The sequence below is a fragment of the Lepisma saccharinum genome (genome assembly GCF_977018435.1).
Source record: "Lepisma saccharinum chromosome 12 unlocalized genomic scaffold, izLepSacc3.1 SUPER_12_unloc_1, whole genome shotgun sequence".
In the NCBI taxonomy this organism is placed as follows: Eukaryota; Metazoa; Arthropoda; class Insecta; order Zygentoma; family Lepismatidae; genus Lepisma; species Lepisma saccharinum.
The window spans coordinates 8,917,158-8,989,246 of NW_028142891.1; the positions used below are offsets into that span (position 1 = coordinate 8,917,158).

Below are 72,089 nucleotides of genomic sequence, written 5' to 3' on the forward strand. Positions count from 1 at the left end.
GGTTCTGGTGTGAGGGCCGGCCAATCCTGAAAAAGTTAAAAGCATTTTAGAATTGCAAGAACCTAGAAATAAAAAGGAGATGCAGAAGCTACTGAGAAGCTTTACATGGTTCAAGAGATTTGTACCTAATTTTTCCAATAATATAGCTCCTATAGCTGATTTGTCTCACAAAAACAGGACGAAGCCGCGGATGAAGAATTTATCAAGGTGACAGGGCCTAAAAATAGAGTACGCCTTAAAAGGTAACAATCTTACCTACAGATATGGCTTATTGTCTCCAATGGAACCTTAACGGTTTCCGAACGCATCTCGAGGAACTGCAAATTCTTATATCTGAATTTGACCCTGCCATCATATGTCTCCAAGAGACACATTTTCGTCCAACTGAACCCGTGATTTTGAAGGGATACACGCTTTACCTCACCGAGAAGCTTTCTGAGGATCGTCGTGCACACGGTGGTGTTGCAATCGGTGTTCGAGATAACATCCACTCAACGCCAATCTTTCTCACCACCCCCCTCCAAGCTGTCGCCGTGCGGGTCCATCTACCACAGCCAATATCCGTTTGCAGTGTCTACATCACAAGGGAGGAGCGATTTTCTCTTGAGCACCTCCTTTCTATATTCGAGCAACTTCCGTCTCCTGTAGTTCTTTTGGGCGATTTTAATTCCTACCATCGTTTGTGGGGCTCTGTTCGTACATTGTAGATCAATTCCGTGAGGCATTAGGATTAATGTTGAAGAATGATGGACTCCCACATATTTCAGTCCTTCCTCAGGCACACACTCTGCGTTGGACTTGTCCTTCTGCAGTCCCACAGGGGAGTGATCACTTCCCACTGCTTCTAACTTTCGAACATCTTCAGCACTTACGTGAACAACACCCTCACTGGCATCTCAGTCGGGCCGACTGGGTTGCATTCGAGCATGCAGTGGACCTTGAAGTCAATCTTGCGTCGACTTTACCACCAATCGAAGCCTTAGATATATTTGTGTCAAGAGTGCATGATGCTGCGACGCCCAGTCCCATCGTGGACTGCGGATATCAGTGCAGCCATTAAGGACCGCAATCATGCCCTGGATCGATTTAATAGGAACCACACTGCCGCAAACCTCGAGCAGTTCCGCATTAAACGTGCCCGTGCCCGTCGGCTCATTCGAGCCAGTAAGAAGACGTGCTGGGTCCAATACGTGTCTTCTCTGACGAAGCAGGCTTCGTCGAAAGCCGTTTGGACCAAAGTACGTCGCATCCAGGGGGGTGCATCTACTCCTCTGAGCGCTCTGGAGCACGACGGGACGTTGTACACCGATTCCGGAGACATAGCTAATATCTTGGCCACGCAGTTTTCTGATGCGTCTAGCTCGGAAAATTATGCACGTTTCCTTCATGAGAAGGAACGTCAGGAACGACGCCCTCTAGTTTTTCGAAGTCATAACACCGAGTCATACAACTCTCCATTCACTGAACGGGAGTTCGATCAGGCGCTTCGAGATTCTAAGAATACAGCTCCTGGAGTGGACAACATCCACTATGAGATGCTCCGTCATCTGCCCATTGGAGCAAGAAATTTCCTTCTGGCGGTATTCAACAGGCTTTGGTTGGAGGACTCTTTCTCCACTTCCTGGAAATAAGCTATTATTGTTCCCATCCTGAAACCAGGTAAACAACGCACCGCAGCCTCGAGTTATAGCCCAATTATCTTAACTAGCTGTGTGTGCAAGTTGATGGAACACATGATCAACAAGCGTCTCAGCTGGTTTTTGGAGGAAAACTCACAGATAAGTAATTTTCATTGTGGTTTTCGCTCCAACCGTTCCACACTGGACCATCTGGTTCCGCTGGAAACACATATTCAGGATGCATTCCTCAACAAGGAACATTTAGTTGCAGTTTTCTTTGACCTCCAAAAGGCATATGACACAACGTGGCGCTTTGGCATCCTAAAGCAGCTCCATTCTTGGGGCGTGCGTGGCCATATGGCGTACTTTACTGAAATTTTTTTATCAGATCGCTTTTTCCGCGTACGTGTTGGGAACTCCTTTTCGGATCTTCACGAACAAGAGAACGGTGTCCCGCAGGGCAGCGTACTTAGCGTGACTCTGTTTGCCATAGCAGTAAACAGTGTTATGGCAAACATTCTTTCCCCAGTACATGGCCTCCTCTTTGTAGATGACCTCACGATCTTTTGTCGCTCACGGAATCTCGCGTCAGCTTCTCGTCGACTCCAACTGACGATAAACCGTTTGGTTGAGTGGTCGTCCCAAACAGGTTTCACCTTCTCATCCGAAAAATCCGTGTGTGTTCACTTTTGTCGTCAGCGTACATGTCATTTAGATCCTGACCTGTATATGGGGAAATCTCCCCTGTGCTTCGTGAATGAGGTCCGCTTCCTGGGCCTCATTTTCGATAAGAAATTAACATGGCTACCTCACCTTCGCCAGTTAAAGTTCTCTTGTCTTCGAGTTCTCAACCTTTTACGTGTTTTATCCCAGACTTCCTGGGGTGCTGATAGGACGGTACTACTTCGCTTGTATCGTGCACTCATCAGGTCGAAGCTTGATTATGTATGTGTTGTGTATTCTTCTGCCCGCCCATCTAGACTTCGCATCCTAGACACCGTCCACCATGCTGGTATACGTGTGTGCTCTGGTGCTTTTCGGACCAGCCCTATCGCCAGTTTGTACGTAGATGCATCCGAGCCGTCGCGGTCTCTGCGAAGACAGCGGCTGGTAGTGAACTACTTCCTCCATCTTCGCTTGATGCCTTCACATCCCTCATTTCACACCATCTCAGACGAGAATAGGCTGGCAAGCTATCGGCTTCACTCTAGTGCCACTAGACCATTTGGTGTTCGTGGAGATGAGATCCTGTCAGCACTTGGTGTTGACAGTGACCTTCCTGGCGTCTCTCCACTCATTCCGCTTCTCCCTACCTGGGAGTTTCCTGCACCTTCTATCGATTTTTCTCTGACTGCCCTTCCAAAGTCAGAGACACCAATGGTTGTATACCAGCAAAGGTTTTTAGAACTTCGTGTCCAATTTTTTTGATTTGATTTTGAATTTAAAATTTTGGGAGCGTCAGCACTTAGGCTATTTTGCTCCCGTCACATTATACGGGGGCCAGCCCCTTACCATTACAAAGAACAACTCGAACGTTGCATAATTAAAAATCTTAAAATGTTCCGACTTCTGTTAAAAGCTGAGGCTGTATACGGGCACTCAGCACACATAAGGACAAAAACAGGACAACACACACAAAATTATACTGGCCATAGTGGCAGTCGCCAGAGCCTCGTTAGTCTTGGGTCCAGGGTGCACTAACGTGGAAGTGAGGTTGACATTTGGGTGTACTACGTGGAAGGTCACCCCTTACACCCCGCACCCCAATTTTAATGTGTTTTACACGGATGGGTCCAAGACAGTCGAATCAGTTGGTTGCGCCTTCTTCCTAGACTCTCAAAGCTCCATTTACTCACTACATCCTGCCTGTTCCATCTATAAGGCAGAGTTGTACGCCATTCTAAAGGCACTGAACTTTGCAGACGTGAATGGGCTGAAGAAAGTCCTTGTGTGCTGCGATTCGACCAGCATGTTGCAGTCTCTGGATTCGCCGTATTCCCGGCATCCAGTAGCGCAACGCATATTCAGACGGCTTGTGTCCTTGTGCCAGGACGGATGTACACTTCTGTTCGATCCCTAGCCACGTGGGCATCCAGGGGAACGAAGCAGCTGATGCTGCCGCCAAGTCTGCTGATGCAGATGGCGACGTTCTCGTCTACCTTTTGCCAGCTAGCGACCTGCAGAATGTGTTCCGTTCTCGCCTTCTTGACACTTGGCAGACCGAGTGGGATGTTGAAACGGGGAACAAGCTTCACGCTGTTAAGCCTACCATAGGTGCTTGGCGTTCCTCGTCTAGTCCCTCTCGGCGAGAAGACGTTATTCTTACCCGCATGCGTATAGGACACAGCCGTCTCACGCATGGTCACCTACTGCAAGGGCTGGACCCTCCGTTGTGTCGTACTTGTAATGTTATTTTAAGCATTCGACACATTCTCGTTGAATGTGTCGATCTTGCTTACCTCCGGCAGACTTTTAACTTTTCCGGCTGTTTGTCATCCCTCTTGGGTGATGACAGCAGTATTTTATCACACGTTTTTAGTTTTTTGCGAAGAACTGGACTCTTCCACCGTCTGTAAGGAGGTTTTTAGTTTATTCTGACTTTTTAATGTGTCGTGTTTGTCTCGTTCAGGTCTTTTTACAACCTTGCACTTTTAGTTTTTCCCAAGGGGCTCTTTACACCCCTTTTTTAAGTTCTCAGTCAGAATTTTAGATAAGGGATATTTTCCCGTATACATATAAGGGTGCGAAATCGCCTTAAGTGCCGACGCACCCAGAAATTTTAACTCAACAACAACAACAAATCGAGGGTGAATGTAAGAAGGTAATACACTATGTAAGTAGAAAATTGACTAAAGCTGAACAAAATTACAGCGTTACTGAATTTGAATGTCTAGCAGTGTTATTTTGCATAAAGAAATTCGAAATGTACACCTGTATATATGAGGTCTGGAGTTTGAGGTTTTAACAGATCACAAAGCACTACAATGCCTGAATTCCGCTAAACACTGGAATCTGCGATTGTGTAGATGGTCGTTAGAATTAGGAAAACACAAATTTAAGGTAACTTATGTTGGAGTGGAAAATAATTTATCTGATTTATTGTCAAGAAACCACCCCGAATTTGAAATAGAAAAGTGTTTGTTAACACAATCGGTAACTTGAAAATTTACCTTTTTCTAAGGAACAATAAAAACAGGCGCAATGGGAAGATGAGAGATTGAAGGAAATCACTAGTATTTTTGAAAATGTACAGGAAAATGTTATGAGATCAAGAATAATAAATGTAAATAAATTTTATAAACTAGAAGAGGGTGTTCTGTTGACTAGGAATTACCATTTTCTGGAAAATTGGAGATTGTGTTTGCCAAAAATTTTTGTAGCTGATGTGATTAAGGTTTTCATGATCAATGTGGACAGTTTGGTGTTGATAAAGTAGTAAATAGGCTGATAAAATCATTTGTTTGGAGAGGGATGAGAAAAGATGTGAGAAATTGGATAAATGACTGTGTTATCTGTGCGAAAACTAAACCAGATAAACACCCTATGAAAGCCAAATTAGGTATGCATGTCATTAATAACATAAGGGAGCCAAGTGTTTGTAGATTTGCAAGGCCAGTTGCCTACTGGGCCTCGTAGAGAGAAATTTTTATTAACAGTGTTGGATGGGTTTTCTAGGTATTTAGTTGCTTACTTTGTACAAAACGCTAATACAGAAAAAGTTCTGGATAAGATGATTGTTACTTTGTTTATTTGGGTATATCAAAAAGATTGATTTGCGACACAGTTTTGAATTTGAATTTAAAATTGTGGGTGCGTCAGCACTAAGGCTATTTTGCACCCCTCACATTATACGGGGTCCAGCCCCTTATCGTTACAAATAACTCTATTGTTGCAGAACTAAAATCATAAAATCTTCTGACTTTTGTTAAAAGCTGAGGCTGTAAAGGGGCACTCAGCACACATAAGGACAAAAGAACAGGACAATACAAACAAAATTATACTGACCATGGGGCCAGTCGACAGAGCCTCGTTAGTCTTCAGTCCAGGGTGTACTAATGTGGAAGTGAGGTTGACATTTGGGTGTACTACGTGGAAGGTCACCCCTTACACCCCGATTTGCGATAGAGGGTCTTGTTTTATTAGTAAACAGTTCAAACAGAAAATGAAAGAGTTTGGTGTTGAAATATATTACTGTAGCAGTTATCATCCGAAAACCAATTTAGTAGAACGTGCTCACCAGGAGATTAACCGACTCATGAGAATATATTGTGAAGACATGCATAAAAATTGGCCGCTGTATGTTAGTACAATTGTTAACTTATTGAATTATTCCATAAATGAAACTTTAGGAGAGGCTCCTGTGTCAGTATATTTAAATGAACAGATTGATGGAAATTTGAAAGCTATATTTGGAATTTTGAAAGCTATATTTGGAATCGAAAATGAAATTAATGTCAACTGGAGTAATAAACTAAAAATGATGAAAGTCAAAACTTGTGAAGAAAGACAGAAATTTGTAGATAAACACGCTGAAAAAGAAGTAGGTAGAACTGAAATTGTAGGTAGTGGTTTAGTATTTTTGAAGACTCATAAGCATAGTTGATAAGCTCATAAGCTCATTGATAAGAAGATTGCTAAATATTTTGACTTATTTACAGGGCCTTATTATTGTATGAAACAAACTAGAAATGGAGTTTTTGATCTATTAGATTGTGAAACTGAGGAGTTGGTAAGTGACAAACATGTAGAAAACCTTGAGTTATGGAGATGTTCAAGGGAAAAAAAATTGAGGCTGGCAACACTGCCGTGGAGCCAGTACGGTCTAATCTGCAACTGTCGCGCGGAGTTTTGAACGGTGTGATTTACTGTTTTGGTTGTGGCTATTGGAGTAGCAATATTTGGCATATTTATGTGCACAATGGAAGCTGAGAATAGGAAGCGTTGTGTTGAGGTCTAGCAGAAAATGATTGTGGAGGGCGAAGCTGAGTGCCATGTTGCCAGAACTCAAGAAAGGACTGCCGCAGCGTGCGGGTTAGGTTTGCGTTCAGTTTGACGTAATTTGAATTTAAAATTTTGGGAGCGTCAGCACTTAGGCTATTTTGCTCCCGTCACATTATACGGGGGCCAGCCCCTTATCATTACAAATAACAACTCTAGCGTTGCATAAATAAAAATGTTAAAATGTTCTGACTTCTGTTAAAAGCTGAGGCCGTAAACGGGCACTCAGCACACACAAGGACAACAAACAGGACAACACACACAAAATTATACTGGCCATAGTGCCAGTCGCCAGAGCCTCGTTAGTCTTTAGTCCAGGGTGCACTACGTGGAAGTGAGGTTGACTCTTGGGCGCCTACGTGGAAGGTCACCCCTTACACCCCGGTTTGCGTTCAGTGCAGAGAATTTTGAGCGAGGGGAAAAAATCTGTTCCTGCAAGTGGGAGTACTGTATTTCGATCACCAGGCAAAAATCCTCGCCACGAAAAGCCTGTTACCGATAATGTTGATTTCGATAAGAGCATATTACGCAGGGAAGTTTTGAACATGTACAGAAATGGTGAATTTCCAACATCATTGAAACTCGCAAACAAAATGAAGGTGCAATGTAAATTTGTTGGAAGCCGATGGTCAATGCTGCGTATTCTAAAGAGCATGGGGTTTAAATATAGAAAATGCAATGATGGACGGAAGATGTTAATGGAAAGGACGGACATCGTAGCTGCATTCTTACATCAAACAGAAGGAAAATGACCTGGTTTCTACTTCGATGAAACGTGGGTTAACCAGAAACACACACGAAAAACATGTTGGCAAATGAACGATGGTATGGGTGGCCTAAAAGTTCCTGTAGGAAGGGGGGGGGGATCTGATTGTTTGCCACGTTAGCTCTGCAAACACCGGCTTTCTTCCCGATTGCAAATTGATTTTCAGGGCAAAATCGAAAAGCACATATACCGATTACACAATGAAATGACTGGTGCTGTCTTTAAGCAGTGGTTTGAAGAAAAAATAATTCTGAACCTTCCTAACATACACTCTGTAGAGTTAAATAAGGCCCCAACAACAAATACCATTCATTCTGTATGGTAGCATGGGTACACCGTTTTTAGAATTATCTGTTAGCCTATATGGCACTTTTAACGTTATGTAATTTTAAATTCCATATCCCAATACCCTTTTTTTATCTAATCCTGGATTTATTTTTACATATATGACGAAGTATTTTATATACTGAAAAGAAATACCTGAAGAAGCGAAGTGTATGCTTCGCGAAACGTCGTCTGCAAGGAGTTTTACGACTATTATACTCACTCACATAAGTTATTTATACTTTTTATACTGTGAATATATTTAGTGAGTAAACACACAAATTTTTAAAATGTACAACAAATACCATGAAAGCAGAAATAATATCGTGGCTGGAAAAACACAATATTCCCCACACATCTTCGCAAACCAGAGCAGAACTTTTAGTTTTGGACAGGGATCACAAGCCGACGTCGAAATCATACGAAGTGGATACACTTGCAAGAGGATTCGGCCACCAAGTTGTGCATCTGCCCCCGTACCATTGCCAATACAACCCCATCGAATTAATCTGGGCGCAAGTGAAAACTTACATTACAGAAAAGAATGTCGAAAAGTTAACGCACAATGCTGTAGTGAACGTGTCAGTTTCTGCCTGGGATAAATGTGTGCAACCTGCAGAACGTCTGCAAGAGGAGGATTATCATCGTGAAATCTCCCGAGACAGCATCATGGAGCCCTGCGTTATTAACCTCCAGGACTCCTGACTCCGAAGACACTGAGGGTGAAAATGAATCTGAGTAAAATCGCAGTTATGTATGTTCAGTTGCTGCATTCTTATTATATTCATTTCTGTTTTGCGATTTCATTTGTACGTTTATAATTGTAGTATGTAGGGAAACAATAATGCTTCGATTTGTTTGCTTCATGTCAAACGAAATTTCTTTCTTTTTATTTTGGCACAAGGATCTTGTTCATCGTTTCAATGCGGTGCGTGCAAAATACATTGCATATCCACGTGCCGCGGATGTGGCAACGCTCTGCACGAAGGTAGCAGTCGACTGACCACCTTCCCAGTTGCTCTCTGGTGTAGATAATTAGTGAACTGTAAGTAAGATTAAACAAAAGGAAATAAGCTACTAATAATATCTAATTTTTACCTTGTATTTGAAAATAAACCTTCAAATCCAATATTCACTACATTTTACACTATAAACAGTGGTATTTCCAATAATCAATATCAACTTTGTTCTTCTTATGCCAGAGAATGTGTGATATGGGATTATAATAGTAATAATTTGTTTCAATAACAACTCTTCACAAGCTTAACTTTACTAACGATTAAAACTACAGTCTAATGAGTTTCAAAGTATTTCCTTGATGCCCGGATAAAGTTTGGTCAATCGCGGGGAACTCGCAACCCGACGTCTGAAGGCACTACTGCCAACCGCTGAAATCTTGGCTCACCAAGAAAGTTGATGTTAAGCCTTTTCTGTTCCCAACTGCACTGTTCTCGTCCTTTTTGCATCACTCACCCCATTGCAACTCTAAGACTGTGATTGGTCTTAGCATAATCACACCATGCAATGTTAACCAATAGTATTTGATCTGATTTGATTTGAAGTTAAAATTTTGGGAGCATCAGCACTTAGGCTATTTTGCTCCCGTCACATTATACGGGGGCCAGAACAACTCGAAAGTTGCATAACTAAAAATCTTAAAATGTTCTGACTTCTGTTAAAAGCTGAGGCTGTAAATGGGCACTCAGCACACACAAGGACAAAAAACAGGACAACACACACAAAATTATACTGGCCATAGTGCCAGTCGCCAGAGCCTCGTTAGCCTGCAGTCCAGGGTGTACTGACGTGGAAGTGAGGTTGACATTTGGGTGTACTACGTGGAAGGTCACCCCTTACACCCCCAATAGTATTCAAGCTCTTACCCACCTAGCTACAGCTTCTATTGCAACACTATGCAAAACACGCTCACTGAAATCCAACACTCTTCCATCGCACTATTCCTGTTCCTCGTAATCACTCTTTCGCCCTACATGTGCATTATTTTACGTGACCCAAAGTAATCGGTCACAAGTTCAAGAGATCCCAGTGGCGTATAACACCTCTAAAACTGTTCAGTTGACTGTGAGGTTCAATCTGAACAGGAAACTCGCCCAAGGTCTTAAGTTTTAGAAGGTTGTTAGTCTGGCGATCTGTGCTTGTTTTTATCAGAAGGTCTCTGTTGCGCAGTTTTTTGATGTCGGGGACATAACTACCAGCAAAATAGTCAAGTTGCTTCTTTATAAGGAATGGTGACAGGTTCTTTAAAGTTGCTGCTCCATGTTTCTTAGTGTGAGAGTTATCCTTGCAATCTGTCTTATCCACAATACTAACTACAAGATAACGTGGTACTGACATGACGTCACTTGTCTTTTCCAATAATTTGAGCAAGCTTGAAGGCGTGCCCGTTTTAGGGGTTTCCCCCATTTGAAATGTTTTTTGTACCCATATACAATTTGATTTTATTATGAGAGTTCATAAATTGTCACCTAGACATGCCCTCTATACCGAGGAATGCCTACTACCGAAATCCCAGAGACCACGTTCAGGACTGCACCATCACTGTCCCATCGGCAAGTGCAACTAACACCTTGGGAAAGGTATTTTTTATCGAGATTGTCTCCTCTAGCAGGACCCTTAGTTATAGGGAGGTCAACGGAATGGAGATGAGTGATGTGATAAAATGGTGAAAACATGAGCTATGGATATGAATTATGAATGAAATGATATGATAATGGCCTCCCTACTAAGCACCCTCACCCCATCAAGGTAGTCCTACATGGAGGGGGCCTGGATTGGTCGACGTGGGCCAGTTGAATGGCCTGCCCGATCACCAGACCTAACTCCAATGGACTTCTACCTTTGGAGACACGTTAACGCTATGGTGTATGGTGTGAACATTTGTGATCTTCATCTGGAACAACGTTATCATGGCTGTCTTTGAGCAAATTTCAACAGATACCTTGCTCGGTGTCCAGTCATTGGGAGAAGCATCTGCACACGTACATTGCCCTGGACAGACAACATGTGGAGCACATTCTGTAACAGGTAAACTTACTTTCAGTTGCAAATAACTTTTCACCAAACGAAGTTACATGAAATCTGATTTCAGATTTGATATGCTGACTAAATTCTAGCCTATGAACATGTATCACGTGATCCGCCTATCATTTTAAATAAAAATAGTTGAATTCAAGATGGCGGCCATCCCCATGACATACTCCAACAGGTGTCTCCCTAGGCCTATTTTGTATCGCCCACATCAAATTCCATGAAAATACATCACTGCGGATTTTACAAGGGGTGGTAAGGGACTTCTGATACACCCTGTATTATTATGGTTTTATCAGTTTCATCTTGCAATATTTCATGCAAGTACTAATTTTGTGTGTATTGTGTTTTCAGGAACAGAAAAGACAGATGCTTCATGCAGTGATTCGAGAACTAAACCGTTTACTGCAAAGCATTCTGGGAGAAAAAGATGATCGTACCTGCAGGATTCATCTTCGAGTATCAATTAGATTCCTCTGGAGCGTTGTGATCCAGGTGGGAGACAAAATAAGAGAGAATTGAATTGAATTGAATTTAAAATTTTGGGTGCGTCAGCACGAAGGATATTTTGCACCCGTCACATTATACGGGGTCCAGCCCCTTATCGTTACAAATAGCAACTCTATCGTTGCAGAACTAAAATCATAAAATATTAAAATGTTCTGACTTTCGATAAAAGCTGAGGCTGTACAGGGGCACTTAGCACACATAAGGACAAAAGAACAGGACAATACGAACAAAATTATACTGGCCATGGGGCCAGTCGCCAGAGCCTCGTTAGTCTTTAGTCCAGGGTGTACTAACGTGGAAGTGAGGTTGACATTTGGGTGTACTACGTGGAAGGTCACCCCTTACACCCCAAAATAAGAGAGAAGTATGGAGAAGAGATATTGAATCTCTGGTCTTTCTTTCTGGCTAGCAACTGGTAGGGTGGTTCCAGCAGTAGCGACATGGCAAGACAAAGAATGATGACACTGTTACGAGAATGCTGCACCTGGTTTCTACATTACTGTCACATAGACGTGTGGTGTCTCTGCCACCTCCAGAAGAATTACTGACTGTCTCTCCACCTGCTGAAAACATGAGAGCGAAAAAGATACTGTCCAACTAGATATATGAATATTAAATTAACATTTTGTTTGTTGGGGAGAACGGGTTATGTTCCAACAGCAGACTGTGTATGCACGGTCTCTGTGCATGATGCACATGTCATGCAATGAAGCGGGTCATATCAAAATTGTAACTTTCCACCTTAGGGGCACTTCCTGCTTACCGATAGTGTATTTCCATGCATTGTGAATCATATTTCGATAATAACCGCCTTTAAAGAACTACAGGGCACACTGCGAGGCCTTATTCAATCAATGCCACTCGAAAGCAAAGAGTGCTGATGAAAGACCTATTGGGCTCCTCAAGGTGAGATGGCACTCGATTTTCTCAAAGTCTCTTGAAGTTAGTGTAACGAAAGCCCCACCTGTCATTGCAGCATATGTTGCGATGCCTAATTTATGTGTCAAATTTTTAATAATTCCCCTGTGGAGAGAGTACTTTCGCGTTACTGTTTAAACCAATAGCAGCCATAACTTTTGAAACAGTTTCTTCTTTTCAATTTTAGGTTTGTTACATTTCACTGATATGAGTGTCACAATAAACCAGAAATCCAAATTGTGAATATTGTAGTTGCTTATAAGTAAATATTACACACTGTTGGGACCCATCATGTCTTTGGATCCAATACGGCGGCCAAGATATTTTTTAACGATAATTTCCAAATAGGTGTTGGCAACACTCTTCGAGGAAGCAGCATCATGGCTGCAAGACATCGTTGTGTTTGTGCATATTTTCCCTTGTGATCTGTGCAACAGGCAAGGTTTTTATGTATCCAGGTATATATTTGTGTTATTAAACATGTATTCTTCACAAGGTGATTGTTTCTTCAGTTTCACACATGCCCACTACCAAAAGTTTGGATTACAAACTGGAATGGGACTATGTTGCCCGACATACACTAATACCAATTTAAAGTTAATTAATAAAGAATGTTAACCTAAATAGTACACAATAGAACTTACTGCATTTTATTTTCTTATCTCTTCTAACTCCAGAAATGGGAGTAAATACTCTTTGAAACTATGAAGCAAGATGCAGGGGAAGAGAGAGAATTACGGTGCTCTATAGACAACAGGTATTGTTGCTGGGGGCTGAAGCCAACAATCTCATGGACACCACTATTCAGCCAAATCTTGAATTTCAATTTAAAATTTTGGGTGCATCAGCACTAAGGCTATTTTGCACCCATCACACTATACGAGGTCCACCCCCTTACCACAACTAAAATAACTGCAATGCCGTACAACTAAAATCTTAAAATTTTCTGACTTTGGTTAAAAGTAGAGGCTGTAAAGAGGCACTCAGCACACATAAGGATAAAACACAGGACAACACACAAAATTATACTGAGCATAGGGCCTGTTGCCAGAGCCTCGTTAGTCTGCACATAGCAGTCCAGGGTGTACTATGAAGTGAGGTTGACAATTGGGTGTACTACGTGAAAGGTCACCCCTTACACCCCTCAGCCAAATCTGGATGTACAGTTATTGTCGGATCTCATACCAAAAAAACTATTGTCCGTTGAAGTGAGGAACAAATTCTGCATTGTGTGTGTCAGACTAGCCAACAGAGAAGATGTGGAACCTCACAAATGTTATCCTTGTATAAGGCTTCCAATTGTGCAAACAAGAATATGGTCTCTGAATACTGGTTTGATTTTTTGATTTTGAATTTAAAATTTTGGGAGCGTCAGCACTTAGGCTATTTTGCTCCCGTCACATTATACGGGGGCCAGCCCCTTATCATTACAAATAACAACTCTAGTGTTGCATAACTAAAAATGCTAAAATGTTCTGACTTCTGTTAAAAGCTGAGGCCGTAAACGGGCACTCAGCACACACAAGGACAACAAACAGGACAACACACAAAATTATACTGGCCATAGTGCCAGTCGCCAGAGCCTCGTTAGTCATTAGTCCAGGGTGCACTAGGTGGAAGTGAGGTTGACTTTTGGGCGCCTACATGGAAGGTCACCCCTTACACCCCTCTCTCTGAATACTGGAGTTGTAGGCATTCGGCTTTATTGAATTCAGTTTAATGTGGGATCTGAATTTAAAAAATCAAATATGTTAACATGCCATAAAGAATTTCACTATAGTTCTTTGTGACATGGCAAAAGGTTCGAATGGGAAACTCAGTTGAAACATAATGAAGATTGTCGAGAATGCTCTGTATCACCCATGTCCTCAACACAAGCAGATGTTGCAGTCAGTAGCCTTCTACCAAATGGACTGATAAGGAGTAATGCAGTAATGACCAAGGATTGTATCATTCCGACAGCCTTACTCTCGGTTGCAATTAAGTCCTTAACGAATTCAGTCATTGACTTATGTGCAGAGCTTATCCTAGTGGAAAGTAAGAAGTCCAATATTATTTACATTCCGTGTGAATTAGCAACCAATGTGAACTCCTTGGAAATTACCCTTTACTTGTAATGCCAATCTTAATTAATAAGGATAATTGGTGTCTAATTGTTGCAGATATTACACATTGGATTCTGTATATACTTCACTTGCTCACAAGGAAAAATATTTCCAATTGTTCCAAAGGTTCGTAAAACAAAAGTACACTTTTCTACAGACTGGCTGTACACGGCAAAGATACATTTTCAGAACTTGAACACCGTGCAGCAAACCGACGGTTATAACTGTAGTATTTTCGTTTTACATTTCACCAAACAACTTCCTCTAAAGGGAAATCCCTTAGAGAAATTTCATCCTAATGAGTTCAGAAAGATGTTGCAAATGGGTTTGCTAAAAGCCTCCATGACAGTTGTTTTTTGCGTGTATTGTGGGAGACATACTTTAGCCCAAGATGCAGATTCGGTTGGATGTGACGATTGTAAAAGGTGGCTGCACATTCCTTGAGTGAGTACAACTGCAAGTCGCGATTACTTTACATCCAATAACTGAAAGTGTGCACTTTGCCATGCGAATGGTTTTCAAGATAGGTGCTATGCAATCTAAAAATTAATATTGCTGCTTTAGTCGGATGAAATTTGTAACCAAGAAGACACTATAAAGGTGCTGTAAGACGCAAGATCACCAGATTAAAATAGCATAATCTGATTCATGACCATTTGATTAGGAATTCTAAGCACTTACGTTCAATATAAGAGGACTTGATTTATTGTACTTCATACACCTTTCAAGTTAGCCGTTCTTGGTTGCAAATTGTTGCTGATGAATTGATTGATTGATTGAATTTAAAATTTGGGTGCATCAGAACTTAGGATATTTTGCACCCATCACATTATACGGGTTTCAGCCCCTTACCATAACTAAAATAGAATTAATAAAATAATGCGAGGGACTAAAATATTCTGATGGGTTAAAAAGCTAAGGTTGTAAAGGAATGCTTAGCACAAAGAAGAACAAGACACAGGACAACACACACACACAGCCCTACGAGGATTATATTGGTCATAGGTCCAGATGCCAGAGCCTCGCTAGTCTGCAAAATACAGTCCTGAGTGTACTACATGGAAGTGAGGTTGACAATTGAGTGAACTAAGTGGAAGGGTCACCCCATACACCTCTGAATTTTGAATTTGATTTTAAAATTGTGGGAGCGTCAGCACTTAGGCTATTTTGCTCCCGTCACATTATACGGGGGCCAGCCCCTTATCATTACAAAGAACAACTCTAACGTTGCATAATTAAAAATTTTAATATGTTCTGACTTCTGTTAAAAGCTGAGGCTGTAATCGGGCACTCAGCACACATAAGGACAAAAGAACAGGACAATACAAACAAAATTATACTGGCCATGGGGCCCTTAGGAATAGCAGCAGTGTTGCTAGTGAAACTGACGATCATAGTATGCCTATTGACAACTTGCATACCATGGGAGAGAATGTTGAGGCACATGTCCAAGGCGAAAACAAGCCCAACAATTCATCGTAATTTATTCCAATTTAAAAAAAAAAACGGAGAGATTTTGAAACCAACACAAGAAGGAAATGAAGTGGTTGACACACTGGTACATGAAGACGACACAGTTGAAAAGAGCAAGGCTAACGAACTCGCCCCTGGGGTGAGTTGTCCAGCCACATATTCCGAAGAAATTATCATGGTTAATTTATCAAACGGTATATTTCTTCATCCTGACCTTTACAACAATGACAGGGTAAAACAGAAATTCGAAGTTAACTGTTGCTGACAGCGTGGTCATTTACTCTAAAAGCTGCAGAACACTTCTGAGGGAAACAATTTAAATCAACTTTGTTATCCAGTGAAACTATTCCGTGCCCTTTTCTACAAGGATTCCATGCATATTTTACACTTTACTTGACATTCTGAAATATAAAGGGGGAAAATTACTGCCTGTGATATTTTGTTGATGCCTACTATTGTGGCGTATTGCCTGTGTGACATCATACATCCAAGATGCCTGCCTCTGTAGACATTAACAGACAAAAAAAGACCATATCTCCTTAACTCCTCTACAAGTAATTTTGACCATTTGTAAGTTTGTTGGGTTTTTACATGAAGGAAAGACATGTGTATGGAGGATGCTTTCATTTGAAGGCATGCAAACATGTATTACAATGTGTTAGAAACCATACATAAGTTCCAAAATCCAAGATGGCTGCCGTCCAAAGGGCCATAAAGATTAGTTGCCTTTCAGGAAGTGCTTCAGTCAGCTCATATGAGGAAAACCAGTTGTCAGTAGTCACATTTCTGTTGCTCCCTTTCAGTGATTCTGTTAGTCGTGGAACATACTGTGCTAACCTGATTTAGAGTTTGTTTATCAGGTTTTTCCAGAGGCATTTTCTGTTAATAAATAACATGTGAAAAGTATTAATTGTTGTTATTATTATCATTACTATTATTATAAATATTACTGTAATGGAGTAATAACATCGCCTGTGAATTCCACGTTGTCTTTTGAAATGTAAAGAGCTCACCTGTTCTCAAGTTTGAGTGTGGTTGTAATCATTTGGGGAATATTATGTCATCAATATATAGTCACTTTATTCAAATTCCTTGTCACTCTGATCTGAGTCTCTTGTCTTGTAAGTCATTGTTTTCACACTTTTCTTCATCTGCACTACAAAGACACAGTTGAGTACGTCGCAGGGACTGATCCCGGCATGTGCATGAACATTTCCTCTTTCTGCAACCACATGTCAACTGTAATCTTCTCTGAAGTTGTACGTAGTGTGAATATGTCAAGAATGATCTTTTAGTCATCCTCATTTTCTTCTTTCTCCATTCATCCAGCGGCGTAGTGCCCACATAAGGCTTGTAAGTCCACCTCACAAGTTGAAATTATTGAATAAAACGTATTTCATTCCCGTATTTATCGCTTGAACACACATAGCAATATCAGACTACAAGTGGAACTTTTAACGAAACAATTGAGGACTTGTTTTGATTCGAGTTGTTTCTCTGTAAGGCTTCTTCAGAGGACTTACGTGCGGGTGAATGGAAGAAATGATTTGGACTCGCCCATGGCGGGTGTGTTTGCTTACGTAGTATCTTCTCAACCAATCACAGGGCGCCCCGATTCTCACGCACTGTAAGACTCATTACGAGTGGGTGCTAACTGGCGAGATCTCTGTCCCCGCTGCGTCTGACTCATAATGTTTGCCACGGTCGGAAGAGAACCAAGAAAATAGACTCACGTGTTGTTTCAACAATGTTTGACGGGAGGTGTAGCTAACGAAACGGGTGTCATTTTAAATGTGTAAACTAACTATTAAGTTCACAAAGAGATGGTTTAATGTTGGATATTACCTTCATTAAAAGGCAGCGAAGTTAAAGATAAAAGAAAAGTGTCTGGCAATCCTAGATCCGGCAGCACCCGCAAAGTTAGGCACGTGCATCCCAGTTGCCCATAATGTTAAAAGCATGCGCGTAATACTTAGCGTTATGATTTACAGATTTGCTTTACCTTTTCCTTTGACTAAGTTGCTTGATATGCTTTTCAAAATGTGCGCAAATATCGTAACCATGATAATGAGTAATATTCTCGAATGCATTTGCAAATTGTATCTTACGCATTTCCCACAAATGGCTTTTTAGTGAAAGAAAAAGAATAATAAGAATAAAAATATGACATGGCCTTTCCAGAAGAAGAGTTTGTGTGCTTAACTAAGCTGTATGCGAAATTTGTCAATTGCTACCAGTTGAAAGTTGAGCTACAGGTAATTTATTCTGAAGCCGAATATCGAGTAAAGAGTGTGTTTGAACTTCATGAGTACTTGCGCACTACCCATTTGAATGAAGCTGTTTAACAAGTGTACAAACTAAAAGAATTCTTCCTCACTGTTCCTGCCTCAAGCTCGTCGGTGGAAAAGTAGTTTTCTGCACTGAAGAGAATTCACACATTTCAACGCAGTACACAGACTCAGGGAAGGAAATCTGACTTGGGAAAAGGAGCTGCCAAAGATATTGACCAGAAACTCCAGATTCTACGACGACGTGATTGAGGAGTGCATTTTGTGTTTGAAATTGAGTATGCCCATACATGACTTAGATTCAAATAGATTCTATTTAGTTAAAATATCTTTGGGTTTTCTTTATCCAATATTCAGATCAGGTTTATCTAAGGAAGCCTTACACCTTTCATAGAATCACACTACGCCACTGCATTCAACAGCCCATTGGGCTGGGTAGATTTGGGTGTTTCTTTTCTGCTTTTATTTCACTCCAATACATGGAAGTATTAGTGAAAAGTGTCAGGGTCAATTAGGCGGCAGCGTTCACACTATCTATTAATGGTCCCCCTCCATGTAGGACTGCCTTGACGGGGCGAGGGGGCTTAGTAGGGAGGCCATTTTCATCACATCATTTCACCCATTCTTCACATCCATACTTCACGTTTTTCACCATTCCATCACGTCATTCATCTCCATATCTTTGACCTCCCTATTAAGTAAGGTAGGGAGGTCATTTTCATCTCATTTCACTCATTCTTCACATCCATATCTCACGCTTTCACCATTCCATCACGTCATTCATCTCCATATCTTTGACCTCCCTATAACTAAGGGTGCTGCTAGAGGAGACAACCTCGATAAAAAAAAACCTATCCCAAGGTGTGAGTTGCACGTGCCGATGGGACAGTGTTGGCTGCAGGGGTAGGTGCAGTCGCGAACGTGGCCTCGGGGATTTCGGTTTGGTCCTCGAGTAGCCTCCATTTTTGGGGGTAGGCCTTCCTCGGCATAGAGGGCATGTCGAGGCGACAATTTATGGACCCTCCACAATAACAAAATTTTGTATATGGGTACAAAAAACAACTCAAACAGGGGGAAACCCCCAAAACGCTTCAATTAGTGGAAAAGACAAGTAACGTTCCACGTTACCTTGTTATCAGTATTGTTGAGAAGACCGACGATGAATCTGGAACAACATCGAAGAAACATGGAGCTGCTACATTGAAGGACTTGTCACCATTTCTTATCAAGAAACAGCTAGACTACGCCGCTGGTTCAGTTGTACCAGAAATAAAAAAGCTGTGAAACGGGAGTCTACTTATCCAGACCAGCACAGATCGCCAGACCAACAATCTTCTAAAGCTAAGATCTTTGGGCGACTTCCCTGTTAATGTTGAACCACATCCTCAACTTAACAGTAGTAAAGGTGTGATTCGCCACTGGGATCTGCTAAATGCTGAGGAGGAAGAGATTCTTCAAGCACTTTCAGACCAACATGTCACCGCAGTGCAGCGAATCAAGACACGAAAGCCCGGAGAACTTGTTCCAACTGCTTCCATTATTTTGACCTTCCAAACGACCACTCTCCCAGATATTGTACGGGCTGGATATTTGAGACTCAAAGTCCGGCCGTACATCCCTAACCCGATGCGGTGTTTCAAATGCCAGCACTTTGGGCACACTCAGCCTTCCTGCAAGGCCACTACCGCCCCTTGTGGTAAGTGTAGTCTGCCTGATCATGGGACCGAACCTTGTTCTTCAGGTCCCAAATGCATTAACTGCCAAGGCGAGCACCCAGTCTGGCATCGCGACTGCCCCTCTTTCCAACAAGAGAAGAAAATAAGAGAGTTGGTCGTCACAGAGAAAATCTCTGCTGGTGAAGCAAAACAACGTCTCCGTGAAAGCATACGCACCACTTTACCTGTGCCACTCGCTACAGTTACTGCAGCTGCTCTTACCCGTCGCAGTGTAGGTGTACAAACCAGCGACGTGTCAACCCAAACAACAACGCTTCCCGTAGTAGCTCGTCCTGCTTCGAGGAAACCAGCAACCACACCTCGCTCCACAGAGAAAAAATTCAAGCAGGTGCATTCCAAAGAATACTTCCTGAAGTCCAGTAGCTCTCCAGTCAGGGTGACAGCCACCACCCTGAAACTTAAGGCGCAGCTGAAAGCTGCCCGGCGGGCGCTCAAAGCACCCGCCCCACTGCCCCTTCGCCCTCTGTGTCCTTACCCGAGGACATGATACAGGACGAAGCCGCAGATGAGGAATTTATCAAGGTGACAGGGCCTAGAAATAGAGTACGCCTCAAAAGGTAACTATACTACCTCCAGCTATGGCTTATTGTCTCCAATGGAACCTTAACGGTTTCCGTACTCATCTCGAGGAGCTGCAAGTCTTAGTATCTGAATTTGACCCTGCCATCATGTGTCTCTAAGACACACGTTTTCGTCCAGATGAATCAGTGATTCTGAACGGATGCACGCTTTGCGCGCCGACAAGCTTCCTGAGGGTCGTCGTGCACGCGGTGGTGTTGCAGTCGGTGTTCGTGATACCATCCACTCAACGCCAATCTTTCTCACAACCCCCCTCCAGGCTGTCGCCGTGCGGGTACATCTACCACAGCCAGTGTCTGTGTGCTGTGTCTGCATCACAAGGGAGGAGCGATTCTCTCTTCAGGACCTCCTTTGTATGTTCGAACAACTTTCGTCTCCTGTAGTTCTTTTGGGCGATTTCAATTCCTCCCTTCGTACAGAGCCCCGGGGTCAAATTGTAGATCAATTCCGTGAGGTATCAGGTTTAACGTTGCTGAATGATGGGACTCCCACATATATCAGTCCTTCCTCAGGCACATACTTTGCGTTGGGCTTGTCCTTCTGCAGTCCCAGCCTTGCTCCTACCACATCTTGGAGCGTTCACCCTGATCTCTGTGGGAGTGATCACTTCCCACTCCTTCTAACTTTCGAACACCTTCAGCACTCACGTGAACAACACCCTCGCTGGCATCTCAGTCAGGCCGACTGGGTTGCCTTCGAGCGTGCAGTGGATCTTGAAGTCGATCTAGCGTCGACTTTGCCACCAATCGACGCCTTAGATATATTTGTGTCAAGAGTGCATGATGCAGCACGGACCTCCATTCCACATCCCAGTGGACCTGCGAGGCAACGCCCAGTCCCATGGTGGACTGCGGAGATCGGTGCAGCCATTAAGGACCGCATTCATGCCCTAGATCGATTCAATAGAAACCACACTGCCGCAAACCTCGAGCAGTTCCGCATTAAACGTGCCCGTGCCTGTCGGCTCATTCGAGCCAGTAAGAAGGCGTGTTGGGTCCAATATGTGTCTTCTCTGACGAAGCAGCCTTCGTCGAAAGACGTTTGGACCAAAGTACGTCGCATCCAGGGGGTGCATCTACTCCTCTGAGTGCTCTAGAGCACGATGGGACGTTGTACACTGATTCCGGAGACATAGCTAATATCTTGGCCACGCAGTTTTCTGATGCATCTACCTCTGAAAATTATGAACCACGTTTCGGCCGCGAGAAGGACCGTCAGGAACGACGCCGTGTAGATTTTCGAAGTCATAACACCGAGCCATACAACTCTCCATTCACTGAACGGGAGTTCGATCAGGCGCTTCGAAATTCTAAGAATACAGCTCCTGGAGTGGACATGATCCACTATGAGATGCTTCGTCATCTGCCCATTGGCGCAAGAAATTTCCTTTTGACGGTATTCAACAGGCTTTGGCTGGAGGACTCTTTCCCCACTTCCTGGAGAGAAGCTATTATTGTTCCCATCCTGAAACCAGGTAAACAACGCACCGCAGCCTCGAGTTATAGGCCTATTGCCTTAACTAGCTGTGTGTGCAAGTTGATGGAACGCATGATCAACAAGCGTCTCACCTGGTTTTTGGAGGAAAATTCATTGATAAGTAATTTTCAATGTGGTTTTCGCTCCAACCGTTCCACACTGGACCATCTGGTTCAGCTGGAAACACACATTCAGGATGCATTCCTCAACAAGGAACATTTAGTTGCAGTTTTCTTTGACCTCCAAAAAGCATATGACACAACGTGGCGCTTTGGCATCCTAAAGCTCCATTCTTGGGGCGATTTTTCCGCGTACGTGTTGGGAACTCCTTTTCGGATCTTCACGAACAAGAGAACGGTGTCCCGCAGGGCAGCGTATTAAGTGTGACTCTGTTTGCCATACCAGTGAACAGTGTTATGGCAAGCATTGTTGCCCCTGTACATGGCCTTCTCTATGTAGACGACCTCACGATCTTTTGTCGCTCACGGAATCTCGCGTCAGCTTCTCGTCAACTCCAACTGACGATAAACCGTTTGGTTGAGTGGTCCTCCCAAACAGGTTTCACCTTCTCATCTGAGAAAGCCGTGTGTGTTCACTTTTGTCGTCAACGTACATGTCATTTCGATCCTGACCTGTACATGGGGAAATCTCCCCTGTGCTTCGTGAATGAGGTCTGCTTCCTGGGCCTCATTTTCGATAAGAAATTGACATGGCTACCTCACCTTCGCCAGTTAAAGTTCTCTTGTCTTCGAGTTCTCAACCTTCTACGTGTTTTATCTCACACTTCCTGGGGTGCTGACAGGACGGTACTGCTTCGCCTGTACCGTGCACTGATCAGGTCGAAGCTTCATTATGGATGTGTTGTGTATTCTTCTGCCCGCCCATCTAGACTTCGCATCCTAGACACCGTCCAACATGCTGGTATACGTGTGTGCTCTGGTGCCTTTCGTACCAGTCCAGTCGCCAGTTTGTACGTAGATGCATCGAGCCGTCGCTGTCTCTGCAAAGACAGCGGCTGGTAGTGAACTACTTCCTCCATCTTCGCTCGATGCCTTCACATCCTTCATTTGACACCATCTCAGACGAGGATAGGCTGGAAAGGTATTAGCTCCACCACCCTAGTGTCACTAGACCATTTGGTGTTCGTGCAGATGAGATCCTGTCAGCACTTGGTGTTGACAGTGATCTTCCTGGCATCTCTCCACTCATTCCACCTCTCCCTACCTGGGAGTTTCCTGCACCTTCCATCGATTTTTCTCTAACTGCTCTTCCAAAAGCAGAAACACCAATGGTTGTATACCAGCAACAGTTTTTAGAACTTCGTGCGAAGCACCCCAATTTTAATGTGTTTTACACGGATGGGTCCAAGACAGTCGAATCAGTTGATTGCGCCTTCGTCCTAGACTCTCAAAGTTCCAGTTACTCGCTTCATCCTGCATGTTCCATCTTTACGGCAGAGTTATACGCCATTCTAAAGGCACTGGACTTTGCAGACGTCAATAGTCTGAAGAAAGTCCTTGTGTGCAGTGATTCGACCAGCGTGTTGCAGTCTCTGGATTCGCCGTATTCCCGGCATCCGGTAGCGCAACGAATATTCAGATGGCTTGTGTCCTTATCTGCCAGTGGGCATTCAGGGGAACGAAGCAGCTGACGCTGCCGCCAAGTCTGCTGATGCAGATAGCGATGTTCTCGTCCACCTTTTGCCAGCTAGCGACCTGCAGAACATGTTCCGCTGTCGCCTTCTTGACACTTGGCAGGCCGAGTGGAATACGGAAACGGGGAACAAGCTTCACGCTATTAAGCCCACCACAGGTGCTTGGCGTTCCTCGTCCCGTACCTCTCGGCGAGAAGAAGTCATTCTAACCCGCATGCATCTAGGACACACCCGTCTTACGCATAGTCACTTGCTACAAGGGCTGTACTCTCCGTTATGTCATGTCTGTAATGTTATTTTAAGCATTCGACACATTCTCGTTGAATGTGTTGAACTTGCTTACCTCCAGCAGACTTTTAACCTATCCGGCTGTTTGTCATCCCTCTTGGGTGATGACAGCAATATTTTATCAAATGTTTTTAGTTTTTTTAAGAAGAGCTGGACTCTTCCACCGTCTGTAAGGAGGTTTTTAGTTTGTTTGTTCTGACTTTTTAATGTGTTGTGTTTGTATCGTGCAGGTCTTTTTTCAACCTGCACTTTTATTTTTTCCTAAGGGGCTATTTACACCCCTTTTTTTAATTTTGAGTCAGAATTTTAGATAAGGGGCTATTTCCCCGTATACATAGAAAGGTGCAAAATGGCCTTAAGTGCCGACGCACCCAAACAATTTTAAATCAATCAATCAATCTATTAATGGTATCCCTGTTTGTTTTTGTACTTGCATAGAAGGCAAAAAAGTGGTTCTTGAATTTGAATTTGAAGTTAAAATTTTGGGTGCGTCAGCACTAAGGCTATATTGCACCCATCACATTATATGGGGTCCAGCCCCTTATTGTTACAAATCACAACTCTAACGTTGCAGAACTAAAATCATAAAATATTAAAATGTAATGACTTTTGTTAAAAGCTGAGGCTGTAAAAGGGCACTCAGCACACATAAGGACAAAAGAACAGGACAATACAAACAAAATTATACTGGCCATAGGGCCAGTCGCCAGAGCCTCGTTAGTCTTCAGTCCAGGGTGTACTAACGTGGAAGTGAGGTTGACATTTGGGTGTACTATGTGGAAGGTCAACCCTTACACCCAAGTGGTTCTTGAATGCATTTGATGGTGCAGATGATGATGATGTACTTGAATCTCTTGCAAATCTTGGTTCTCCTGGACGTGACGACCAAGATGACAGAAGAAATTGATCTATTTTACTTCTCGTCTCTACTACTTTTGGCTAATTTCAAAGTTGAAAATGAATTATAAGATGAAATAGATGAAAGGACAATCACAAACACATATGGGCAGCACACAACTCAAGTCCCATGGGTCCAGACGCCAGAGCATTGATTGATTGATTGAGTTGGTGTCTTATTTAAGTCCACTTTATACACAGTAAAGCTAATTGGGACTGGACCTACAGTTTAAATTTGAATTTGAACTTAAAATTTTGGGAGCGTCAGCACTTAGGCTATTTTGCTCCCGTCACATTATACGGGGGCCAGCCCCTTATCATTACAAATTACAACTCTAGCGTTGCATAACTAAAAATGTTAAAATGTTCTGACTTCTGTTAAAAGCTGAGGCCGTAAACGGGCACTCAGCACACACAAGGTCAACAAACAGGACAACACATACAAAATTATACTGGCCATAGTGCCAGTCGCCAGAGCCTCGTTAGTCTTGAGTCCAGGGTGCACTACGTGGAAGTGAGGTTGACTTTTGGGCGCCTACGTGGAAGGTCACCCCTTACACCCCTGGACCTAGAGGAGAGGAGGGTATTATGGAATAGTCGGGAAATATGGAATACCAAGGTTTTGGCTCTATTCGGTGCTGCTATCACGTGAGAATACCATGAACTACTCAAGAGAGACTCCCATGATGCAGTGCAGTGAGAGCTGACCACTTGTTGTGTTACCACTCGCTACAGAACAAAGTGTGTTTCATGATTTTCAAGAGTTTTTGCAGGTAAGTTTTCAAACATTTTAACCTACTAGTACACATGTGACTGGAACATTGATGTTAAGCATAATATACACTAAAAGAATTGTAGTTTGTTATACTGTGGTCGTTTTTTAGCTGACAATGTTTTGTCCATCCGTTTAAAGGTTCATTTTCCAAGATGGCGTGTCGGGTATTATAGAATACTAGGTATTTCATAATACCCGACGTAAAAGTATAGTATTCCATATAACCCGACAAAATATACTGAATAAAAATTTAGTTAAAAAATGAGTTTTGCGTATAATATTGATAGCTAAACAATAATTATTACTACTTACATAAATAGTAATATAGCCTAATTTAAAACCAAAGTACATTTTTTTTAAAAGCTAAATCCATTTGAATGAGTTGAGTTTGAGTTGGTGTTTTAAGTCCACTTTATGCACAGTAAGGCTAATCGGGACTGGACCTACAGTTTAAAGTGGGATCCAAACCGCTTGTGCCTCCACCGGGTAGCGAACCCGGGACCCCTTGATTACAAGACAATGACGGCACCACTACGCCATGGGGAAGGCCCTCATTTGAATGAAAACAAAACACAATTTTTCTGTTATTTGAAAATTAGTCTACAGTCTAGACCTACAAATAATTTGTTTTAAGATGTGTTTTATCTATTTAAACCTACCCCCCCCCCCCCTTAGTTGCAAGAGTTCTAAATAGTCTGGTTTTTTTTTTTCAGATATGCCTAGAAAGAAGGAAGATGAGGGAAAGAAGCGAAAGCTTTGGTGTGAGACGCAGATGGCTAAGGCTATAGAAGCTGTTCGTGAGAAGAAGATGGGGTACCTTAAGGCATCCAAGGAATTCCAGGTTCCCAGAGCGTCTCTCTTCCGCCTTGTCAACAGTAAGGAGAAAAATGCAAAGGTAGCAGCCTCAACTACTCTTGGCCGTAAGCCAGTTTTTCCTAAACAACTAGAAGACAAGTTACAAACATATTTAGTTGAGATGGAGGCCATGTTCTATGGGCTCACAAAAACGGATGTCTGCAGTCTTGCCTATCAACTTGCGGTTCGCAATAACATACCCCATCCATTTAAGGACGAAATTGCTGGCATAGACTGGTTCTACGCTTTTATGAAAAGGAACCCAAAACTTTCAGTTCGTAAACCCATGGGTACATCTTTTGCCAGGGCCAGGGGATTTAATAAAGAAGAAGTAGACAAGTTTTTTGACCTGATCGATGTTGTTTTCAAAAAACACAACTATCCTCCTAACAGGATATTTAATGTAGACGAAACTGGTTTGTCTGTGGTGCAAAGTAAAGTTCCTCATGTAGTAGGCCTAAAAGGAAAGAGACAAATTGGGTCCCTTACTTCAGGCGAAAGAGGTTCTCTCGTAACCATCATTCCCTGTATGAGTGCAGGAGGTGACTTTGTCCCGCATCTTGTGATATTCCCGAGGAAGAACATGAATGAACAACTTCTTAGAGGTGCTCCACCAGGGACCATCGCATCGTGCCACCCGTCTGGTTGGATACAGACAAACATTTTTACTAAATGGTTTAAACATTTCATTGATGTAACAAAACCCTCAGCTGAGTCACCTGTCCTGCTTCTCCTTGACAGCCACACAACCCACAAGCGTAACATTGACGTAATTAGTTTAGCAAGGGAAAGTCATGTTACGATTGTATGTCTACCTCCCCACTGTTCGCATAAAATCCAACCATTGGATAAAACCTTTATGAGTCCATTAAAGTCTCACCATTAAAGTCTCACTATAGTGAGGAAGTGAGATCTTTTTTAAGGCATAGCTCAAGGCCCTTGAGTATTTTTGATATGATGGAACTGTTTGGCAGGGCCTACCTTAAAGTACAACGTGGGGACATAGCAGTAAACGGCTTCAAAGTGACTGGTATTTATCCTGTCAATAGAAATGTTTTCAGCAGTGAAGATTTTATTGCTTCTACTCACTGTTCCTAGGCCTCAGACTATGACACCCACAACTGACCCTCTTCCATGTTCGTCTACCAGCTCTGATTCACCTAAACCCTGTTCTCCCAAGAGTCCTGATGTGGTTGTCCCTGGTACGTCCAAGTCAACAAATTTTGTCCTACCCATAGAGATATCACCACCACCTCCAAAAAAGCAAAAGTCAAATAGAGGCAGGAAAGCTGGATCTTCTTCTATAATAACCTACTCTCCACATAAAACACAGTTAGAGGATGAACTGAAAGAAAAGAACAAAAAGAAGGAACCAGAAGCTTCAAAACAACAAAACAAACCGAGCATTCAAAGACCCCCGTTCAGAAATTAAACTTAGACCGACCTTCTAGACCTAAACCTAAAAGAGATGACTCCAGTGTTAGCAGCGATGCATCGATCCATTCTGATGTATCATCTGTAATGGACTTCATGCCCTCAACTAAAGAACCGGAAAACAAAGACGCTGAATGTATCTTCTGTAACGGAACATTCTCCGAAGATCAACGCGGGGAAATTTGGATTCAATGCTTCAGCTGTTCTCTGTGGGCTCACCTTGACTGTACCGGAGCAGAGAAAGAAGATTATATCTGTGACTTTTGTAAATAGACTCGAAGCAGAAATGAGTTGCACATAATCTTAGAAATATGGTTTTTATAGTTCAAAATAACTATGTTTTATGAAGTCTCATTAGTTTTTCAATGGTTTAAACCACCTATTCCATATTACCCGACTATTTCATATTAGCCTCCATTTGTAACTTTTTTTTAAAATATGTTTTTTTTATAACAGCAAAATAAATAGTATTTTTCTTACAAGTGACACTTCATTACAATTAGTTATAGTATGTACTCATGATGATTTTGGGTATTTTATTCAAAAACTAGTGGTTATTTTTAGAAATGTAAATGGTATTCCATAATACCCTCCTCTCATCTACAGTTTAAAGGAGGATCTGAACCGCTATATGTGCCATCTTCGGGTAACGAACTTGGGACCTCTTGATTACAAGGCGACGACGAGACCACTGTGCCATTGGGAAGACCCTACACGTCAGAGCAATGCTAGTCTGCAAAATGCAGTCCAGGGTGTACTTTGTGGAAGTGAGTTTGATATTTTGGTTTTTCTTACACCCCGAATATGATGACAGGACTTTTAAGATGACAGAATATTGCCTGACACCAAAATCAAATATTTCGGCAAATTACGATGGTATCTGTCGTGAAAAGGGATGTTCAAGGTTCACGTCTTGCTCCAACCAAAGTTCCCCTCACACTTTTTATCAGAAGGAGTTATTTCATAGTATTGCAGTTAAATGCAAGCAGAAAAGGATCATCCAGATCTAGCCATCTCAATAGGTTGTTGATGGTTTGTGATTGTGATTTTAAAATTTTGGGTGCGTCAGCAAGGAGGCTATTTTGCACCCGTCACATTATAAGAGGTCCAGCCCCTTACCTTTACGAAGAACAACTCTAACGTTGCGTAAGTAAAATCTTAAAAGCTTAAAATGTTCTGACTTCTGTTAAAAGCTGAGGCTGTAAAGGGGCACTCAGCACACATAATGACAAAAGAACAGGACAATACAAACACAATTATGCTGGCCATGGGGCCAGTCGCCAGAGCCTCGTTAGTCTTCAGTCCAGGGTGTACTAACATGGAAGTGAGGTTGACATTTGGGTGTACTACGTGGAAGGTCACCCCTTACACCCTGGTTGTTGATGGGAAAATTGAAAATGAGGATGACAAGATGACCATTCCTGTCATATTGACACTGCCTAAAGCTCCAGAGAATGCTGAATGAGGAAGTCAAAAGCAACAATACAGTAGTATCCAAAAAGTAGAAAAATGGAAGGGGGAGATCTGCACGATCACCATAAATAATCATCAAGGAGTGTAACTCACCTTACGCGCATATGCAACAGTACTGCTACTATCAAATAATCCCGTGATTGAAAGGTAAACAAAACACAACATATCAGAACAAGAGTGCCTCATTCTGTATCGAACGCTCATTGTGATCGGAGGACAATCTCTTGGTAAAGTGTTCAATGTACAGTAAGAACATGGCATAAAAACGTCAGCGAAGAATTATCGGACGTCTGGAAGAAGGTCAAACACAGACTGAAGTCACGGCAGCGTTGACTGTGCCACAGTCATTTCCAGGCTTTGGCGACGGTTTCAAGACACAGTATATGTTCATGGCAGACCATAACAAGGTTGTCAACAAGTAGCAATGGCACAACAGGGCCGATATGTGGTTTTCACTGCACGACAAAATCGGACGATACCTGCAAGACAACTGTCCTCAAAGCTTGCAGCCACCTCAGGGGTTAGAGTTTCTCTCGCCAAACTGTGTACCGGAGACACAGGATGGCTGGTCTCTATACCAGATGTCCAGTAATGTGTGTCCTGCTTCATCCAGTGCATCCCTCTTACAGTGGAGTCAGCATCATCGAAATGACCCTGAACGAACGGAGGAACGTGCTCTTTCACAGATCAGTTCAGATTCAGTTTGCAAAGTGATTCCCATCGCACATTCATCTGGGGAGAACCTCGATCACGATTTAATCCAAGGAATATTGTGGAAAGGGATGAGTTTGGTCGAGATGGAATACTGGTATGGGAAGACATCTTACTCTTACTGCCCAGAGGCACAGAAACTACGTACTCGAACAACATGTGTGACTTTTCAGAGGCACAGTCGGATTAGACTTCAACTTCAAGGCTGAAAAGATGATAATACATGTGCGCATCGAACCAAATTGGCAGATGACTTTCTTGAAGGTGAATAAATCCACCGCATGGACTGGCCACCAATGTCCCCAGACATAAATCTTGTAGTGTCTTAACCTTCAAACGGTAAGGTGCGGGTCGGATCACTGTTTCCCCCTCCCACATTTGCTGGTGACATAGCTTCAGGTAACCTTCACCTTACTCATGAGGAAGGCGTCTGAGCAACTGCACGTCCTAGGTACGTCACTGTTTGGTTTTATTCTTATTTATATTAGCCCTTGTCGCTGTCTGGGTCAGATCCCCCCACCTTACCATTCACAGTAGACAATCTCCCTGTAATTTCACTTCTTTTCTTTTCAGTTTGTCCCAATTGTTGTGCACCATGGTGTTCAGGAAGTTTATCTGCACTGCGGATGAGATTAGAGCTGAGTTGCAAAGACAAGAAAAGGACTCCGAAGGAGACTGGGATGATGAAATAAGTGAAGACATCTCCAAGTCAGAAGATGAAACATTAACGAACAGTGACGATTATGAAGATGTGTTTGATTGTGTTAATGGGGACGTTTCAGATTGGGAGGATCGTGATTCTCAAGTTGCAGTGGTAGAAAATGATGATAGACAATTTGAACTAGGTAGAGATGGTGAAACAGTTTTGGCCCACAAGCCGCTGCGTTCAAAATTTTCAATGACACCACCTTCGAATATCATCACTCATTTGCCTGGACTAAGGAAATGCACGTGGAATTAGTGATGAATTCAAATTATTTTCCTTATTTATTAGTGTTGAAATCATCGAAACAATTGTAAGCCATACTAATGAAGAAATAGAAATGTCCAAACTCAAGTACAATTCAAGTCAGTGGTTTATATCTCCTACCGATCCGATGGAAATCAGAGCTCTGATTGGACTGTTGTTCATGAGTGCTCTAATAAAAAATTCTGATTTGATACTTAGTGACATGTTTTCTCCCATGTATGGTCCTTCAGTATTCCGCTGCACAATGTCCCAAAAGACATTCCTTCCTTCCTTCTGCAAAATTTAAGATTTGATGACAAGGCCTCCAGGAATACACAAAAATCTATGGACAAATTTGCTGCGTTCAGAGAAGTGTGGAATGCTTTTGAAAATAATTGTGGAAAGTATTACAGTCCTTCTGAGTACATCACAGTGGATGAGACCTTTCGGGTTGTTTGATTTTGATTTGATTTGATTTTAAAATTTTGGGTGCGTCAGCACTAAGGCTATTTTGCACCCGTCACACTATACGGGGACCAGCCCCTTATCTTTACACATAACAACTCTATTGTTGCTTAATTAAAATCATAAAATATTAAAATGTTCTGACTTGTTAAAAGCTGAGGCTGCAAAGAACACTCAGCACACATAAGGACAAAAGAACAAGACAATACAAACAAAATTATACTGGTCATAAGGCCAGTCGCCAGAGCCTCGTTAGTCTTCAGTCCAGGGTGTACTAATGTGGAAGTGAGGTTGACATTTGGGTGTACTACGTGGAAGGTCACCCCTTACACCCCACCTTTCAGGTTGTATATTCCATCGAAGCCTCATAAATATGGCCTGAAAATTATCTCCCTCTGTGATGCGAGAACCTTTTATTTTCTTGGAGGCATTCCATACATCGGTAAAAAGCAAGCAAAGAAGAAGAGGGATTTGCCTCTGCCAGCACAGTATGTCTCACCACTAACAGAATCACTGAAAGGGAGCAACAGAAATGTGACTACTGACAACTGGTTTTCCTCATATGAGCTGACTGAAGCACTTCTTGAAAGGCAACTAATCTTTATGGCCCTTTGGACGGCAGCCATCTTGGATTTTGGAACTTATGTATGGTTCCTAACACATTGTAATACATGATTGCATGCCTTCAAATGAAAGCATCCTCCATACACATGTCTTTCCTTCATGTAAAAACCCAACAAACTTACAAATGGTCAAAATTACTTGTAGAGGAGTTAAGGAGATATGGTCTTTTTTTGTCTGTTAATGTCTACAGAGGCAGGCATCTTGGATGTATGATGTCACACAGGCAATACGCCACAATAGTAGGCATCAACAAAATATCACAGGCAGTAATTTTCCCCCTTTATATGTCAGAATGTCAAGTAAAGTGTAAAATACGCATGGAATCCTTGCAGAAAAGGGCACGAAGAAGTTTCACTGGATATATCTCCATAACAGTGTGAGATATGAAAAAAATGGTAAGAATAAATTGTGTTCCTTTTTCAATTCTGAACAATACATGTACCTATGAATTTTTTCCAAAACCACTATTAAAGGAGTTATGATGGATTTTCTCAGTTAGTGCATGAAGCAGTAGCCATCTTGGATTTATGACGTCACACAGGCCTTCTGCCACAATTGCGGATAAAAGACCTGGTAGTACACGATTGTGTACTACACTAGCAATGTATGTAACGTTCTTTTTCGTATTCTTACGTTCCCCTCCAAAGGCCGCTAAAATTCCTTTAGTGAAGCTTCTCTGTGCACCTAGTTTCCTTACTTGCAACTAGATGGCACTGTTTGTACCTTTCCTTACTTGTCTATAGGCGCCTCTGCATGCCAGATTTGGAACTAAATGTTCGTGACCTAGTTTCTTTGCAATTTTCACTTTCACTGCTTTGCCGATCTTCGCACAAGAGGGAACGACTTCAATCAAGCTGTGGCAGTAATACGGCTTACATGGCCTGAACAGAATCGCCAGCTGGTTCGCAATGTTCACGAACATGGTCAGCCATTTGCAATATCGTTCACCCACATGCACTCTGAGAACTTAAAAGTTTACGACGTAGGAAAAAGAGTAGGATTTCAGACAGTTAGTTCAAGACAGAAAAATTCCTCCTAACGTCGCAAAACGAGTGTTCATTGCAAATACGCTACGACTCGTGTGAACTTTATTGCATGCGGTACGTTAAATGCTTTTCCTTGCTGTGTCCTTGGGACAATCTTGTTCATTCCCTAAAACTTAATTCTTACAATTCGCGTGAATGCAGTTAATTAGTCCCTTCATTTTCTTCGTTACGTAAGTTGTGCTATGCAGTATTTCTTTGAGAACATCTTATGAAACCCCTTTGAAGCTACGCATTAGACATAAAAAAAACTAATTATTTCCTATCGTTGAAATAAGTACTGTGAATTTTACGATCGTGAAAATTAAGTGAACTTTGATCTGTTACGGCAGTGGAAAATACGCGATAAAACGCAAAGGTTATTCTTTTGAAGAATCATCATGCTAGCTAAAAATATAAGGAAGAATAAAAAGGGCGACAACATTATTCTTGCATCAGCTCAACCCCCCCCCCCCCTTTTTGCCTATTTTCTGAGAACCTTAAAATAAGTAGCATTAAACAACATAACTATTAAATGCACAGACCGTTAAGAATTAATGAATGACATTAAATTGTAGAACAAAACAAGACCAAATTAAAACTCTTGTTGAGATTTTTTAATTGTTGTAAAAATGAGAATTTCTTGTTAATGATGGAAGATTTGAGGCTCGCAAAAGAGAAGCCATTTTTATGTAAACAAAAATTTGATGTACTTTAATTGGTATTTACACGTACACTGTACATAAAATTAGTCCGTTGGCCATAGTCCCTAATAATCAAAGATTTATTACTTCTTAGAACAAAAATGACTTTATATGCATGATTCTGTGTAAAATATAATGATCATATGCGTTAATTGTTAATCGACGCTGAAGTAAAATTGTAAATCAAGCATTGTATGCGAGGGGGGATAATATTTAAAAATAAATTTTGCGTCAAAATTGTTATTGCCACTTTGATCCTTGATTACGGTCAAATTAAGCCCAATGTTTAGTTGGTGATGGTAGAAATAAGACATATGAAATAAGAGTGTGGTTAAGAATTAATGATTTGTCACTCGTTTTGTTCGCTTCCTGGAATTAGTTTGGAACAGCACCGTGTCTATGCACATAATAATAATTTTGGTATGTGCGAATGTAATTAATGCAATTACATTAAAATACTAAAAATCCAAGGTTACCAATTCTATTTCTTGGTCTTTCTGAAAGGTGTTGTCCAAGGAAACGTTAAGATCAAATCATGAAATACTTTATAATGAAAGTAGTCTGGCAAATTGAACTCTAATAAAAAAAAGCTGTTCAACATCCTTTTGTGAACTGACTCGTGGAAGAGTTACATTGTCGCTCAAGGAAGCTTTCAATAATTTGGGATTGTCTGGTTAGGTTGATGCGTAACCATAACACCTTGGTCCTTTTGCATGCTTCCTTTTCCTCAATACCTGGGTAATTACGCACTAACCTTCTCGGATGTGGAAGAGTTACATTGTCGCTCAAGGAAGCTTTCAATAATTTGGGATTGTCTGGTTAGGTTGATGCGTAACCATAACACCTTGGTCCTTTTGCATGCTTCCTTTTCCTCAATACCTGGGTAATTACGCACTAACCTTCTCGGATGTCACATGTATTACTGGTAGTGATATATTCCCTTCATTCAAAAACCTAAAAGATTACAAATGCCCCTGGACTAATTGTTGGAATGATAAAGGTTATGTTCCATTCCTATATCCCTTGTTAAGCAAACAACATACTTCCAACTCTGGGTTGCATATATTTGTGAATTTCATCACTAGACGAAAGAAAATGACATCCGATAAAATGAGCTTTAGTAAGCGGTGGCATATTCCAGGCAAGCTCTCAAAATGGTGGTGTAAATTGTGGTGTATGTATTCTGTATTATGTATAAAAAAATTTAAAAATCATGTAGAATTGTCCGATAAATTTCCTCCTTTGAACCCAGGGGAAGATGAGGATGAACGGCGAAAAGATTAGATGGTTGAAGGGACAGTCGCACACATGGGAGGACGACACAACACGAGCCCCACGGAGTATTATATTTGCCACGAGTCCAGAACTAGAGCATTGTTAGTCTGGAAAAAGCAGTCCAAGGTGTACTAAATGCACTGCAGAGTGACATTTGGTTGTATTCGCAAGGGTTCCTAACTCCATAATGGAAACTGATCTCTCAGGAGCGAAATTAAGTCAGAGATAAATTTCCAAGTGGGATTGTTCACTGCTTTGCACATTGTTTAAATTTAATACTTTTCCAAACAGCAAGCAACATTAGAGAATGTGAAGTGTTTCTATCCATGCTAAGTATTCTTGCTCATATTTCTATGCAGGAAAAACAAATGATGCTCTAGATAAGATTGTTAAAGCAAGATTATCTGACGTAGTTCACACGAGTTGGAACTACAGTAAACAGCTGGTACAAAAACTTCCGAAAACAGACTGAAGACAGTTGAAAACGTGAGAGGACAAAACTGGCAAAGCACAAGACTAGGGCAGTGAAAAAAGTTCTTCTGCAGGTGGTTTTTTGGCATTTCTGGACAGTTTCACAGGTTTCTCCAACTTGTGCGCGGCGAAATATTTTCCTTCATGGGATATTCGTTTAAAGTACTGCAAACCAAAATGATGGCTAATTGAATTGAAAATTTTGAGTATGTCAGCATTTGTGGCTATTTTGCACCCATCACATTATACGGGATCCAGCTCCTTACCATAACAAATAACGAAACTAAAATCTTTTAAATATTCTGACTTTGGTTAAAAGCTGAGACTGTAAAGAAGCACACAGAAGGACAAAGAAACGGGACAACACACAGACTTATGCTGGCCATAGGGTCAGTCACTAGAGCCTCGTTAAGTCTGCAAAAAGCAGTCCAGGGTGTACTGCAGGGTGTCCCACGAACGGCGCAACTGGGAATTAAGAGTGACGTTACTTTGTAACCGAAACCTGTACATACGTAAGTCATACACCAAATGTTAACCCTGTCCAAGTAGATATTTTTAAACATAGAGAGAACAAACGGGGGTGCAGTGTTGTTCATGCAGTGTTGCCAAATGTAAGTGAAAGTGTAAATTTATTTTTCCACAAAGCATGGAAAATTGCATGTCAAACATTCGTACGGAAATTTGGACGTCAATTTCCACCTTGGGTAGGTGGACTATTTCGCCATCTATAGTTCAGAGAAGAAAACCGATCGTTTTCGCGTATAGCCAATCCTGAAATGCCTCGTAAAGGCGTACCGGTCCAAATGGGTGTTTTAAAAAATTATGAGGTACAGTGGCAACACTGTTGATGTTTGAAGGCAACAAAAGGTGTGTTTAGTGTGGAAATACTGGAAACAGGAAAAAAAGAAAATGAAAATTATGGTGAAAAAAGTGTTACTTACCTACTCCTGGCAACCATGCAATGCGATAAGAGCGCCCACCGAACGAGAACAAAAGAATCAGTTAGTTGTATACTCAGAACTGTTTGAGCCGTGCATTTCGCATTGTTGGGGAAGATTAGAATTGTTCTGTGAAATGAAGTACTCTTTGGAAGAGAGGGTGTTCATTGTGGAACATTATTTTTGTTCAAAATCGTACGCTAGTGTAAAAACTGTGTTTCGCGAGAAATATCCGAATAACAGTGTTCCAGAAAATTCGACGATATATCAACTTGTTTCCAGATTTCGTGAAACAGGATCAGTTAATGACAAACCCTACCACAGACAACTACCAGTTTTGACACAAGGTGTGCTGCAGGATGTGGAGCAGAGAATATCACAATCTCCCAGGAAATCCGTTCGTAAACTTGCTGCACAGTCAGGTGTATCAAAAACAACAACTCACCGAGCGTTAAAACAATTGCACCTACGTGCATATAAGGTACAGGCTGTGCAAGAACTGAAGGAAGCAGACAAAGGTGCTCGTGTAAGATACTGCCAGTGGTTTAGAAATTTTATTAGAGACAATGGTGTGAATATTTTGGATAAGGTTTTTTTCATGGATGAAGCATGGTTCCACTTAAATGGATATGTCAACAGTCAAAATTCTCGACACTGGTCAAATAACAATCCCCATTTGTTACATGAACAATCACTTCATCCACAAAAGATCGGTGTGTGGTGCGCGATTTCGCGGAGAAAAATAATCGGTCCATTCTTTTTCAACACAACAGTTGACGGAATAGTTTATCGTGACCTTATCACATAGTTTATTTCTCTGTTGGAACGTGATGAACTTGATTGTTGGTTTCAACAACACTCCGCAACATGTCACACGTGTAATGAGACTTTAAACATGTTGGCAGAGTTTTTTGGCGATCACATTATAAGCAAAAACTTCCCAGTCGCTCCTCGGATCTGACGTCTCGCAGATTTTTTTCTGTGGGGTTATTTGAAACAAACAGTTTACATTAATAACCCAAGAACACTTGATGATCTAAAAATAAACATTTGCACAGCCATTAACAATATAAACCAATCAACCTTGCATAAAGTTGCTTCCAACATGATAAAACGTGTTGATGAATGCCTCAGGGAAAATGGTTGTCATTTTCAACATCTTTTGTAAAGCTACACTGCCTGTTACGCACATTGCATGGTTGCCAGGAGTAGGTAAGTAACACTTTTTTCACCATAATTTTCATTTTCTTTTTCTCGTTTCCAGTATTACCATGTCATAGACCATCACTAAACACACCTTTCGTTGCCTTCAAACATCAAGTGTTGCCACTGTACCTCATAATTTTTTTCAAACACCCATTTGGACCGGTAGGCGTTTACGAGGCATTTCAGGATTGGCTATACGCGAAAACGATCGGTTTTCTTCTCTGAACTATAGATGGCGAAATAGTCCACCTACCCAAGGTGGAAATTGACGTCCAAATTTCAGTACGAATGTTTGACATGCAATTTTCCATGCTTTATGGAAAAATAAATTTACACTTTCACTTACATTTGGCTACAAAGTAACGCCACTCTTAATTCCCAGTTGCGCCGTTCGTGGGACACCCTGTATATGGAAGTGAGGTTGACAATTGGGTGTACTATGTGGAAGGTCACCCCCGTTTTTTTATTTTGTGTTTGTTCTTAGCTTTTAAATTTTTCTTTCTTCTTTTCTTTGAAACAATCTCTCTTTTTTTCCTTGGTTCTTGTGCATGAATTAAATGTATAAACTGGTTAGGTGGGAGAACAGCTACAGTTTTAACCTCGCCCTTCAATGAAGAAAATTTGAATGCCTAGGAAAATGTCGTATCAATGAAAACTGCCACCTGAGCAGTTTTGGGGGGCCAAAACCCTCCTTATTAAACTTAATTTGAAAAAAGGGTAATGTATCTTTGATTTTGAAATTTTGCTTTTCATTATTAACTTCAGATCCAGAATGTGGTTGGAAGCACTTAAAAAGGAATATCTGCAGGTGCATGATCTTGAATTTGAATTTAAAATTTTGGGTGCGTCAGCACTAAGGCTATTTTGCACCCATCACATCCAGCTCCTTATCGTAACAAATCACAACTCTAACGTTGCAGAACTAAAATCATAATATATTAAAATGTTCTGACTTTCGTTAAAAGCTGAGGCTGTAAAGGGGCACTCAGCACACATAAGGACAAAAGAACAGGACAATACAAACAAAATTATACTGACCATGGGGCCAGTCGCCAGAGCCTCGTTAGTCTTCAGTCCATGGTGTACTAAAGTTTTGAATTTGAATTTGATTTTAAAATTGTGGGAGCGTCAGCACTTAGGCTATTTTGCTCCCGTCACATTATACGGGGGCCAGCCCCTTATCATTACAAATGACAACTCTAACGTTGCATAATTAAAAATCGTAAAATGTTCTGACTTCTGTTAAAAGCTGAGGCTGTAAATGGGCACTCAGCACACACAAGGACAAAAAACAGGACAACACACACAAAATTATACTGGCCATAGTGCCAGTCGCCAGAGCCTCGTTAGTCTCTAGTCCAGGGTGCACTACGTGGAAGTGAGGTTGACATTTGGGTGTACTACGTGGAAGATCACCCCTTACACCCCGGTGTACTAAAGTGGAAGTGAGGTTGACATTTGGGTGTACTATGTGGAAGGTCACACCTTACAACCCCTGCATGATGCTTAATATCTGTGTTAGCATTTTCGCATCTGCACTCTCCATTTCGCAGAGTGGTGCTTCCTTTCCAGCTTTAAGAACAGAGTTGTCAGAACTGCTGTTTCCACTTTAGATTAGGTGGTGGTTGTGTAGTAACTGCACATAGTGAAGAAACGACCAGTGTTTCTTGTATTTTAGACCCCAGTGAAGGAAATGGCTCAGATGTAGTTGTGAGGACACACCATACAACTCAGTAGCCCCAGTGAGTCAGCTCCAGCTCTAGCAACACACCCTAGTGATTATACAACAAGTACAGGCAACTTTATGAATCCCAGTGATCGTGTAGAAAAAGCTGTGAAAACATTGACTGGATGAATTTATTAAACTTCGCATTTCTGTCACTTCAACTAATCGCGAAGATGAGAATGAATGGTGATGAGATGAAATTGATGAAGGAGGAATGACATATAGGGTAACACGAGCCTTCAAAGGATTGCCCTGGCTGCAGGTCCAGGCACCAGAGCCTCGTTGGCCTTCAAGAAGCAGTTGCTGGGGTGTACAACCGGGAATCCAGGTTGATTTGTGGGTGCCTTAACTGGTCACCCTTTTCACTCTGCTTTATGGAGAATAACACCCATTTACCACAATCCATCCTTGATCAAACTTTCTGGGTTAACACATCACCAAGTGAGGCTTATGAATGTGGTCTATGAGAGAACAGCAGTGCTGTCTTTCTTTGCTCCGTTCCATTTCTTCAACTGTGGAATTTGCTATTCCAATAACAAATGGACCTACTTGGAATGCAATAACTCTGTAAAACCTTATCATGGCATAGAACCATTTCTTCTGGACCCAATTAAAAATTGTCAGACTTTTGTACAAAAAAAATGGAACCAAAGTTGGCCAAATTTAAATTGAGCAAGGGAAAAGATTCCAGTCTCTGTTACCAAACCTAACAAAAAAACATCTGAATTTGTGGGTTCCTGGAATTTCAACAACCCTGCTCCGAACCTACTGGATGAAACACCTCAAAAGTTTCAACGGTTGATTTGGTTTATTAGTGTCTCATTGTTGCCACTATTTGCTAATCGTGACGATGGAGATGAATGGTGATAAGAAGCAATGGATGAAAGGTCAATCACCAACACATATGGACAACACATGAGCCCCACAGAGGAGTACAGATGCCAGAGCCTCGTTAGCCTGTAACACAGTTTCCAGGGTGCACTGCATGGAAGAGAGGATGGCACTCGAGTACTGTTAGAGAGCAGCACTCTTTACACCCCACAAGCAAATGAACATCAGTATTCGAACATGCGAACACACATGACGATGACATAATGCACATAACAAGACAAGTTTTTCCACATTGTGCACACTGATTCATAATTAATGAGTTATGTTTAGGTAAATAATTGTAGTTACTGATTAATTCTGTTTGTTTCTGATAACAACATCTACAATCTGCGCACGTCTTGACTTTACAATTTGGACCAGGCTTTCTTTCTTTCCCATCTGAAAATTACTCTTAAGGTGCGAGCATTCATCGAGTGGGTCACTTGTAAATATCTATGTATAAAACTATGTCGGTAACGCGTCTGACTACCATGCTAAAGGTCCCGGGTTCGATCCCCGGCCGGTTCAAATCCGGGAACTTTTCTAACGGTGGAAGCGGCCCCGGCGCCTACCCAGCGTCGAATAACATGGGAACCTGGGGGAAACCCCGGGGGGTAAAGGCGGTCAGGGGCGTGATGCTGATCACATCACCTCCATTCACGACCGGATCAAGAAAGTGTGGGGCGTTACCCCCACACCCCCTATACGCCTTCATGGCGTGGTGCTATGCACAGGGGAATACTTTTCTTTACTTTGTATAAAACTAGGAGTGGCCATGGTGGAAGCGGCCCCGGCACCCACCCAGCATCGAATAAAATGTGTACCTGGGAGGGTAAAGGTGGTCAGGGGCATGATGCTGATCACATCACCCCCACTCACGACCGGATCAAGAAAGTGTGGGGCGTTACCCCCACACCCCCTATACGCCTTCATGGTGTGGTGCTATGCACAGGGGAACACTTTATGTATAAAACTAGGTGAGTGACATGTGAATGACGGAACATCTTAAAATACATCTGCTGATATTCCTCACAACTTACTCATTTAATTTCGGTGGTTTTCTTCTTGAGAATATGAACGGTGTGTTTTATCACACAACAATCTTCAATTTTAGCACATGTTTTAAATGTCGAGGCTTAGCAGCAACTAAAAAATCTCAATTTCAAGTAGTCTCCAGTAACAGTCACGTTCTCTGAACGAGTACTAGTTTCAATACACATTTTTTTTATTGGCAAGCACACAATAACAAAGTTTCAGGCTACAATTGATGTGACGAGAATAAAATACATTATGTAGCACCCATTTGGTAAGATTTTTTTTTAATTATTTTAAACTATTTATTTCAAAATGAATAGTCATTATTCTGGAATCTACGGAGACATTCATTCATTCGGTAAAAATTTTACGAGTCACAATTACAAGTAAAGCCCGACAATTTTTATTTTACAAAAATTCAATTTACTGTTAAAGTTAAATGAGAGGACAACCATTGACTTATTTTTAATAGCCTGGATGACTGAGTGGGGGGGGGGCACCTCCTCTCATGTGTCCCCCTTGCTGTGACAAACTCTTCTTCCTTTAGCATTTCTATTATTTTTCCCATCACATACTCAGTGCCAACTATGCGATTCTGTTTGCCAAAGTGTATGGGGAAGGGGTTTATTTATTCTTCAAGCCTTCTCCTGGACTAGGATAACACTATTTCCGAAATATTTTTTTGCACTCATTTTCAGCAATTGCAACAGCACTATTTCTGTCTCGCTTATTCTTATTGCATTTTTTCGTTTTCGTTATTTAGTGTTGCTTTTCTTCCATTTTAGGCTAATTGCGACCATGAAGTACACCCAAGCTTAGGCCAAATTCGAACTCTGAGCCCTCGGATTCTAACAAATTGTGATAACAACTTCGTCACAAACATAAAAAAAAGTTTCTTTTTAAAATAAATTTCAGGAATATTTCACATTTACATTACTTTGATTGTAAACATGAAAATTCCAGTTAATTAATATTTATGCTGCAATGTTTCAGTTAGGCCTTTTCTTTGAGTCTGAGAGACAAAATTCCATGCATATGGTTAAATTGATTGAGAGTAAGCAACACCGTTGCTTTCCAAACACTTACTTCGGCTGTACTTCCAGCCACAAACCTGGACTTCAACTCAAACGAGTGTGCCATTTTTTGTGAACAGAAGTGTACATGAAGCCACTTTATAGAATGTTTTAACATGTAACTCTTAGTATCGACAATTTCACTTTAAATAAATGTGGTGAGGTATTTCTTGACTGTTGAAATATAAATTGATCAGTTGATTGCACTTCACTGTTCTGTCACTTTTAACTAATTGGTACTGGACCATGAAACACCGGAAGACTGTAATGGATTTTCATGAATTATGTATTTGTTTGGCTGGTCTGCTGCAGGCAGATATAGTTGCAGGTCTGCAGTAATAATGCAATCATATTCCACTATGCTAAACAATACATGCCAGCAGGGTAAAATTATGAAAGTAACAGCATTATTTTGAAATTGACTATTTTTTTACATGTTGAAGTAGTCATGAGAAATGAATATTCTGCAAATTTGGTGCAGTAAGAATGATAAATGAATAAAAACCAATAACTCACAAAAGTATTCCTTTTGGCGTTCAAATATATTTTCAACCAATCATATTAAATTGTTATACCACTAAAAATGCAAATAGAAAATGTTAATCACTAGAAATGAGGAAAGTGGATTACCAAATTAGAAGAAAACCTTCATTAGCTGAATAGTTCAAGTCATTGATTACGTTGCCAAAGGGTAGACGACAAACAAGAAAATGCACTTTTCTAACGTGCTTTATATATTCTAGTAAATCAAGTAAACAATAAATTACAGGGTGTCAAAAAAATCAAAGAAAGCTTCACCTTTTCAAGACCCACCACCATAACGGAAAACAGACAGTTAGTGGAATCCGTTACTCATTTCTGGCAGAAACATGAAGATGTATCGTTGCAGAAATTGTTTGTTTTGAGAATGTGGCGTCAACTGAAATCGAAAAAAGAAACATGTCAAAAACAAAATTATGGCTAGTAGCATTCTTGGCGTATGCACTGTTTATATGCTGTATTTTAAGTCTTCATCAGGTAGAGGTAGTTTCCAAGCTAAAATTGATCAAAAATTACTTGAGAAGCACACTGACATGAATCATATTGAGTGGACTGGCGCTGTTAAGGATCGAAAGTGATCGGACTTGACCAAACTAGAAAAAGAATTTGCTTCCCTCAAAAAATGCAGAGAACTGGCAATGGACATTTAACAATATTGTAATTTTTGTAGTAAAAATGTATTTTCAAATGTAATCATAACATTTATTTTTAAAGTTTGTCTGCTGTCTTAACTTTTCGTACCAGCTTTTGCACCGATTCAAATTACATGCATGTCTTTTCATAGTTGTATAGGGTGGAGGCACTAGTTATGGCCATCTTAAGGAAAATGTACAATAGTATACAACTTTTGACATGATATTAATTTTACTGATGGCTTACAAAAATTATGATCACTGGTACAGTCTGTACATTATGACTAAGCATTAACAAATACAAACAAGTTAGTCAGAAAAAAGTTTTAAAAATATTAACCACATTGGTTTGACTAAGATGACCGGACCCCTCTCCGATTTTCTTCTTCTTTGGTGTACTTACTAACCGAGGCCTGTTAATGACGAATCTGAAGTTAAAATTTGTCGGAAATGTCTAGAAATTGCAAAATAATTGTGAACGATTGACACTAGCCCCACGAACCATTGACATGTGGTTAGGTTAGTTTCGGTTAGTCAAACATAGTTAAAATTTGGTGTCGTGGTAGTATCAGGATCTAGAAATTGAATAATAATTGTGAACCACTGACGCTAGCCCCACGAACCAATGACGTGTGGTTAGGTTAGGCAAACATAGTTAAAATTTGGTGTCATGGTAGTATCAGGAATATATATATTTCCTTGTGAAACAAAAAATTTCGCGAAAATACACTGTTTCCATTCCAAAAACTAATGCTTTATTTAAGCTTATTTTACAATTTCTGTACGTTTCCGCCAACTTTTAACTTCAGATTCGTGATTAGGAGGCCTCAATTAGTGAGTATGCCAAATATGAAGAAAATCTGAGAGGGGTCCGGTCATCTTAAGTCGTTCCCACACATCAGATAGTAGCTTCATATCACAAGGAAATTATGTGTCTAATGCAAGTTCACTGGCAATAATGTCATACAGAAAATTACCTTCTTTCCAGTGCATTAACAGGATCAGGAAATTTTGTTATCAAGTGTCGCCACTCTTGCATTAGAATAGGCTCCGGCAGTTTTCCAGTAATGTCATTCACATTTATTGTTGAAATATAATTTTCTATATAATCAAAGCAATCATTTTCTGCAGTGGCCATAATCAAAGAATCTTTACAACCCTGCATCTAGTAATGGCCATGTGGTCTACACACACTATTTTCTGGTTATTTCTATTTCAGGATATAAATACTGCAATTCTAACATTTAAACTTACCTCTTAACAACTGTGGAAACCATTATTGTAGCTCTCTCTTTTCTTACGAAAATGCATAAGATATTTCAACAAGCTTACTTGCTACAGAAAAGGAAAATTCTCTTTTCAAAAGGGGTAGGGGCGCACAACTGAAATTTGCAGAGGGGGCGCAGATCGTGTTAGTTACACTACTGCTCTTAACTTGAAATGGATTGTGCTCAATATTTCTAGTGAACAGGGTAGTGACTACATTAAATAATTCATACATTGAGATTTATTACAAATTTTCAAATCTCAATTTTAAAAATATTATTGATGGAAACTTACTATCAATGACGTCTTACTAATTGCATGATACAAGGAGGAGTCTACCCAAATAATCTTATTTCGGAGTGAGGGGGGGAGCAGAATAGAAAATTCTTCGGGGGAGAATCTAATATTTTTCCATCGCATAAGAATAAAGTCCAGGACTATTTTTTTTGCTAAATAACTGTTACATTTGACATAATACATACTGTGCTAGTAGTAGTATTGATGATATTATAAGGACGAGAAAGTATGAGCCCCCCCTCAGGCAGATTTGGCTACACTTAAAACTAGCTCAACATGCCCATATGAGCTTATTGCTCAAGTGTGGCACCCTGTCTAATCCAAGATTTTTGTAAAAATGCCCTCGGGAATTTCCCGGGAAAGTATGACCCCCCTCAGATTGATTTGCCTACACTTATAAAAGCTGCATCTGCCAGATTTTTGTCCATAAGCTTGTCAAAAATATGCCCCTCTTGATATTGTATGATATCTTATGATATCTTAAGTATAGTGACTGCTATAGTGCCCTAGCATGTATAGATTTCAAAATATTAACAATTCTGTTAATATTGCATTTCTCAAAAAATTCTATTTATAAAAATTAGGCATTTACAGCTTAAATATTGCATATATCAGGAAAATTATAGAGACAAAAAATGTAGAGAATCATGCCTAGAATATGCCTACAAAATTTTAAGTCTCCAGCACTGATAGTTTTTGAAAAAATCACAAATTCAAAAAATTATCGATTTTTTAACAAAACTTCTAAACAGCCTCTAGATTTCAAATATGCAACCCCCATGCTCCTATCTTGAAAAATAGGCAAGTTATTCAAGATCTAGAGAACAGCAAGAGATTTTTGAAAAATTATAGAGATCAAAAAGTTGCATCTCGGCATGCCCATGTTAAAGCAACAAGCCCCATGACTCTAGCATTCATGGTTCCAGAGATAATCAAAATTCAAAAAATTATCGATTTTTTCAAAATTTGAGTATGTTGCTCTGGGGGGCATGCAGAGTCACCCCCAGAAATATAACTGGCCTAGGATCAAAACTAGTGAAAAATTCAGAAATAAAATTATCGATTTTTTTAAAATTTCAGTATGTTGCTCTGGGGGCCATGCAGAGTCACCCCCATAAATATAACTGTCCTAGGATCAAAACTAGTGACAGAATGTAGAAACAAAAATTATAATAGGGCTTGGATACAACAAGAAGGGCATTCTGCTGGCTTGTATACAGCTACCAGCCACTATATTTTTATTTTGAACACAGCACTTAAAACTAAGCCAAGATGCTCACCTACCCACACCCACCCACACCCACCCACATCCATACATATTTACTTCCGGTCCACTTCTATTGCATCATGTTGTGCAATATTATGCAATAAATTATTAGGCATGTGTTGTTTTCTGATTAGTTGGTTATGACATAATGTGATGATGTGGTATTTTCTGATTGGTTTAAGTAAGCAAGATTTCTATTGGCTCTATAAATCTATATAAGCCAGAGCACAGTGCAGATTTCTCACCTTTGCTGGATCGGCAGAGGAACCCACATCGCGGGGGATAGAACCTGAACAGGCTCCACCAAAGTATAGGAGACTAGAAGCATATAATTTGGCGGAAAACCCAAGTAAGGTCATCGAGTTTTTCATAGGGAATAGTATTATCAGGTTGAATTTACATATCAGTTAGTATTGTGAGAGTGGTTAAAGAGTACAGATGTGTTGCTATAGTGCTTCTCATACTACAGGTCCGTTTGGTTTAATATATAACATTTCTTATTATTCATATTAAATATATTTCTGGTATATTGAACAAAAGGCTTATATTTTGTATAAAAAAATCTGATATTTGTTACATCCAGCTTGTTTGTTGTAATCCACTCATATTTAGAGTCAGGCTTATATCTGTCCCAGCTTGTTATACATAATCAATACATAACACACAGTATTAGGTCATTGCCTTTCTAGGACATGCATGTCTGCACAGGCATTTGTGCTAGGTCAGTGTAGATCAATATTTATTCCATCTTTGTGCATGTAGGCCATTAGCTTTACAACCTGTTATAGTAAGCAAACAGTTTTGATTTAAAACCCAAGAAATTTTATATAATATACCGAGGATAAAAATTAATATTAACATATTAAATATATACAAAGCACACTGCTGAACAAAACTTATATATATATATATATATATTAAGCATAGAATTTTGATTTGAACCCCAAGAAATTTTATATAATAAACCAACAACAAAAATGCCAAATCAAAAATATTGTAATCAATGCAATAAGAATATATCCAGCCCTAACTGGGCCAAGCACCAAAAAAATTGTGATCCAGACAAATATAGAACTCCCACAAAAATATGCTCAAAATGACATAGAAAATATAGTCTGGAATATTTCCTATATAAACATAAAGGTACTTGTTCTGCACAGTCATCAACATTGCCCCCACAACCATCTACATCTGGTCTGAAAAGGAAGCATGAAACACCTGTTAATGCTAGACCGGCAAAGCAGCCACGCTATGCACCACCTATTCATAGCAGTTTTAATGGCCAACTTAGGGATCACCGTTTTGTATCAGAGCCAAGATGTGACATTAAGAATTTTTTGAACAGTATAAATCCAGATGTGCAGGCAATTCTAAATGCACAAAATGGCTCTTATAAGCTGTCCCTCAAATTGTTTACACAATATAAGAAGCCAAATGGCACAAAATTTACACAGCCCCACATAACAGAAACTGTACCGGTATATTCAAATGCAAATTCAGACAAAATAATAAGCAGTTTGATAGATCAATTGAATATTAAACACTCTGAATTTGCTGGAAAAGAGTCAGGATGGAGCCTATGCGGATCTCCACACAAGTTATATGTTAATATTTCTGAATTCAGCCCATTACAAGGATCTACATATCTGCCATTACCTGCCAATATTAAAAACAAAAGAGCCCTGGTTAACATAAAAAATAATGATGAGAAATGTTTTCTGTGGTGTATTTTAGCTGCTTTGTATCCAGTTTTAGATCATCCTGAGAGAATAACTTATTATAAACAATATGAACACAATTTTGATGAAGCAATGGAGGGCTTAGAATATCCAATGTCAGTTCAGAATATTGATAAATTTGAAAAAAAGGCCAGGGATATCAATGGTAAACAATTATTTATTAATGTTTTTATTTGTTCTACTGGCCGTGGCAATTGCTTGATAGCACATCTCAGAATCAGTACACTTGATGATGATTCTGCTGTTCCGATTGATCTGCTCTTAATTGAAGGGGATGATACACACCATTACACTCTGATACACAGTCTTGAAGCTTTAGTAAGAAAACAACTAGAGAAATTTAATAGAATATTTAAGTTGTGTAGAAGATGTTTAACTGTATTTGATGGTCAAAAAATGGTGAATGGGGTTCGGGAAGTGAATACAGAAATTGCTAAACACAAGTTAATTAAGCATCTGAAATACTGTGGCAACCATAAACCTGTTCATATGCTTATGCCTAACCCAAGTGAAAATGCCAAATTCAAAAAGTTTGAAGCCTTGTTGGAACACCCAGCATATATAGTGTGTGATTTTGAATCAAACCTCAAACCCCTTGCATTCTGTAGCCCAGATCCTGAGGAATCTTCAATTACATCATATCAATTACATGAACCTTCTAGTTTTTATTATGTGGTTGTACAGGATGGGGTTGTTAGTAAAGAATATTTATATATGGGAGCAGCTGCCATCAAAGAATTTGCACATAGAATAGAAAATGAGTGCCATGACATAGCATCTAATATCTTATTAAAATCAAAACCTATGATGCCTTTAACAGAGAAACAGATTGAAGATTTCAACAATGCAGAAAAATGCCCGGTATGTGATTCTGAATTTTCAGATACAAATATCAAGGTGAAACACCATTCTCATACAGATGGTAAATTCTTAATGGCCCTGTCTAATAGCTGTAATATTAAGATCCGGAGACCAAAATTTGTCCCTATATTTTGCCATGGTGCATCTAATTATGATTTTCATCATTTGATCAGGTACGAGGGGTTTGACAAGCAGAATTTAAATATTTTAGCAGAAAATAATGAGAAATATATTGCTATTAGCAAGAAAATTGAAGTTAATGGTGTTTCTATTCACTTAAGATTTCTTGATTCCTACAGAATTCTGTCTGCTAGCCTGGCTACACTGGCCACTCAATTATCTGATGATCAATTCAAAATCACATGTGCTTTGTTTCCAAATCAGGACCTGAAATTAATTAGGCGGAAGGGTGTATACCCATATGATTATGTTACAGGTTTTTCTAAATTTGATGAGTGTTCTCTGCCACCACAACAAGAGTTTTACAGCAAACTCAGAGGATCTGGAATCACTGATGAAGATTATCACCATGCCCAATTGTTGTGGAACAATTTAAAATGCCAGAAAATTTGGTGATTATCACAAGGCTTATTTAAAACTTGATGTGGCTCTCTTAGCCGATATACTGCAGGCATTCAGAAAATCTTCCATGCAAAATTATAAACTGGATCCAATGTATTTTTACAGTGCACCAGGCCTAGCATGGTCTGCAATGTTTTTAAACACTAAAATGCAATTGGATCTGATCCAAGATCAAGATATGTATCTGTTTATGGAACAATGTATAAGAGGAGGCATGGTGCAATGTTCTCAGAGATATGCCAGAGCAAATAACAAATATATTCCTGATTATGATCCAGCACTGCCATCAAATTATATACTGTATGTAGATGCCAACAGCCTCTATGGTTATGCTATGATGGAAAAACTGCCATATGCAGGGCTTGAGTGGGTTGAAGATTTCAATATTGAAGATCTTAAGGATTTTGATGACAGTGACTATGGCCTGTTCTTAGAGGTTGATCTGACAATTCCAGATAATTTACACAACACATTTTCTGATCTGCCCCAATTCCTGAGGTGAAGTGTTCACCTGGCTCTAAACAGAAGAAATTGATGATGACTCTAGAGCACAAACAGGGTTATGTCATATATTACAAAAACCTCCAGTTCCTAATGAATCATGGTGTTCAAGTGACCAAAGTTGGCAAAGTCTTAAGGTTCAGGCACTCAAGATGGTTGAAGCCATATATTGATACAAACACAGAGCTTCGAACATCTGCAATGAGCCAATTTGATAAGACCTTGTTTAAATTGATGGTCAATTCAGTGTATGGCAAAACCATAGAAAATGTCAGAAAACATACTGATGTTAAAATAATTACTGACCCCAGCCGGAGCAAAAAATTGATAGCAAAGCCTAATTTCAATTATAGAAGAATTTATGATGAAAATATGGCACTTTTTAACATGAAAAAAACAAAGATTAAGTTTGATAAGCCTATTTATGTAGGGGCTGTGATATTGGAATTGGCCAAATTACATATGTTAAAATTGTATTATGATGTGTTGAAGCCTTTTTATGGTGATCGTGTAAAACTGATGTACATGGACACAGATAGTTTTGTTCTTGATATTCAGACAGAAGATGTTTATCAAGATATATCACAGCCTGCATTGCTTGAATATTTTGATACCAGTGAACATACAAAGATTCAACACCACAACAAAAAAGTGCCTGGCAAGTTAAAAGATGAGACACTTGGTGATGTTATTGTGGCATTTGCTGGGTTAAGGGCCAAGATGTACAGCTTTGAAACATGTAGTGGTGCTGTTGCCAAAAAGGCCAAGGGCATTGGCAGAGTAACTGTGGACAAAGAGCTTGAATTTAAAGATTATGAAGATTGTCTCAAATCACAGAGTTCAATCAGAACATCAGAATGCAGAATTCAGAGTGTGGATCACTTGTTGACTACAAATGTTGTAAGAAAAGTGGCCCTGGACCCACATGATGATAAGAGATGCATTTTATCATGTGGCATACATACTCTACCATGGGGTCATTGTGATTTGAAAAATGGTAATCAATGCCCAATTAGAGAGCATGATTTGAAATAAATAAACATGCCTATGAACTTATTTGGGTTCAAAAAACAGGCTATTATGGACCTGCCAACACCAGCACCCTCTTCTGATATAATATCTAAACTAAGTGCTTTGTTAATTATTCATCTGAACAGCATACTTACAGATGTTGATGATGAAACAGGTAAAACATTGTACATATTTAACAATAATTTAAATTATTACCAATTACCTGTAGGTGGTCAATTACAATTTATTACAACCCCCGAGGGTAATGTCAAGATTTCAATAGGCAAAAATATTTACAGGATAAAGCACTCAAACATGGTTTCTGGCACTGTATATACTGTTTCTGCTGGTGATTGTTTATATATTGAAGTCCCGGGATCCTATGACAAGCTTATACCTTTTTTTATAGAATTAAGAATTAGATATTCAATAATAAATAACCACTAAATAAAATGCCTAATGATATATTTGGCAATACAAGATATGAAGATCACAGTGATGAGATTCTGATGCTTGATGTCAGAGTCAAAAAATTAAGAAGTGATTTACAAGCTTTACAAACCACACTCAATGCCAGTCTTCAACTAGAAATTACAAATTTACAATCACAATGCATGGACCCTCTTCTTAAAATTGACTCAGAACTCAAAGTGCTGCTTCAGAAATATACTGACTTGGCCACATTGGATAATTTTCAAAGTTTAGAGGAGGCTGTAGCAACTCTTCAAGCCAAATTTAAGACCCAGGCCACCAACTCTGAGCAATTGAAACAACAATTGGAAGAGCAGATAAATAATGTCCAGACACAGCTCCAAACAATTGTCAAAAGCATAAAATCACAAGAAGATTTTGATCTAGTGATTTCCACTCTAAAGGAACAGATTCAATCACTGGAGATACCTAATCTGGACCCTCTAAACAATGCCATAGCCGAGGTTAAAGAAAAAATTGAGACACTTGAAAATTTTATGAACAACTTGCCATCTTCTGATGCTTTGAGTGCTATAACTCAGGAGTGTTGCCAACATTAAGCTGCAACTTGAAACATATGAAGATTTTGGAAAAATTCAAAGTACCATAACCCATCTTGAAGGTACCATAGCAGCAGTGCAAAGTGATTTGACAAATGTACAAGAATCTCTAGAATCCCGCCTGCCTGGTATTGTAGATACCCTTGTCAGTGTCCAGCAACAGATCACAAAACTTGAAAACCTCAACACTGAATCTGAGCTATCTCATTTTCATCACTTGATCGATGATATCCAAACAAAACTTGAAATTTTACAACAATCAACACCTACTCAGGCAGATATAGCCCTGCTCCAAGATGCTATGCGTGGTGTGGCTGATGCTTCTGAATTAAATAATGTGAAATTGGCACTTGAATCTTTGCAGAATACTGTATCAAATCTGCCTACATCACAGGAACTTAAAAATATAAAGAGAGCAGTGAATCGCATATTGAAATCAGAAGATATCAAGAATATCCAAACAGAGATCAAACAACTTACTCAGACAGTGGCCACTCTACCAACTAATCAACATATTAATGAACTGCATGCCCTGTTTGAGGATATCAGAAGACAGGTCCATGATCTTACAACCCAAAATTCAAAATTGGCTGTTGTTGAAAATTTACAGCAAATTGTAGCTAATATCAAGCAACAGCTAGGGACCATGGAATCCAATTAAGCAAATGCTCTGTCTGTTTTTGCCACCCAGCTTCAAGAAATTGTGCAACAATACAAGAAACTCGTTGTGGACGTAAAGATCAAGCCAGGCCATGATGATGTTGTTAGGACTATCAATGAGCACCTTGAATCTGTAACAAGTAGATTGCTTACAGCAGAAAAAGAAATAACTGGCATAATCGAGAATCCTAAACATACAGTAATTCTTGAATTATACAGTATCCCCAACAAAGAACATGATTCACCATTTACACCAGGTGGCAAAATATATATGCTGTCCCCTGCACAATTTTATTACCAATTTTTTGTTGGGGGCACACTTAGACCAATCAAGATCAAATATTGGCTTCAACCACAGGCACACCACTACCCTACCTTATCAATAACAAATGCTGATAACAAAGCAAAAACCACCAGTGTAGAGTTAGAGGATTTTACAGATCCCAATACATTAGAAACATCTTATGCTGAAGATGATGGCTCTCTGGAATTTAATATACAAATAGGAGACAAACTGTATTTAGAAAATCCTGTAGTATCAGCTGCTGAACACCCTATAGTTGCAATATTCTTGTTTACATACTATGTCTAGACAAATTATTGTTGATGAATTACACAGACAAGCCAGACATAATTATAAGAGACTGCCAGTGGTTACAAAAAGCATAGATGATTTATGGCAGTGTGACTTGGTTGAGATGGCAAGTGGACAGCTGAAAAACTTAGACAAGATCAACAAGGGCTACAAGTATCTACTCACTGTCATAGATACATTTTCAAAATTTGCCTGGGCTGTGCCACTCAAATCCAAGACTGGAAAATGTGTTACAGAAGCCTTCAGGACAATCATCAATCAGAGTGGAAGATCACCGCGCTATTTGCAAACAGATAATGGCAAAGAATTCTATAATTCTGTGTTCCAACAATTTATTAAAAGCCAGTCAATACAACATTACTCGAGTTACAGTGATCTCAAGGCCTCAATTGTAGAAAGATTCAACAAAACCCAAAAAAAAATCATATGTATAAACAATTTACACCTCAAGTTAATTATAAATGGCTTAATATTCTTCCAGAACTTCTACATAAATATAACAACTCGGTCCATTCCACAATCAACATGAAACCCTCTGAGGTAACTTCATCTGATGAGCAAAAATTGATCAGAACTGTTTATTATCCTAGATACCAGCCAACAACAAGAAAAGCCAAATACAAGGTGGGTGATCAAGTAAGAATCAGCAAATATAAGCACTTATTCAAAAGAGGCTTTACCAGAAACTGGAGCACTGAATTATTTACAGTGGTTCAAGTTAAACCTGGGACCCTTAACACATATATAATAAAAGATCACCGAGGAGAAATTCTCAAAGGCAGATTCTATGAAGAAGAACTCAGCAAAACTAAGCAGCCTGACACATATCTCATAGAAAAAATCATCCGCAGAAAAGGCAACAAGATACTTGTCAAATGGCTAGGACTCCCAGAACACAGCTGGATCGAGGCAGACAAAGTGATACTATGAACACCTAGGATGTTATAAAGAGGCTGCCAGATCCTGAACAGCAGATTAAGAGAAATGGAAAGCTGCTGCCTGATAATATTAGATGTCTTATTGTTGGGCCATCGACTTGTGGTAATACTACACTAATGATTGATAATTTTTTATTGGCACCCAACTGGTTAGACTGGAAAAACAGGCACTTGTATGTTTTCTCTAAGAGCTTGGAACAATTAAAATATCAGCAGCTGATGAAGCTATATTGATTGATTGATTGAATTAAAATTTGTGGGTGCGTCGGCACTTAAGGCCATTTCGCACCCTTCTATGTATACGGGGAAATGTCCCCTTATCTAAAATTCTGACTTAAAATTTAAAAAAGGGGTGTAGATAGCCCCTTGGAAAAAACTAAAAGTGCAAGGTTGTAAAGAGACCTGCACGAGACAAACACGACACATTAAAAAGTCAGAAAAAACAAACTAAAAACCTCCTTACAGACGGTGGAAGAGTCCAGCTCTTCGCAAAAACCTAAAAACATGGGATAAAATACTGCTGTCATCACCCAAGAGGGATGACAAACAGCCGGAAAGGTTAAAAGTCTGCCGGAGGTAAGCAAGATCGACACATTCAACGAGAATGTGTCGGATGCTTAAAATAACATTACAAGCACGACACAACGGAGGGTCCAGCCCTTGGAGCAGGTGACCATGCGTTAGACGGCTGTGTCCTATACGCATGCGGGTAAGAATAACTTCTCGCCGAGAGGGACGGGATGAGGAACGCCAAGCACCTATGGTGGGCTTAATAGCGTGAAGCTTGTTCCCCGTTTCCGTATCCCACTCGGCCTGCCAAGTGTCAAGAAGGCGACAACGGAACACGTTCTGCAGGTCGCTAGCAGGCAAAAGGTGGACGAGAACATCGCCATGATGGACTGGATATTGCCACTTTTGAATCAGATGTTAAGCCACTCCATGAATGTCTCGATAATTCTGTTGTTGTGTTTGATGAAATTATATTGGATAATCAAAACAAGGTTAGAAATTTTTTTACACAGGGCCGACACAAAAACATAGATTGCTTCTACCTGGCACAGACTTTTTCTAAAATACCGAAGCAGCTGATCCGAGACAACAGCAATTTTATATGTGTGTTTCATCAAGACCATACCAACCTCAAACACATACATGATGAATATGTAGGTGGTAACTTGAGCTACAATGATTTTTCCAAGATTTGCAGTAGGTGCTGGAACCAGGACAGTTATGGGTTTGTCACAATTGATATGACAAGGAAACCCAATAGTGGGAAATATAGAAATAAAATCAACAATTTTCTAGACATTGAAACATATATAAATAACCATGAAAAGGCCAATCATTGATGATCTTAAATTAAGAGATTATCTTGTAAAAAGATTTAAGGGATGGAAATCAGAGAACCGAGGAATCTATGAACAACACAAGCAAACAGAACAGCCTATTATTGATGCTATTAGTGAATTAGGTAAAAATATCAAAACTGTTACAGAGCAAAATCAAAATTTGATCACAGAGCTTGTACCTGTAGCTGCTAGGAACATATTAGATTATCCAATCACCCCACTTTCTAGTATTCATACACCTAGTCCTGTTGCTCCTCGAAGAATTGAAGCTACTCAGGATCCTATTGAATTGGGTCTTCTTGCTCAAAAATATTTAAGCACACCTAAAGACAACAAAGATGAGGTCTTTGACTTATATGCTGACACAGAGCGTGATGGTAGCATCATACATAGAATTGGCAATTTCAGAGTAACATTTATGGGAGATGATCTAATTGAATATTCAGAATCTCATCTTGGAGAAAAAGGTGGTTTTGTTAAATATCCTGGCACACCTGGATTGTGGGAACTGATGACTAGGAAAAGGCCTGGCAGCTATACAGATCAAGATTATGAGCATTACAAAGAAATATTAATAAAATCAGATGCTCTATACCAGAACAATGATCACACACAAAAAAGAGTCAAGTCTAGCAGTGGAGCAAAATATAACAACTTAATCAAGCCCATATGGTCACAGATCAAGACTGGCAGTGGAATCAAACAATACAACACCCTGCCTAAAGAATTTGTGTGGGTTGATGATGCCAGGAAACTTGTAGATAGGTTGCTGGTGATAGCTGGGGAGGAAAATGCTGGCAACCACAATTTTTACAATGAAAAGGTTGGAATTATGGACATGATAAGCACAAAATTGTCTAATTTTATAGTGAATGACACTAAGGGGATTGGATATCTTATAAAAATTATTAATACTCTACCACCTAAATTTTGGAATATCTCTGAGGGTCGGGGGCTGGTTAATGATATTATAAACAAGCTGCCATTTGAACTACACATTCCAGGCTATCAGTATTGTGGTCCAGGCACAAAATTGGACCATAGATTAAACAGAGGTGATCCTGGTGTTAATCCCCTAGATGCTGCTTGTAGAGACCATGACATAGCATACAACACACATTCTGATCTTGACAAGAGACATGTTGCAGACAAGAAATTAGAAGAGGCTGCATTTGGTAGATTTGTGAGCAAAGATGCTTCTTTAAGTGAAAAAATAGCAGCATTGGGGACCACCATAGCTATGAACACCAAACAAAAACTGGGGTGGGGGTTGTGAATATGTATATAATAAACCTAGGATGAAGGCCAAGGGTGTTATGTATCAGATACCTTATGCAGGTCTTAAATCTCTTAAAACTATTGATAGTCTTTTAACCAAAAAGCAGCGCAAGAAAAAAAATTCTTGTATTGCCAAGGGCCATCGTATGAAATTGTTGCTTAGCACCCCCCAATGAAAAAAATTACAGCAATCTAGAAAAAAATCACATGTGGGTGGCTTCATATTTACTATCCCGGCCATCTTAGCAGCACTTGGGGCTGTGGGGAGCTTGGCTGGGGGATCAGCTGCCATAGCAAAAACAGTAATAGATGCCAAGAAAAATAAGGCAGAATTAGATGAATTGAAGCGCCATAATCTGGCCATGGAGAAACAAGGCAAAGGTGTTAAGAGAGCCATGAATAAGTTTAAAAAAAACAAGAGCCGCTTACAAACCAAGATATTGAAGCTTTAATCAAGCCACTGGGCATCAAAAATTTTAGAGGTGTGTACATGTCTGATTCTTTGCCAGAGCAACCACTCAACAAAGAGTGTGGCATAGTTAATTTGGATAAGTACAAAAATCAGGGCACTCACTGGATCTGCTATCTTAAATATTTAAACAATGAGGCATTTGTGTTTGATTCATTTGGAGGTGTTCCACCTGAAAATTTAGTAAAATATCTAAAATCAACTAATCTTTATTACAATAATGCCAGTGTTCAAAATTTCAAAGATGTTAATTGTTTATCTGTTCTTAGATATCTGTCTCAAATAAATAAACCATCAATTGAAGATTTTCAAAAAGCCCTGTGGTATCTGAAACATCATGGGGGTATTCCATCTCACCAGCCAAAATTCAATATTGAAACTTAGATTACATGATGATATAGTGTATCCCAAAACAATAGCTCTCAGAGCATTTTATGGCATGTACTTGATCCCCAATATTACACACCACAACAACACAATTGCAGTTGGTGATCAAAAAATTGTCATCACTCCAGGGCAATATAATCTATCTACTCTAAATGCTCAGTTACCCAGAGGTATAGTATTAACTCAAAATTCTGTCACTCACAGAGTAGAGATTGTATCTGCTACAGAAACAGTGGATCTGGGTACTATAGGAGAGCTGTTAGGCTTTGAGAACAACACAAAACTTGAACCAGCCATTAAACACACTGCTATTAATATACCTAAATTCTTAGCCATAGAGACTCTGAATATTCACTGTAATGTGGCCGAGGGTATGATCACCAAATCAAATGGCATAGGCACTCACAAACAAACTGGCATCATTGCAACATTTAAACCTAACTCTGAATTTATGGAGCCAATCATCTACACTCCATCACCAACATTATATTTTCCTGTGTGCCATAATAGAATAGATTACATTGAGTTGATGGTCACTAATGAAAAAGAAGAATTAGTTGATTTTGCTGGAGCCACAACAACTGCAATCATAGAGATTAATATTTAAATAAAAATACATACAAAAAAAATGGAAAATATTGAGAGTTATGAGCTACAATCATTCCCCCCAAACAGGAGGACCTTTGCAAATCCCAACACAGAGATTGAGGTTGATCTTGATGTAGGGGATGGCTTTATACACACCCACAGAGCAGATCTATATATCAAGTTTGATGTTGTAAAGCTCGATGGTACAGATTATCCGGCAAATTCAAATATAAGATTGGTAGACAATTTTGTGCCGCATCTGTTCTCTGAAATTGAGATCAGAAAACATGGTGTTGTTATAAACAGAGTAGATTACCCTGGCATTACCTCCACAGCTTTGGCCACACTAAAATTATCCAAAACCGAGGCTTCTTACTACAAAATAGGTGGATTTGAGGCTGGTGAGAAAATATTAAGCAAGGGCCACACAGTGCTGTTCCCCATGCGCCTGTTGCCAGGATTCTTCTCAGATTACAAAGATATTATGTGGAAGGGTGGTTTAAGAATCACATTTAGAAGAGCTGCCAATGATAATAATGCTTTGATGAGGTACAGTACATTAAACTCTACAGGGGAAGCTCTGCCTAATACCCTACCTGATGAGGGCAAGTGCCTTATTCAGACTATGGAGCTAAGAATGCCAGTTGTTGAATATGAAGCCAGTTATGCTCTTAAATACAAAGCTGATATCCTAAAAAATCCACAGGTGCCTTTACAATTTTATACATATCAATGTGTGCAGAAGCCTGCAACTGGTAGCTATTATGAGTTTGATGCTACAAATTCATTCTCCAGTATACAATATGACATGCCGGATTTTGTGGTGGTACTGTTTCAGACTGGAAGACACAATAATCAGGAAAAAAATTCAAGTAAATTTGATAACTGCAACATCAAAAACATATATCTTAAAAATGGCAGAAATGAGGTATTTCCTAGAGAAAATTATAATTTAGACATGTCCAAGGATGATTTTCTTAAATTATATGAAGCATTTACAGCATACAAAAGGGTCACTACTGGCAATACTGACATGTATTACACACCAGATGAATTCAAAGCACAGAGACCCATGTTTGTCATCAACACTTCAAAAAGGAAACAAGTTGTGGTTAATGACAGGACAAACATTAAAATTATCTGTGAATTCCACGATACACTCCCTGATGACACCATATGTAGTGTTATTCTTATAGGTGAAAAATCATATGTTTATGATGTAAGAAATGAGAGAGTCGCAGAGCAATTCTAGAAGGCCTCTGCATATTACATTGTCTTAGTACTAGATATGCAAGTTGAGGCTGGTGTTCAATTGAACTTAAACCAGAAGTAAATATGTGTGGGTGTGGGTGGGTGAGGGTGGCTTTTTGGCTTAGTTTTAAGTGTGGCCAAAACAATATCAAGAGGGGCATATTTTTGACAAGGTTATGGACAAAAATCTGGCAGATGCAGCTTTTATAAGTGTAGGCAAATCAATCTGAGGGGGGTCATACTTTCCCGGGAAATTCCCGAGGGCATTTTTACAAAAATCTTGGATTAGACAGGGTGCCACACTTGAGCAATAAGCTCATATGGGCATGTTGAGCTAGCTTTAAGTGTAGCCAAATCTGCCTGAGGGGGGCTCATACTTTCTCGTCCTTATAATATCATCAATACTACTACTTGTGCTCAACCTCTAATTACCAATCAGATTACCTCATTTGCCCCAAACTAGAAATATGTTCTTTCACAGTCAGCTGTACATGTGGTATGCGCATTGCAATAACACAAAGCTTAAAAAGTGAAACACAATTTTCAATGTTTCACCCATTGCCAGCAGCTGCTGAAGGATTCTTATTTCGAGTATCCTTTCCTCCTATCAGCTATAATTCTGACACTAAACTGCCCATGTTACAAAGTTAGTGGGCGATGAAAGATTGTAACTTTTCATCGGCACTTTCTGAATTGAAACACCAAACTATAATTAACACGTCCCTATCCTTAGTAACACTTTCCTTTAATTTAGAAATTAGGTGATCAAGAACTGGAAAATGGATCCCAACTTTAATATCCTCTTCACATGAAGGTCTTTTCCTTCCACATGCTGGAATCGAAATTGACTACTCTGACATTACTGAAGAAATTATTTATTAACTTCACAAATGATAATAAATTCATATGCAGGTTTACGAGCATTACAATTGCCCAAGCATGCTGATTTTTTAACTGTATTGCAACGTTTAGTTGGTTGGATTTGTATTTACATTCATTACATGCACAGAGGCTAATCGGAAAGAGATTCACAGCTTATAGGGGAATCCAAACCACTTAACACAGGGCTCGAAATGGACCGGAGCGTTCCAGTTAGTTTCGCCAGAAATGGCACCGGACCGTTCAGGTAAGTTTCATTTTTGAACATATTTTACTACATCTTCACTTTCAGCATGAAATTTAATATTAACCATTAATAATTGTAATAGAGCGTGTGATTTCACTAGTTGATCATCTCGTCGCTGTAATGTGAGACAACAGAAATAGAAAAAACACCACCACCATGTTAACGAAAGCACAGCATTCAGTTTCGTGAAAATTTTCATTTCAAACTCTGGCTTAATGAATTGGGCCTCAACAAGTGATTGAACCCAGGACTACTTGTTACAATGAAGCAACATTACAGCTAGACTACCAGGCCAGGGAGTTCAATTTTAATATTTCCAATTCCTAGCATTTACGAAGGTAGATTAATTAATGTTGTATTTCTCCATCTCGGATGTTTCCAACGAGGATATATATATAATTATGACACAAATGAGAAAACATTACAAACACTCATATTGCTGCTACTCAAATTTAGGAACTAACAGAAATGAAACTTGGTGGTGAATGTCCTCCTACATATAAAAGAAAAAAAATCATTTTTCGCACCTGTTAGATCCATTCCTAAAAATAGTGATTTGATTTGTAAGGGCTATAATTACATACATTTAATTTCTTGACTAGTAAATAAACACCCTGGAGGATGAGAATAACACTAAAGCATGCATTAAGAGGAAAAAATATAACAGTTTGATATAGGCAAAACACATTTCACTTGCTTTTTCGCTTCCGTTACATGCAATATGGCGGGCAAATCTTGACAAGCGTTGTCTATCATCTGTTGGTATGCACTGTTTCAAACCATCTTAACCGAAAAATTCCTACTTTCGTGTTACAGACTTTGTATTTTTTTTTCTGGGTTCCAAAACTGCATGAACCATGCACGCATAGCTCCAAACACCATTTACAGATAGCCCCACGAACCATTCATAAAAAGCCCCATGAACCATTCACGGCAAGGTTAGGGTAGGTTCTGCCAGGTTAGGCAAACGTAGTTAAAATTGTCATGTTCTGGGAAAACAATGGCATCATTGGAAACACTCACCGGGGGTTACGTCATCGAACGCACGGAACATTTGGTTCACGTAGTGGAAGGTAATGGAGGCAAGAGCTTTTGTGCATGGCAGACACATTAATGTCGAAAAATACATGTTTTACCAGCCGAATAAATTGAACGAGGGGAGAAAATACTTCCACGACCTTTCAAAAATCTACAGAAACTCAGTTCCGTTAAGTACTTTCTCCTGTAAAATTGGAGAAATGTGTTTTGCCTATATAAAACTGTTACAGAAAGAAAAATTCAAGCCTGTAAAAAGTGTCTTTCGTAACATCGGTGATGTTCTTTCGTACCACGATTAATTCAGAATTAAACAATCGAAGCTTAGGTCTTTATTGTAACTATACCATGGTTGTAATAATAATTATTATTATTTCAAATATCTGTCGCTTGATTAACCCACACTTCAATCGTCGTCCCTCTCCAGAAGAGACTTGGAAAGGTGACAACATGTAATATTCAATTGTTCGCACTTCGAGGGAAAATAAAATGGGGTGTTGATAAATCACAGTCTGTACTCAAATGGTTTCCGGTGGCGGTAGTGCATTACACCATCTTCAACTGTACATTCAGTCCCGAATAGCTTATGGGAGCGTAAGTAAACTTACTTTCGATATAACTATTTTTTCTTAAATATAGGCTCTGCAAATAACACCAAAACAGGTAACAGTTCTTTGTATCGGAGACACATTGCTTCATTTTTACACAAGAAACTACTTACAGAAATGAGTTTCTCTAAGGTTTCTAACATTCGTCGAGGTATTTTCTTTCATCGTGGTATTATTTGGCCGGGAAATCATATATTTTGCAAGAGAAATATCGCACCAACGCACATGCTCCATTACATTTCCAACCCCGGCTAAACTTTAGTCCCGTGTATCCACCGGAAGTTGTGGTTTGTATGTGGTAAGTCAGCGAGTGTGTGTTTATTTTAGTAAGTTGATGGTAGTTGGCTCTGGTGATGTTCAATTAGCTAGTGCTTGGTGTGTAGTCGTTAGTTATCACTTGGCTATTGAGCATGTTTTACTAGTGTGATCGTGTTGGTATGGCCTCGGCGTCATCAGCCTCTACGTCCGCGGAAGTTGAATTTGGTGAAGTCAATTGTTTTATCGATTTGGTGCATTTGTGTGATAAAGGTTTGTTGGTTTTCTTGAAATGGCTTCCTTAAAGAGGTATATTATCTTCCAATTACAAGTGTCCTGTGTGTGGATAGTTAATGAATGAAGTGAAACATTCAAATTCTGATGGTGGTGTCTGGAAGTGTCAGAGACGTGTGTATGGGAAGAGGCATTCTGTTAGTCGTTCTGTTAGGAAGTGAAGTTGGTTTGAGGGGTCTATGCTTTCTTTGAGTACGATTTTGTACATTACGTATTTTTGGTAATTCCATTGCTATTAGAGAACTTAACTTGTCATCTAGGACTGTTTGTGGCTGGTATAATTTTTGTCAGGAAGTATGCGCAGAGATTTTATTTTCATCAGAGGATAAAATTGTAGCAATTGATGAAAGTAAGTTTTGGAAGAGAAAGTATAGTAGAGGGCGTACTGTGGAAGGAAAGTGGGTGTTTGGTGGAGTGGAAAGGAAGGGTAAGAAGTGTTTTTTGGTGTGTGTTAAGATCGTTCTGCGAATACTTTGTTGGGTGATTGGGAAGAAGATTTTGCCAGGTACCATTATTTATTCAGATTGTTGGAAAGCCTATGATTGCTTGTCTGAAAGAGGTTTTCGACATTTGACTGTGAATCATTCTATTACTTTCAAAGATAAGGAAACTGGTTGTCATACATCACTATTGAGGGTTTGTGGAGTGAAGTGAAAAGGTTTTTGCCCTCTGCTAATAGAAGCAAAGAACTTTTTGAGTCTTAAGTTTATGTTCCAGCTAATTGTGATTAGTAAGGTAAGTTTGATTTCTTTTTAATTTGGAGTAGGTAATTTGTGGTTGTAATGTAATTTTTTTAGTTTTTGTTTAGTTTTAAATTCGAGTACTCACAGGAATTTAGATTTAGTGATTTGGATTGGTTCGGGGGTGGAGCCCCCAACAGTAGTTTAAATGAAGATTTTTAATTGAAAGTTTTTATTGCAGTGGTTTATTGGCTAATTATGCGATATTGCCCGAAGACCTCTCACTAGTTTATTTCCTTCATTTTAGCATTGATACTTACCTATTTTGCATTGCAGAAGATTCTTTAAGGTGAAGTTATGCCTTTTTACAAAAAATATTGTCAACTTTTCATATTACGAGTCATTATTTGTCTACCTTGTTCTGCTTGGGTAACAGACAATATGGCATGCACTCGTCATGGATCATCGCACGTCATGTTTGTGTTTTGTCGATTTGGAGTGGGTATGCAGTGTTTCAACTTTCTTAACAGAAAAATACCTACTTTCGTGTTCATTATGTCATCACAAACCATTGACGGATAGCCCCAAAAATTATTCACGATAGCCCCAAAAACCATTGACGGATAGCCCCAAAAACCATTCACGATAGCCCCACAGACCATTTCCGGTAAGATTACGTTGGGTTGAGTTAGGTAAGCCTAGTTAAAAAAAAAGGCACCTTTGGAAACACTGGCGAGACAGCGTGACTTTCGATGCTCGCGCCATCTGCAGGTACATAATGGAAACAACGGCATAATGTTGTTGCTTTATAGAAAATGCAAGAAAGTGATTATTTCTTGCTCTGCAGCATTCTTTACTGAAGTTTTCAGTTCCCGCGAAAGACAATACCTCGAAGAACTTCAACAATGCTACAGAAACTGATTTCAGTAAGTAGTTTCTCCTGTAAATTTGAAACAATCCGTTCGGTCGATATCGCATATTTACCGTTTATTCTTGTGTTTACTGGTGTTGTTCCCCTTTGTGTTTACTGGCATCGTCCAACTTGTGTTTAGTGGCATCTTTCTCTCTCTTGTTTACTGGCGTGGTTCGATTTTAACTTTTAAGGTGCATTTCTTCCTTGCGTTTATTGGCATGTTTCCTCCTCTTGTTTACTCGTGCGGTTCCAATTTTATTTTACTGTGTATTGAAAGGGGTAAATAGTTTTTTTTCTTTGTGTTCGGAAATTGTGAATTTTGTATTTTCAATATGGCGGTTTATTTTTGGTTGGTTATGATGCGAGTTTGGAATGATGACGTGATTTTCAAAATAGCGGCGGGTACTTCCGGTGGAACATTTCTTGAGGTGAAATAATGAATTTCTAACGAAAATAATGTCTATTTCTTACATTAACGAGTACTTACTGTTGTTCCTTATTTCCACACACAATATGGCGATAGCTTACCCGTTCGTCGTGCGTTGTGACAGTGTCTTGTCGATTTGGAGTGTGCATGCAGTGTTGGATCCTTGTTCACCAAAAAATACCTGAATTAAAAAAAAAAAAAACGAATTTTTTTCACCAAAAAAAGTTGAATTTTTGGCATAAATTGTAATTATTAAACCATTGATGATAGCCCCACAAACCATCCACGGGTAGCCCCAAAAATTCACAATAGCCCCACGAACCATCACGGGGACGAGGTATGCCTACTAGGTTAGGTTCCATTAGCACTCCTTTCGTTCAATTTAGCATATACGGACAACATCGGTTTTTCTCGATGAAAGAAAATCCACGGAATTCTTTTAATTTTAACGTTCCACATCCTGCATTCCACTTCTTTCTACAAATTCCATTGCATCTTACACACCCAGCAACAACTTCACGACGCATCCTCGACACGTCATCTTGTAGCGAAAACACAGCATGGTTTGAAACACTGACTACGGGGTACTCTCGTGCAGAAAGCAAATGGCGGCAGCAGCAATAGCACGTCGGGGAACGGCATGAGATGACCGGATCCCTCTCAGATTTTCTTCATATTTGGCATATTCACTAATTGAGGCATCCTAATCACGAATCTGAAGTTAAAACTTGTCGGAAACGTCTAGAAATTGCAAAATAAGCTAAAATAAAGTGTTAGTTTTCGGAATGGAAACAGTCTATTTTCGCGAATTTTTTTGTCACAACCAAATATATATATTCCTGATACTACCATGACACCAAATTTGAACTATGTTTGCCTAACCTAACCACGTGCCAATGGTTCAGTTAAGTATGAGCAGTACTATAAAAATCTGAGAGCAGTTCGGTCACGAAAATTGATTCGCTTATTTTGCAATTTCTAGACGTTTCCCACAAATTTTAATTCCAGATTCGTGATTAGGACGCCTCAATTAGTGAGTATGTCAAATATGAAGAAAATCGGAGAGGGGTCTGGTCATCTCAAGTTATACTGTGCATCGGAAATAGATTTTCGTAGAAAACCACATGCATTCACATTAAAATGGATATAGCTATATTTGCAACATATCGAGTAAGTTTTCTTGGTTGCTTCTTCCCTTCGTAACACGGGAAATGGCCGTCACAGTTTCACCACCGTAGTCCATATGCAATATTTCAACCCCACCACGCGTAGAAAGTGCAAGATAAGCGAAATTGAGTTATCCGCGATCGGCACAATTGCTCATTATTTACTGGTGAGGAGGAATGTCGGAAATGTGTTCGGGAATGTAGTTTTGATCCATTTTAATGCGAATGCATGTGGTTTTCTACGAAAATCTATTTCCGACGAGCTATTGCTGCTGCCGCTATTTGCTTTCTGGACGAGAGCACAATACACGCTATTGCTGCTCCTGCTAGAAGCCGATGTTGTCAGAATGTCGGAAACGTGTTCGGGAATGAAGTTTTGATCCTTTTAATGCGAATGCATGTGGTTTTCTACGAAAATCTATTTCCGACGAGCTATTGCTGCTGCCACCATTTGCTTTCTGCACAAGAGCACAATACACACTATTGCTGCTGCTAGAAGCCGACGTTGTCCGTATATGCTAAATTGGACGAAAGGAGTGCTAATGGAACCTAACCTAACAGGCCTAACCTAACCTAGTAGGCATACCTCGTCCCCGTGATGGTCCGTGGGGCTATCGTGAATTTTTAGGCTAACGTCAATGGTTTTTGGGTAGGGTGACCAGACACATACAATCAAAAAAGAGGACAGAACAGGCGAAAAAGGAGGACAAAGTCATAAAAAAGAGGACACCGCAAAAAATTGCAACACATTTGCTATTACTCATAATTTAAGAAATATAAATGGGTGTTCTTTGTGAGTGTCCCTTCATCAAAATCATCATATCATATCATACCCATCTTCGCGATTAGCCACAAGTGGCAGAAAGGCGAAGTAAAATAAACCAAATCAATCAATCGAAGAGGAACTGCACAGACTATATCCGTTCCAGTAGTCTCGGAGGGCGAAGCAACGAGTTAGAATAATAGTAATGACTAGGGTGTTGAATTTTGCCTATTTGCCTTTTTAATTCCTTTGTAGTAAAACATAGGCTTTAATGTTTAAAGTTCGTTTCATGGTATTTCCAGTCCAAAAACGTATTTTTATAGTGCCTATAAATGCCTATTTTGCTTAATCGTGCAAAAAATGGCTATTCTGCAATTTTGGAATACTTCAGTTTTTTTTTTTACATGTATTTGGCTTTCCCTACATTGAAGAAGGCTTTGTTGATGTTGTACTGACTGATATCTGGTATTCGCCAGATTTGAGGGTCTCAATTGGAACATTGATTAAAATATATTTCTTTTTGTTACAATGGTGCAGATTGTTTTTTCATGATTTGTTCAAATTCGAACAGTCGTTAGCACAAACTCTTTTTGTGAGAATTAATTAACTGATGATTCCCAGCAAATGTGAATTTCGATCTAAAGAGTATTAATAATTTGTTAATCGTTAGCGCACTTTTTAATATAGTATAACTGTGCATTGTAAGAAGAAAATTGAAATAAGTTCAAATTCATTGCCTATTCTAATGTCTTTTTTAAATTTTAGGGTGCCTTTTAGTGCCTATATTCGTGCCTTTTTAAGTGCCCATTTTCATCATTTTAGTGCCTATTTCAGAGGTTTTTAGTGCCTATAAATCTGCACCCTACTAATGACTCAGTCGGGCAAAGTAATCATGTTCAGCTCCCAGATGCTAGGCGAGCATTGATCTACCCAGTGTGAAAGCATTCTCTATGCAGCACATTTGCTATGGTTGATGCTATACTCTTTCCAAAAAAGGAGGACATTTACCGATTTCTAAAAAATCCGCCCGGACACCGGACAGACACCTAAAAAGGAGGACATGTCCGGATAAAAGAGGACGTCTGGTCACCCTATTTTTGGGGCTACCCGTAGATGGTTTGAGGGAAATAAAAAACAACAGTAAGTACTCGTTAGTGTAAGAAATATACATTATTTTCATTACAAATTCATTATTTCACCTAAAGAAATGTTCCGCAATGCAGAATGTTACGTTAACTACATTAACGAGTACTTACTGTTGTTCCTTATTTCTCACAAACCATGCACGGGTAGCCCCAAAAACCATTGACGTTAGCCCAAAAACTCACGATAGCCCCACGGACCATCACGGGGACGAGGAATGCCTACTAGGTTAGGTTAGGCCTGTTAGGTTCGGTTCCATTAGCACTCCTTTCGTTCAATTTAGCATCCGCGCATCCTGCACACGTCATTTTCAAAACGTTGATCACGTTCAACTGATCATACGTATTTAAACGTGTGACCAGTTACATAAACGTATGTTTGGAAACACTGGCCCGGATTACGTCATCACGCATAGACTACATCCACCTGGAAGTAAATGGGATGCAAGAGCTCTCGTGCATTCGCGTACGAACGCTCGTGGAGATAGGATCACTAGGAAAAGCGATACATATCTGAAGGAGCAGCAATTCGCGAGTGATAGGTTCAATTTCTTTGTATTTTCCATCACCGTTACTCTCATAGCGTGTAGTGCATCGATTTGGTGTCCGTTTTACATTAGTGAACCATCTTACCACCGACCCATTAGATCACCGTGGAATCCGGCGGGCAGCCGATTCACACCCAGGATGCAGACATGTTGGACCCGAGGGAAAGGACGGCAGCGGAAGGATTAGTTGACCTTGCCACTACTGAGTTCACCCTAACCCAACACGATGATGACGTATCAATGACAGACTCTGTGCAACGCTCAGGTAAAAGGACTCTGGACGAGGTGAGTGAAGCAGATCGCAATCAAGAGAAAATATTTCGCCACTCCCAACCAGAACACCTACCCCTAAATCTCTGGTACTCGGCAGACGTCACCGGTCCATATGTGGTCCTATTAGAAGGACAGAACCAAAATATCGGTAAACTTTCCAGCGGAAGCCTAGGAAATAAATTCCGGAAGGCAGACATTCCCGTGTGCCTCGTAGAACTATGCGGAAAAAACAGGGTACGGGCCACTTTCCAAACAGCCGACCACACCAACTCTTTTGTTAGGAACAGTATCTTTTTGGACTCCCTTGGGGTCCGAGCAAAAATACCCCATAGCTTGATACAAAGGGAAGGACTAGTGTATGGGATAGATTTTGACGTGACTGAACAGGACATCCTTGATGGCATCGATTCACCCTTTCGGGTTATGTGCGCTAAGCGCCTCAAGAAAAAAATCTGGCAAGGGGACGGAACTTCTAAACTCGTGGACACAAAGTTGATTTGCCTCACCTTCCACGGCAAACATTTGCCCGAAAAAGTGTTGATAAACAGGGAAATATTAACAGTCAAACCGCGCGTCCGCTCGGTTTTACAATGCTCTGCTTGCTTCCGCTATAATCACTCCCAGGCCCAATGCAGGTCCAAACCCCAAAGCGTAAATTGCGGTCAAGAACGACACGGGGAAGGATGTTCCAACCCCCCTCACTGCAGCAATTGCAAGGGGCCCCATGGGGCACGTGACCGGACATGTGATATCTGGCAAAGAGAACAAACAATTCAAACTCGTATGGTGGAAGAAAATATTTCCTACTATGAAGCAAAGGCCAAACTTCTAGGCAACTTCCACCCGCCCTTAACTCGGGAAGATATATTGAATCCCCTACTAAACAAACGTGACTTTCCCAAATTAGCCCCCACACCAATACCGACCCCATCGAACGGAGCAAGGCAACTTGGAGTATGGGATAACCCCTTTCACACATTACAGCATCATATTGCTTCCGAACCTCCCACCCCAAGCGGTCTACAGACCGACAAGCCTCAGGCAGTGGCGACAGTTCGTCCAAAAAACAAAACTCATCCCCGCAGCAGGACAGGAAAACTCACTCCTCCCGTGCCCCACTCCACCTCGATGGAGCAGCATGCAGAATTACAAGTAACGGCACCAAGAACCACCGTCGGAAAAACAAGAGAAATATCTAGCTCATCGACATCGGACGAAGAATTAACCCCCTCTCCCCCCATAGGGCGTAATGCTCACCCGGCCCGGAGGGTCCCCCCGGACACGGTCTCATCGCCGCCTTCGGAATCACTGCAAGCACAACACTCCGACCATCAAATGATCTACAAATCACTACTGGAACTCATACCGACCTTATGGGCATCAGTGCAACAACTATCAAATAGACGAGAACAAACGATCCTCATCCAGCGAATTCAAGAACTCACAACCCATCTGTTAACAATAATAGCAGGTTGATTACCTAACCTTTGCCACCCAGGTGTTCCTAACAAAAATAGCCGTTAACCAAATTTATCCCCTCAGATTTTTTTAGGTCTTTTGCTATATCGCCAACATGAATATATTACAATGGAATGTAAACAGTTTTTCCACGCGGAAACTGGAACTAATGGATCTCATAACGGACTATCGCCCAAAGATCCTTTGCCTTCAAGAAGTCAAAGGAACGCATTCAGAATGTTATCGGGTTGGAAACTACACTATGTATGGTTCCCCCAATACAAACACCAGCACCGTACTTTTTGTGCACGAAAGCGTATATCACGCACCTGTACAAATACCACCTCGATTAACGTTAATTAAAGACTTTCATGTAGATATTTCAGCAGTTCGCGTCCGGGCCTGGCACCTACACATAACAATAGTCTCTATATATGTTCCATCGCACCACCATTCCCAACGTATCACGCTCGTCAATTTACAAGAACTTGTGAACGCCTTACCGAGCCCCATCATCTTTATGGGTGATTTTAACGCCCACTCACCCTTATGGGGGGGGAGGGGACAAAGAGGATCGCCTCGGGACCACAGTTCGAACCTGGATTCAACAAGATTTTATAGTATATAATGACAACACGCCCACGCACTACCCGAGAAATGGCAATCGGCCATTCAGCATCGACCTCACCATCTCCTCCCCGGAATTATTTAATCACTTTTACTGGTATAAAGATCCTGACCTTCGGGGCAGCGATCATAACCCCATCTTTTTGTTCAACACTCAGAGCCTCACGCATCATCCAGTACAACAACGTACCAAAGTCCCGGTGAAAAGATGGCGGTCAGCCACAATCAAGTGGGATTTATTCGCACCAACGTTCGAGTTGCAATACCACCACGACAATGATTCTTCCGAACCCGAAATAACTTATGCGCAACTAATTACTTCGCTAACCACCACTCTAGATATCTGTGGGCAGCGCCAATCATTCAGCAAACGCGAAACATTTCCCGATATTCAATGGTGGAACAGCACTTCTGCACAAATCAAAAATTTGAAAAAATTCCGGTGGAAAAATTACGGTCGGGCCCCAACGCAAGCCAAGTGGATCGAGCTCAAACGATTACAAGCACAAGCACAAAAAACATATTTGAAAGCGAAACGGGAAGCGTGGAAACGTTTCTGTCAATCACTCGATCGTGAAAACATTGGAACAATTGAAAATTTAACAACTTTCGCAAACCTCACATAGTAAAACAACACAATCTCACACGAGAGTAGGAAGCGGAATTCATGGACATAATTACACCACCTTCCGTGCCCTCGCGACCCATTTCTCGCATACCCACCGATGCTAACTTCACACCAGAATTTCCCGCAGTAACAATTTCGGAACTCAGATCCCTACTTCAATCAGTAAAAAATACTGCTCCTGGCCACGATGGCATTACGTATGAAATACTTCGTAATATACCTGACTTTGGCCTGGAAACCATAGCCAACATATATAACAATATATACCGCGGCAAACAGGTCCCGGTGGACTGGACAAAACATCTCGTCATTCCTCTTCCCAAACCCAAGAATGACGCTAAATCTTACAGACCAATTGTCCTTATACCAGTCCTAGCGAAATTATTTGAGAAAACGCTACATTCCAGACTTACTTGGAACTTAGAGAAAAGAAAATACTTTCCCCCTACTCAAATGGGCTTTAGACTGGGATTGGGCAGCCAAGACGCTATTACAACACTAACAGTGGCCGTACAGAATAGTCAAGTGACACGTGATTACTGTTTCGGTCTTTTTCTCGATATTGAAAAAGCTTACGACTCCGTACCCATAGATCCCCTCTGCACACAAATCGCTCAAC

The 72,089-nt window shown here is 40.2% G+C and overlaps 2 protein-coding genes across 2 annotated transcripts; both read left to right on the forward strand.

Moving 5' to 3' along the window:
• The first annotated feature begins 8,013 nt into the window (after positions 1-8,013).
• Positions 8,014-8,412, forward strand: LOC145982162 (uncharacterized). The gene has a single exon (XM_083115730.1). It carries the CDS (start codon positions 8,014-8,016, stop codon positions 8,410-8,412), a length of 399 nt encoding a protein of 132 aa, XP_082971856.1.
• Positions 8,413-10,199: 1,787 nt separating this feature from the next.
• Positions 10,200-27,195, forward strand: LOC145982164 (uncharacterized). Its single transcript, XM_083115731.1, has 3 exons — positions 10,200-10,304; positions 11,110-11,191; positions 26,168-27,195. Exons 1-3 carry the CDS (start codon positions 10,200-10,202, stop codon positions 27,193-27,195), a joined length of 1,215 nt encoding a protein of 404 aa, XP_082971857.1.
• The last annotated feature ends 44,894 nt before the right edge of the window (positions 27,196-72,089 follow it).

What these genes read in the sequence shown, in the direction of transcription:
- LOC145982162 (XM_083115730.1), top strand. Translation starts at nt 8,014, where the DNA reads ATGAAAGCAGAAATAATATCGTGGCTGGAAAAACACAATATTCCCCAC.
- LOC145982164 (XM_083115731.1), top strand. Translation starts at nt 10,200, where the DNA reads ATGCCCTCTATACCGAGGAATGCCTACTACCGAAATCCCAGAGACCAC. An exon ending in CAACTAACACCTTGGGAAAG is followed by an intron (nt 10,305 to 11,109) that starts GTATTTTTTATC and finishes TTGTGTTTTCAG; the next exon opens with GAACAGAAAAGACAGATGCT. An exon ending in TCTGGGAGAAAAAGATGATC is followed by an intron (nt 11,192 to 26,167) that starts GTACCTGCAGGA and finishes TTTTTTTTTCAG; the next exon opens with ATATGCCTAGAAAGAAGGAA.